Source organism: Primulina tabacum, chromosome 4 (assembly GCF_025594145.1).
Source record: "Primulina tabacum isolate GXHZ01 chromosome 4, ASM2559414v2, whole genome shotgun sequence".
NCBI lineage: Eukaryota > Viridiplantae > Streptophyta > Magnoliopsida > Lamiales > Gesneriaceae > Primulina > Primulina tabacum.
Genome location: NC_134553.1, coordinates 35,119,167 through 35,180,114, shown reverse-complemented (window position 1 = coordinate 35,180,114; position 60,948 = coordinate 35,119,167). Strand labels below are relative to the sequence as shown.

At 36.3% G+C, this 60,948-nt stretch overlaps 1 protein-coding gene across 2 annotated transcripts; it reads right to left on the bottom strand.

Moving 5' to 3' along the window:
* Positions 1-22,094: 22,094 nt before the first annotated feature.
* Positions 22,095-32,404, bottom strand: LOC142543216 (C2 domain-containing protein At1g53590-like). 2 transcript variants are annotated; one of them, XM_075650327.1, is made up of 12 exons: positions 32,069-32,404; positions 31,886-31,960; positions 31,448-31,591; positions 31,178-31,273; positions 30,945-31,076; positions 30,372-30,524; positions 30,170-30,211; positions 30,012-30,060; positions 28,822-28,914; positions 28,570-28,753; positions 23,787-23,910; positions 22,095-23,356 (listed from the first exon to the last, which is right to left on the bottom strand). In XM_075650327.1, the coding sequence occupies exons 1-12, from the start codon at positions 32,195-32,197 to the stop codon at positions 22,412-22,414; spliced, it is 2,166 nt and encodes a 721-aa protein (XP_075506442.1). In that variant the 5' UTR covers positions 32,198-32,404; the 3' UTR covers positions 22,095-22,411. The 2 variants fall into 2 exon arrangements, with proteins under 2 accessions (XP_075506442.1, XP_075506443.1); XM_075650328.1 differs by having other exon boundaries at positions 31,879-31,960; positions 32,069-32,214.
* Between the last annotated feature and the right edge of the window lie 28,544 nt (positions 32,405-60,948).

Here is a 60,948-nt window from a genome sequence, read left to right as displayed (position 1 = left end):
CAAGACCTCCATTATCATATTCATAATCAATATCACCTGCATCAATCACACCTAGTGAGTCTAAAGACTCAACACGTCATATTCTTGATAACGAGTAATACGTAATACAGTCAACATATAACAGTGAAAAATACTTGTATTTAAAATAGCGTTTTCATGAAGATGCATAAACATCAAACATGAACATTTTCGTAAATCTTTTATGATGCATGAATTTTAAATAGAAACATTTTCATAATGATGCATAAACTTTAAACTTAAACATTTTCAAAAACATAAACATATCACATAAACTTATTCATATTCATATCCATATTCGTGTCCATATTCATATTCATATTCATGTTCATGTTCGTGTTTGTTGAATTCAGATCGTGATTGTGACTCGTATTCTTGATCGTATTGGACGATGGATCCATCTAAAGAAAACCACAGTACTGGGCGGCGGAGACACCAGTGACACTCTCACCCGTCAACTGGGCCTTGGCCAACGTATTAACATATTCGTATTCGTATCACGTATTCGTATCCGTATCCAAGGAAACACGATCGTCGGGCTCTCACTGGGACCATAACCCTCACGATATTTCCAACATATTTAGTCACAATCCCTTCACGTCCTTCAACATGTTATCACCACTTAATAAAAATCATGTATATACGTATCGTTTTTATTTTTGAAACCAAGCATGCAACATATCTTTTAAATGTCCAATAATTAAACCATGAAAATCCATGAACATTTAAAAAATCATAATTTAACGTATTAAAATCATAAACATTTTAAAATAAACATTTTTAACATATTAGAAATCTGTAAACATTTAAAATAAACGTTTTAACGTATAAAAAATCATAAAATGCAATAAATGTTTTGAAATAAACATTTTAACATCATAAACGTTTAAAATAAATATTTAAATCATAAACGTTTAAAATAAACGTTTTAACATATTACATCATAAAACATTTAAACATATTAACATCTTAAAAATCCATAAACATTTAAAATTGACATATTAACATATAAAAATTTCATAAACATCCATAACAATTGAAAATAATCATATTATCACATAAAACAGCATTCAGGAAACTGCCATGACGTTTACTAATTTTTAGGTGTAAAAAGACCGTTTTATCCCTGGACGTGACATTTTGCGTTTTTGACTTTTTCTTAATTCCATTGACTCTAACATGTTTCAAATAATTATTTAAGCCTACATGAATTTTTTCGTATTTTTATTTAGCATAAATCGAGAACTTTTAATTTAATCTTTAAATGTGACGTATTAATGCGTTTTAATCCCGAATTAAACCAAACCTTAATATAAAATTCCCAAATGCAAAAGTTAGACTGTTAAAAATTATTTAAGATTAAATATAATTTTTAATAATTTTATTAAGCATAAAACTAAGCGTTTCAATTAACTCGTTAATTAGCGTTTCATGTGGCGATTAAATCCCGGATAAATCCCAAAACTCGTTATTTTGATCCCAAATTTTAAACATAGCATTTTTAAGATTTATTCTACCCTTTCCAAGTCATGAGCCACAGCCGTGGACCCATGGATTCAATTTTAGCTTTATTATTTTCGTTTTTGACACCTTATCGAACACACCGAGCCATCTCCCAATTTACCCGAGCCACGCCCGAGCCACCTTGAGCCATAACCTAGCCAACCCATCTAGGGACCCTACTGTGCAAGCCCAGCCCGAAAAACCAGCCTTGGCCCGCTCAAAAACCTCCTAGAAACCGACCCAAGTTCTGCCCCTGTGTGTGCGTGAGTCTCCTAGCCTAAGTAGGACTCCTAACCCAACTAGGACACTTCCAGCCCTTAACCACTTGACCACTCGTGACCCTAACCTTCCCTGGACCATGACCAGACCCTGCCCAGACCAGACCAATCCCTAGAACCCAGCAGCGAACCACCTGAATTCAGAAACTCAACCTGCGCACATGCTGCCTCCATAGTGCCTCCCTCACGTTTTCTGTTTTCTCTCCAGCCAGCAGCCACCCAAGCCGCACCAGCCCCTGACCAGCCCTTCTAGGAACCCTCCTGGACCCTTAGAACCTAAGGACTCGACCCCAAAGCTCCAAAACCGAAGCTCCACTAGCTGTAACATATAATGGCCGAGAAACCCACCTACCATGGACTCCACGTTTCTGTTGCTAGGACCTAGCCAACCACACCAGACCCTGAACCAGCCCCCTTTGCACCTTCCTAGGACCCTAAAGACCTAGCCTAGCCCAGACCAAAGCCCCTGGCCGAGCCCTCTCTTCTCCCTGCATGAGCTGATCACTTGCGCTCCATCTTGCTGTAACTCTCGGGTGGAGTCCTAGCTTGTTAGGACTCCTCCCAAGCCTCTTGCCTCGAGTCCAAAGCGTGGCTAGGACTCTTCCCTTGACTCAACCACGTCCCTAGCCAAGCCCTGGTCCCATCCAAAGCCAAGCCAAGCCACCAAACCTTTTCAACCGAGGCCCTACACTCAACATGACACCCGATGGTTTTCAGCTCATGTTATTCAGTTTGTGCAACGTTTTAGTTGTGTTATTAGGACCCTAACTCGTGTAAAAACATGATTAATCCATACCCTAACCATGGCAGCCCCTTGAACAACATAAAACACGATTTTTGAACCAAAACAACACAAGTTTAGAACATGCATATTCATGGTTACGAAAATAAAAGATTGCGTGACTTGTTTTCATGCAAATTCATAAACAATTTCATAATATGGTGTGATGATGAGTAAAAAGAGAATATGCCGTGCCTTTGCGTATTTTACGCACGGAAAACCGTTGACGATTGCGAAGAACGGCGACGACAACCTTGGCTTGAATTCCTCTTTGAAACTAACGAAATTTTCTACCAAATTGTGAAGTGTGTGCGCCGTGTTTTAGGAGAGATTTTGGAGTGCAAAATTCTGAAAAGTGGCGTGTCAAAAGTGTGGGGTTTTGGGGAGGGTTTCATATAATATATACTAATTAAACCCTTAATTAAACTTAAGCCCATTAAGCCCCCAAATTAGGCCCATTATTCTTAATTAGGATTTAATTAAAATATTAAAATAGTTTTAGTAAAAATAAGTTTGTGAATATAATAGTCGGGTTGCCAAAAAGTTCGTATTTCTGTTAAAAATCCAACACCGATAAAAATTACGTCCTGACGTATAAAATCACCTCAAAACCCTTTATTTTAAAAAATATGAAAAATCATCAACAATATTTTAAACAATTAAAAATAATTATTTAACAAAAACATTTTACGTTTTTCAGCCATCGGTCTCCGTTCCTCGATCGCAACTTGAATAACCTTTAAAAATAAATTTTAATGCAACCATGTAGAAAAATATATTTTAAACATGTAAATATGCATAACATAATTAATTTATGCAATTAAAACAATTTAATTAAAATACAAAGAATTTAATAACTCAAATGCATGTGGTTCGCGTGGACCTTTAAATTTTCGGGGCGTTACAAATAGTAGCTGAACTTATGACACACATAAACTTGAAAGAGAAAATATTACAAATTATTTTGAAAAAAATGAAGAAATATTTTGAAGAAAAATGAAGAGGTTGAGTGATGCCTACATCTTCCTTCTGTCTGATTATTTATAGAAGTCCCTGACGGATTTGTTTTGCGGACTTCAAACTCTTGCCATAACTTTTAATGTCTTCCGGCTATTGTTTGGCATTATCTCTTGAGTGGGTTGAGTGGGTAGCTGATTGGTCCCTCCACTTGAGTCGTCTTCTTCCTAGATTATTAATCTAGAAACAACTTGTTCTTCTGATCTTATCTCCTGGAATAACCAGTCGATATGTGTCTGTATTATATCAGCTGATATCTCATTTCCTACTTCTTTTAGCCTGTTGTGGTAGGCTTTGAAATTCATCAGCCGTTTTCTTATTCTCTTGATGCGTCTTTTAGAAACCTTCAAATATGTATAATACATTTTCTTCAGGTTTCGACTTTGTTCTTGTGTATTTTATTAGTTCTCATTTACTCTTTATTTATAGGTGTAATTGGGTCCAAGTTCTCTTGTTCATTTAGTGGGTTAGTAACATGCCCACTATATTTTGTCGTGGAATCTTTTGCTTTTATTATCCCCAAGGGAAAGTGATTAGGTTCACATGTCCACTTATTTTTGTCGAGGAATCTTAAACTTTTGATGTCTCTGAGGAAAACGTGATTGTGGTCCTTCACCACTTGGTCATGTTTCTACAAGATGCTTCCTATCTGACCGAGGTCTGAAACCCTTGCCAAATTCTGGCTCCTTTTTGTTTGGGCATTCTGGGCAGATCTGTTCTGACCATCTTTCCACATGAGCCATATTGCAGAATTTTCAACGAGTTTCTTTACTCCCCGACAAATTGCTATTCCACAGAAGATTTCTTTTTTTTTCGAATAGATCTTCTGCAAAACTTGTGGTTTTTCCTGTCATAGTATTTAACAGGAATGATCCGTTTATCGAATTATGATAAATTTAAATGAAAACTTGACTTTGTCCATCTCAGTAAGACAGACCCATATACCACATGCTCTTCTCGTGGAAATGTCATCTTCAGTTATTGAAGTAACAAGGGGTGTTTCTTCTGACGGAGGATCTTTGATAAATTTCTGAACATTTGTATCTGGCCTCCTTAATTTGATGAAATGAAAGGCTTCGTGTGAGCCTTTTCCTGCTGCTTCTGGGGCTGTACTGAAGAAGTATAACTCCAGAATATCTCCACTGGACAAATAATCGTTATTTGCCCAAGTTTCAAGCACCGCTTCCTGGATCTATTTTGGTAACCCTGAAATTTCTGGGATGCTTGGCGATGTGGTATAAACTGAGTCAAGAGCCCCGAATTCATACCAAGCTTTGACCTCTTTTGGATATGAATTTGGTTTCATCCATACTCTAGGATATTTTCTTGAAACATCAACCCTGATAGTAGCTGGGTTAATGCATACTTTTTTTTTTAATTTCTCCCAGTTTTGTTAGTAAACCTGAAATGGAGAAATTGCAGTTTCCTTAGTATCAACCTTATATTTACTATTTTCAGTATTAGGTCTAAGGTTGATCTTTCCCTCTACAATCCCCGAAGTGAAGGGTTGACTTGAGAACTCGAGATAAGGATTTGGAGTTTCAATTTTTGTTTCAGCCGACTCATCTGGAGATGATCCCGACTTAACACTTGTGCTAGGGGTATTTGAATATACTTGAAAACTCTCCATTTAGGAAACCAGTGGCTTCTCAATGCCTTGGAGGATAGGCCTTTGCATTACAGACCATAACTGAGTATAAGCCTGTAAATATCATGTGATTCGATCAGAGACAATTCTCTTTTCGGCTTTTTGTAGTCTTCCCGCAACTTCTGCGTTTAAGACCAGCTTGTTAAACTCGTTTTGAAGCATTTCAAGGTGTTCCCTCACTGCATCTTGATGATGGCATCGATATCACCGCTGTCCATCTCTTGTTAAAAAATCTGCAAGAATATTTTCATGAGATTTAATTATCATAATATCAAAAATATAATTCTGACATAATGCTTGCCATCTTAATAATCTAGCCTTCTCAGGTTTAGACTCAATTCTATTCCTTAAGAAAGCTTTTACCTGTGTATTATCAACTTTTAAAGTGAATTTCTTTGCGAGTAAGAATAATTGTCATTTTTCAAAAGCCCTCTTTACATGCATAGAATTCCTTTTCGTTGATATGTCATCTTATGACTTCTGCATCTGAGAATAGTCCACTGCAATATCTGCATGGCTATTTTCCATCTGGAGTGAGCTTTGTTAAGACTGCCGCCTACTAATGATCAGTGGCATCCGTATATAATACCAGATCATCTTCATCTTGAGGACTAGCCATTTTTGGAAAATATTTACAAATCTCCTTTAGTTGACTAAGTCTCTGTGTGTATTCTTTTGTCCATATAAATTTCGCATCTTTTTTCAGTAATGGACTGAACACTTTCCTGTGTTTTGCTAGGTTATTAATAAACATCCCAGCAAAATTAACAACTCCTAGAAAACTTTGAAGTTGTTTTTTTCTTTTAGTTCGTTTGGAAAAATTTGCACATTTTCTACTATATGATCCTGCAAAATTATTCCAGACTCATCGATTTTTATTCCTAGAAATTCGATCTTTCTTGTGGCAATGACTGCTTTCATTTCTGATAGAACCATTCCTTTTTTAAAAACATGCTTTCTTTTCTGATAGAATCAGTCCTTCTTTTTTACAAACAGCAGAGAAAATCTCTAAATGCTTAATATGTTCTTCCATATTTTTAGATGTGATAAACACATAGTCAATTAGGGGTGTCAAAATGCGACTCGACTCATCAACCCGACACGACCCAACACGAAAAAAATCAGGTTCGGGTTGGGGTTTTTCGGGTTCGGGTTGGGTTCGGGTTAGTGCCATGTTAGACGGGTTTCGGGTTGGGTCGGGTTGGGTCGCAGGTTGACCCGCGAACTTTTTTTTTTTTGAAAATATTACCTATATTTTTATATATTGTATGCTTGAACAAAATTTATTGTATATTTATATGATAAATTTTCATCATCTAATATTTATTTTGCATATTTTTATTTTTTTTACAATTTTTTATTTGATTTAGTAAATATACTTTTAATTTTCTACGATTAAACTTTCAAATTTAAATCGGAAATTTTGTTATTATGTGTTTAAATTAAAATAATATTTTTTTTATTTTTCTGAATTTTTTTAAAAAATTTTTTAAAAAAATAAATAAAATTCGGGTTAGACGGGTTGAGTCGGGTTATACGGGTTCGTGTTCGTGTTCGGGTTGGGGGTTTTCGGGTTGCTTCGGGTTCGGGTTGAAAAAAAATAAAAAAAATTTCGCGGGTTGACCCGAAACCCGACCCAACCCACCCGATTGACATCCCTATCGTCAATATAGACGAACATAAATTTGAAATAATATTTAAATAGATGATCCATTTTTCTTCGAAATATCTGTGGTTAATTAGTCAATCTCATTAGTAATACTTCCCAGATATAATGTCCTTGTAGTGTGGAGAAATCTGTGAATTTATTGCTTTCTTCCTGCATTCAAATCTGATAAAATCCGGACTTACAATCAAATTTAGAGAATATCTTTGCATTGCATATGCAACTGATTACATGATCTCTACTAGGTATGAAGTATCCATCAAACTCCAGAATCTTATTAATTTCTTGGTAATTAATAATTAATCTGAGTTTGTTTCTTTTTATTTCACCATGATTTCTTACAAGAAATCATGGGCTACTGTATGGTGAAATTCTTGCTTTAAACCAAGGTCCAGATGTTCATTGATTATAATCTGCATATCCCTTTGATCAATTATATTCATTGGGATAGGTTTGAATCGGACAAATTCATACTCTTTCCTTAATTTTAACTGCAGGCTTTGAGTTGGATTTTTCTCCCACCATGCCAATGAATCTTCATTGTAATTTTATTTGATCCTTCTCTTGACATCTTCAAATCATACATTCGATTCAAACTCTACCTCATTCTTATGTAGAGCTATCTTAAGGCATTCTATTTCTTCTGGTTGGAGCTCTTTATCTGCTCTTAATTGGAGCATTGTTTGTCCAAACCGTCTAGAATCTTTCATTTTTGAGTTCAGAAGTTTTCCTTCATCACCACACTTGCTGCGAAACTGGATTGGTAATTTTCTGTAAAATGTCTCTCTTAGTCTCTGGACGATGATTTTGTGATCACAAGGTGTTGTGAACACTAATCTTCTAGTCTCATTTTCTTGCATATATGACTTAAACATTTGTAGGAAATTGTTTCCTAGCAGAATGTCAGCTCCTGTATCATGAAAATAAATCGGTGATGTTTTTACCTTATACCAAGGTGTTTTGTAACGTCCTTGACTGATTTTATAAAATAACAGCGGAATTTTAAAAATTTACTTAGAGGAAAGAATGATTTAACATTTTCTTGACATGAATATATTTTCAATATATACATTCAAAAGTATATACGGAATCAATAAAGTGTTGCATCAAAATACAAAATATCATTTTTGATCATGTCAAAATGCTAACAAAATATCTTTCTTCCTTCCATCTTCTTGTACATATGACCTCGGCTCCAATCAACGTCCCGGCTCGTCACTCTTATCTGCATCACATGAAATAACTGGAATGAGTATAAAACTCAGCAAGTGAAACTCTTACACAACAATCTATACATATCATACTCTGTAAAACATGACTTTGAAATCATTAAATACCATTTAACTCTTAAAACATGAATAACATAGTATAACATGACATAACGATGTTATTTCTCTTTTCTCTGGTGGATTGATATCTAAATAGTATCTCTGTCTCTGTACCTATATCTCATCGATGTAAATCGATTACTCTGTTGGGATATAAGCCTATTGTCGTTGATCAACTAATTGCATGCAATCTATGACTATCTATTTATCAATCCAATAAATCATTTGAACTCTCTCTTGGACATTAAAACAAACACCTTGAATACTCTTTTCATTTGCATTCCCTTTTATATAATTGAGACATACAAAGTCTCTAATATACAACAAAGTGTATCCATACATAACATGAATCAAGTGGAAGGGAATAGCATGTTAAAACCATTGAAATACCATACATATACTTCATGTGAGCACAAGAAATGAATTCCACTTAACACCAATGAAAAGCTTGATTCTAATCTCTTGGTACAAATCCTACAACAATAAACCATGTATTGAACCATTAACAACTTAATAATCAAATAATCATACCATAAAACCCAAAAAACCAACACAATCATAAACCCCATAATTTTTTCCCCAATACCATAATCCAAGAATATCTAAAACCATAAGATTACCTTAGCTCCATAAACCCAAAATGATCTTGCTCTCACTTCAATAATCCAACTAGGAGCTGGAATTAAAGGAACAAAAGAAAAAATTAAGAACCCTAGCTCTCCCTTGAGCTGAAGAACCGAGAAGAGTGAGGCAAGAATGAGAGAAAATGAGAAAACTCTTGTATTTAATCACTTAAAACTCCAAAACACGACTTCACTGTTCACGCACCGCAGGTGCGCTAACTCTTCCACCGCGGGTGCGCTAGGTAGATTGAACCACTTCCGAAAATCCGAAGAAAACGACCGCGGGTGCGCTGCATATCTACTGCGGGTGCGATGGCCATTCTGCCCACTCACCGCGGGTGCGGTAACTTTCCTGGCGCGGGTGCAGCGTCTCCTGAAGCCAACAATATCCTTTGCAACTAAAATCGAATCGCAACGTCGTTTCTCCTCATATTTTGGCAACACTCTCAACATGAAAGTTGCACCTATATGTCTTATCTAACCACACTCCGATTGGCCTCATACCAATTGGCTCAACATACAAATTATCATGAATTTAATTGTAACGACGCTACCATATAACTACACATCATCTAAAATCAACAATACTATAAATCATAAATCGAAATTCTTAACATCTAAACTATACTTAGACTTGACCAAATAGTCCATCAACATAAGAAATCTTAAACTGTACCGTTCACCAAGTTTGGATATTACATGTTTGTCCAGCACCTCCGATCACAATTTCTGTCATCTTAATCCCCTTACATAAGATTAAGATTTTTCTGGAAAAATCTTTTCCAGTAATCTTTGGTAATTCTTCTTCCAAATTATTTGGAAAAACTTCTCTTTTTGATGTACAGATTCCAGCACCTGAATCAATATAAGCAGCAAAATATTCTGCCTTATATTGTTTGTACAACATTCCTATTGGGATGTATATCGAGAATGGGCTTGTGGTCATTGGATTTTCCACATCCTATCGTCCGTCATAAACTTCATTCCATACTCTAGACGTTTCCAAAGTTTGTGTTCCTCGAAAAACTCTAGTCCAAGAACCAATGAATCTGGTTCTTTCCCTGGAATTCCTTTGATATGAACTTCCAATTCTCCGATCTTAATCATTTCTTGGTAAGTTCCTATCATGAGTTGTTCTAAATAGTATATGGTATTACAAGGAAATTGATTCCTTTGTTTTGTACTATTTCTACTTCCTTCCACCCTTCGGGGCATCTAAGCTTTCCTATTGTAGAAAAGCTTTTTGGCTCCTGTTGGGTTTCTTGGACATGTGCTTTTCCACACCTGTAACTTTTAATTCTATCTCCTTGAAAACATAGTCTTCTTGATTCCAATTTAAGACTTTGATTCCTTTGTAGAATCGGCTTGTCTTGTATTTGGATATCTGTTTCCTGAATTAATGGAAACTCAACTCTTTCTGGATAATTTCCTGATCAACTTTTCCGAATATCTTAGGTATTTCAATGAACTCATTTCTAATAAACAATTCTGAATGATGTGTATTAGATAGAGCATATGAAATTTGATAGGTAATAGAATATGACCTATTACCCTCTTTCATCAGTCTTTTCTCCTTGAAATTCTGATGTAAAGTCAAGGCTCGACTGAAATCTCAATCTGCCAGGTTCTAGGCAATTCTCGAATAGATTAATCCTACAATCTTTCATGCGCAGAGTTTACCTGGGATAGTTCCCAGTACTGAATCTTGAAGGTTCCCCATTCGTTTATCTCATATAGCAATATCAATAGGTGAATCTATTCCTTCTTTGAAAGTAACTTTTATCATAATCTGGATTCCTCCGATATGAATCCAGGACATAGTCCTTGCTACTTCTATCTTGAGTTTTTATAACTCCTCCTTAATTCTTCATAAGGAACTAATTGCAACTCCATTCTATTTCCTGTAAGTTCCATTGAGATTGTCATTTCATTTCTATAAACTTTATAGATTAGATTATGCTTTCTGTTTCTTAGGCCAAGACTTCCTAAGAACTTTTCTACATGTCCTGCAGAGAATCCTTGATATCTCTGTAGATTATGATTTTCTCTCATAATTCTTTGGACCATATTATGAGATATTGTTGTCTGGCTAAAGAATCCAGACAAATCTTCATGTATTTCGTGTCGAAACACCTCGTCTTCAGTCAGATTTCGATTCAGTTCCATCAGACTCTCCCTGACTCAAGACTTCTTCTTCTTCATATATACTTTCATATGAGGCAATATCCTCAAATTGGTATACCAGAATAAGATCTTGGTAATAAAATGCTTCTTCAATTTCCGGGGTTGGATCGAAGAGTTTAATTCTTCTTTTTTCATTTTCTGGACAGTTGGTTGAGATATGACCTCTTGCTCCACATGTCCAGCAGTTACAATCATTGAAACTTCCATTAGCTCGAGTATGAGCTCTTCTGAAAGTTTTCTTCGTAGGTGTTCTTCCTATGCTTCGAGATGTATTCTATGCTTGAGATGATATCATACTTCTTGATGGTCCCACTTCTTTTCCTAGATTTATAAGATCCGGCCTTTTGTCTAGACCAAACTCTTATTGGTTTCCAAGAACTTCTTCCACTTCTAGCATAAGGATGAGTCCTAAAACTTTTCCTCTCATTTTCCTTACAACACAAAGGAGTACGTTTGTTAATACCCCTTAATCGTTTGTAATTCTTTTGCAATGCTGCCAAATGACACCATTATGCCAATTATTCTTTTAGAAAATAAAAACTTCGTGCCAATGTGTCTGGATTGCCACAGACATATTCTCTTATTAGCATTGCTCTCCAGGGACTTGGCATCTTGGCGAAGAAGAGCTGCATTGCTATATCCTCTTCGACCCCTGAATTCCATCTATATTTAGTGAATAACATAATGTATTCATCCACCAAATATATGTCATGTAATTCAATACTATACAGAGCTTGAGTATATTTCTTTTTCTTCTCTGTATCTTGACTGTTAAAATAGTCTACTCCTATGAATTGTGCTTTAAACAGGGTAGCCATTCTTCCGGCTATCTCGCTAAGAGATTCTTCGGCTAGGGCTGACTCTTTGGTTTCAACCGAAGTCATGTCCCAAGCAATTTTAACTGATATCATCAGACTCATTTCCAGAAGTTTAATGATTCATTCTCTATTGAGATCAAGCGTTCCTGCTGCGATTCTCATAGCAGATGTCCAATCATCTATGAGATTTTCTCTGTTTTTGAAATCTAATACATCTAGGTTAAGCATAACCCCATAAGGATGTATAGGTTCCAGAATAGATTTCCCATAAGGTGTTTGGTGCAAAGGAATTTGACTCTTCCTTGACCTTGTTCTCGATGGGTGCGATTCTCCACCAGTGTAAAAGTCTGGTTGGGATTCTCTCATATTTATATTATGAGATCGCCAACTTTCTCTTGGTGGTTCCTGTGAAGATGACCAGATTATGGTAGGTTGTTCGCCCCCAGTTGTGTTCATCTTCAGATCTACAACCTTGAGATTTACAAAAGATTCTGCAAGTTTTTGTAGATCCTCTAGACCAATCATTTCTAAAGTTGTCATCAAATTAATTTCTTTTCTGAGACTGTCTTGTTTAGATTGATCATTTTTTCTTCTTCGATTAAAGGTTTGGCATCACTTTGGCCTTCCCTCTTTGATGTAATAGGGGTTCAGTACCAAAGGATGGTGATAACCTTCCTTCTGAAGTTCTCTTACTAGAACTTGGTTGTTGTTCTAGGATTTGAATTATTGTTCGAATATTCTTTAATATTCCAAGAATTTCTCCCTGGTTTTCAAGGGTTTTCTATACATTTTGTGGTAAATAATACAACATATTGCCATAATTTTGTACCGTCTTTTGAATTTCTCTAAGATCTCCAAAGAGTTTAGAGGAATCAAGTACTATTTCTAAGAACATGTTATTTTGAATCGTAAGTTTACCTTATGACTCTGATAAGTTCCTTCTTGATATTTAACATTGGTTAGATCTTCCTGTTTCATATATTCCAGAGTTCTAGAATAAATCATGTAAATACTTAATCTCGAACCTGGGTTCGGATTCATGTTAATTGAGAAAATTCTCCTCCTCAAACATTTAATTACTTGATAATAATAAATTTGTATGTTTGAAATAATTTTACCTAGGCTCTGATACCATTTTCCTCAGGAAAAAAAAACCATTTGATTTATCAATTATAAGGGCAAATAAGGGTATTTTTGTCTTTTTAAGTGCTTTTTAGGTAGTGGAACCAAAGTTTTTTTTAGTGTAGGTAGTAAATTTAAAGTTTAGTTTGGTTTGAGTATTTTTTTCACAATTTACCCTATTTTTAACATAAAAAATAATATTCTTATGAAAGAAATCGGATCGAATCTCATAAAATTCATAAACCTAAATAAAAAGAAAACAAGATATTAGATAATAGACTATGTATATAAGAATTTCAAATATTGTATTCATTGGTCAAATGTTCTTATTTTTTAATATACAATCTTGCAAATATTCTTCTTCTTTTTTTTAACAATCACCCTTTTTGGTGTTTCAATAGAGACCAACTATATAATTCAAAAAAAAAAACTATATATTTCAATTTCATGAATGGAAAAATCAATAATACATATCTTTATGTTTTTGTACAATATTTAAATATGATAATTTTGTTATTTTCATATTGTTTCTCACGAAAATTTCGGGGCGTGCCAGGCACATGTTCGTGCCAAATATGGAGAGATATGGCTTCTTTGTCAAGCGTTGCGAGTCTCGATTCGATCGTTAGTTATAATTCATTCGAAATGGCTTCAAAGCTTAACGTGTAAACTGAGGAAAGTAAAGAAATTATAGAGAGAATCCATGGACAACATCAAACTTAAATATGATGTTATGAATTTTGATCAACATTCTACAATAAAGTTGAAGAAATGAGAAAATAGACTGCTTGGAAAATGGAAAATGAGCGAACAATTAATGACAGAATTCTGCAGAGCTTTGTTGTAGATTTGTTGGATGTGTGTGTTGTGTCATTCTGATGTTTCCGTCTTCTTTTTGTTTAATTATCCAGAGCAGTTTTGCCATCTTTCATGATCACTGGACATGGGTCGTGGCTCATCTTCCCCAACTTCCTCGATCATTCGTGGACCAAGCCCTCAACCGCTCAATTATTTTGACTTGATGGACTTTAATCTCATGGACCTTCAAATTATTTGGAATGGCACAATCTGGGCATAACAAATGCCCCCCGCCCCCCCCCCCCCCCCCCCCCCCCCGTAGCCAATTTGGCCAATGTGCCAATTTGGCTAATTATATGTTTAGCCCACTTTGGCCCATATTCAAAACATAGCATGGAGGCCACATTCTAGATTATAATATCCTTAAGAGTTTCTCCAGTAACAACCTTAAGGTGAAATTCTTATTTTCTACTTCTTTCATTCCTCCTTCAAATAGACAAGCCCAAACCCACATCAATCCTCAAAATTTCGCCTTCACATAAACAAACTTTGATTCCCTCGTCGTGTTCTCACTTACCAGTTATCGATTATTCGCTGTTTGCCACCGGATCGTGGAGTGACCTAGACACCATTCAATTTTCAATTAAATTGCCACCCTCAAGCTCATTTGCATTCAGCCATATCATCTCAAAAGAACAGGTAGATTTCTACATTTCTTCTACTTCTTCATGACAAAAACATTGTAGAATATGTTACATTTCATGTTGCACTGAAGGTGTTTGTGCATATGTCTGAATGAGATTTTGATGACTAATACCTTGCAACACCCACTGCTTGTACCTCAACAGAGCGGCTCCCTTGGTGTGTATATTCAGAGCTTGGTCTATAGCTTGTGCAACTTATGTAATCTTCCATGTGCTTACAAGAAATGCATCAACACGAGGAATTGTGATGCTCCACCAACTTCACTAAGGATGAGATCCCATTTTTTGGAATTTTGGCAAGCCATAAACTCAAAAATGGAAAGATTCATTCCATCTCACAAAGAAGTGACAAGTGCCACATCAATGACAACATATAGCACACACAAAGCATAGTTTTGTTGATCAAAACTCCATTATTTCTCATGTAGTTCCCATTTATTTTTCAGGAAACATGGTTGGAGAAATCAATTATTTGAGAATCTCAAAGCCCAATGCAAGAAAGTACCTTAAAGATCAATGAAGATGAACAATCGTCATGGTAGTGCCGCTGGCCAATCCGAAAGAATATTACCAAGCTTTGATGAATATATCTGCAAGCGGATGTGCATAAACATATGGAGTGTCATGCACATTGAGATGAAATAAAATACGTAGGCTAGGGACAGTAGGTGTACTTTTGTATTTGTTTGCCATGATTTGGCTTACCTTGTTTTGTTTCGTGAATGTTGGAAAGTGGCTAAAAAGCCCAACTTTACTGTTAAAATACATTGTTGTCTTTGTATATGTTATTTTGGATTTGTTTGCAGGAATTTATATTTTTGGCATATTACATTTACAAAAGAAACTTTGCCAAAATTTTCTAAAAAATTGAGCACCCTAAATATTGACGCAAATACTGCGAGTCAACATTTGTCACCAACAAACGGCTAAACAACATTTTTCGAATAATGCTCACCGAAGTTTCAAGACATGCACTAAACGACCTTCACTTTGTCATCGATTTGGCCAACTAACATAATAAACATTCTACCCAAAATTTATTAAATACAGCGAACTCCATGAGCAAGTATTTTTATTTATTTACAAATGCTCCATCATTATTTACAAACAACTTCAGCAAGGAATGACTTAAAAGCCTATTCCTCACATATTTACAGAATATTCTTATGAGTCAATATGACAAAACAAACCAAAGTGGCCATCCAGCCTACTTTGTACAATACTTCTCATCTATTCCATCTTTATGAACCATTTGTCTCCGGCTGTCGATCTTTCATCTGAACCAGAGCTAAGATTAAATCCTCCATTTGTAACTCTTCTTCCTCGCTACCTCTACATTCCTCCTCAAATATTACTTCAGCTCCATCGATATCCCACAATTCTTGAGACTGCACATCGTTCACTAGCTGCTGCATTTTGGCTTTCTTCTCGGAAGTTGCAGCGACTTCCATCTCTTCTTTAGTGAACTCAGTCATCGACCTCTTCGATAATAGGCCAGACAAATGGGTCTAAGAGAGACCATGGCGGTGGGTTTGAGAATTTTTTCAACTGCTTCTCTCACTTTTTGAGTATCCATATAGACTGCTCCTTGTTGTCCATTCACCTTGTAGTCACGAATTTTAATAGGACCGAAAGTTCCTTCATAATATTTAGCTTCTATGGCATTGGAATTAGATTGATACGACTGCCAATCAGCCTGTACCATTTCTACCTCATCCCCTTTCCACATCAACAATAATTGGTGCATGGAGGATGGTGACCAACGATTTCGGTTGGGAATAAATTTAGCAAGCGGACTAGGTCAAGTTATAGTAAATGGATGATAAGTCCAAGTATCGATCCCACAGAAACTAATATTTAATTACTAGAATTTATATCACTCAACTTAAGCTAGACGAATTAAATAAAAAGATGATATGTGGATTATTAATCTAAACTTTAAATAAAATAATTGCAATTAAAAACGAGGGATTCAAATATCGAGGAGGGATTCAAATTCAAATAAATAACTAAGACACACAACGGTACCAAACTCTACTATATTGACACGTGTTAAAATTCAAGTAATTATTTAATTCATGTCAATCACGGTGAAATCTCCAAATTTATTTATTAAACGATTTCTCGAGTTAATAAACATATTTAAATCTAACAGTCCAATTATTTCTAATTGAATTTATTTAGATCTAAATGTATTAAATCTTCGTGGAATTTCAGTTTTCACCTAAAACCGCATACTGAAACCGAATACTATTTCTAGTAAGTTTAACCATGTGTTGATGACGTCTTTATTGCTATATTTAATCAATCATCTTCCGATTCGTGATTAATCAACATACATGTAAATAGTTGATCGGGCTATTAACAAGAAATATTAAATTAACATCAATCAATAATTAAAATCTAGAAAAATAATATAATGAAAATAAAACAAATATCAAATAAAGTATTGTTGGGCCCTATTGTGATCTTAGCCTAAAGAAAATTATTCCATGCATTCAAAATAGAAGTGAAAAGTCATATTTAAGTTCATAGAAGAAAACAAAAGAAAGAAGGAATTAAGAGGAATTCTCTGTGATTTAGGCGTGTGTGAGGAATTCCTTCAGCTTCTGTCCTCCAATCTTCCTCCACTTATGTTCTTCTTCCGCGTTGTCGCTACTTCACTGTAGCTTTTTTTCTTTCGTGCTTCCTTCCTCTTCTCTCCTGTTACGGCCCTCCTCATCTGTTCTTCTCTCTTCCTTCCCTCTCCTTCTGCGATGCCTTCTTCTGTCTCTTCCCTCTGTACGCTTCTCTCTTCTCTCCTCTCTTCTCTGTTCTGTCCCTTCCGCGCTGGTTTTTTCTTTTGTTTTGCGCCTCCCTCTTCTTTTCTCTTACTGTTCACGTCTCTGTACGCTTCTGCCTCTCTCTTCCTCCTTGCTTTTCTGCCTCTCTCTTCCGCGCTGATTTTTTCTCTTTAGTGCGCCTCCCTCCTGTTACGGATCTCCTCCTTTTTATTCTTCTCAGTGGACCTCCTCTTTCAAATATTTTAAGCCCATGTCAAGTATAAAAAATGTAGATAAGATATTTATCAAGATTTACATAGATTTTTCCAAAATTACAATATCATCAAGGAATAAAATATAAAAATATTTTATTTCCTTTCTTTTGATATTTTGTTTTCCTTTGAAATTTTGTAAAATTATCTTATCTCTCAATTTAGGCATTTTTTTCCTCTTCTATTCAAATCTACAATCATTATAAAATTAATTAAGATAAGCACAAAATTAGGGATAATAATTCTAGATAAGCATAAATATTATAAAATAAAATCCCTAAAATCTCTATAAGATTTGGATTTATTAGATGTCACACAATGATTGGAATGAATCCAATCCTTCCCTAACAAAGCATGGAAGCTAGCATTGGAATTGACTACGAAAAGGGCTGACATAGAGGATCGAGACCTTGCAGTAACATTTGCTGGTAAAACTCCTAAGGTTTTGGTGGATTCTCCAGTAAAAGCTGCCACAGAGACTTCTGTCGGAATCAAGTCTTCCATATCTTTCCCCAACTTCTGCAGAATTCTGTGAGGTAGAATATTGACAGCAATCCATAATCTATCAATACTCTAGACACATGTTTTCCATTAACATGCGTCGTGATATAAAGTGGTTTGATATGTTTAGTCATTTCATTGGTAGGTTTCTTCATAACCACTCTTTTCTCTTAATCAACAAGAACTCCAGTACAATCTTTTGAAACATTATTCTGGACGGAATTTGTAGCAATTTCATTTCCCATAAATCCACCAGACCCAAACGTTCGTTTGCATTTGAACTCATCTGCTAACATTAATGAGCCTGTGACACACTCAAATGAGACAAGAATCTGCCCTACCTTGAAGGTAGCTTTCTTGACCACGTTACTGTCTTCTTCTGATAGCAAGTCATCGCCTTCCTCTTCTTTATCCTCAGTAGCCTTCCTGCTGAACTTCCTTTTCTTTTTAAATGATTCTTCCACTTTCAACCTTCGCTCCGTAGCTTTTTCATTCAACAAACGTCTTTTTTGGGTTCGAAAAAGCGGCGTCGGAAACTTTGGATGTTCCACACGTCTCCATTGTCCGTTGGGAGTTACCATCGGAGGAACAAAAAACGGGATTTCATTTCATATTTTTGCTGACCATTCAGGAATGGGGATCCCTGAAGTATCTTTTGGGATGACTGCTGGTCATATTTTCTTTGACCATTCTTGACTTTAGTAGAAGAGATTTCCTCAAGGTAAGGGCTCACCGGCCTCTTAGCCATGGATTCCCTATCACACCTTCCATTCCCCCTTCTGTAAGACATACTCCCCATGTTGTAATGATGATCTCTTTTATGAAAAGTTTCTGTTCTTCTGTCTTTGACATCACATATCATCTTACTGGGTACCCAACACTTCTTTATAATAGCTCTTGGCAGGAAGGATCTGTTTCCACCTACATCCTTTTTCTCATTGATTAGAAATCGCAAGTCGGTATTATTCACATTCACGTCGGCTACAGGTGGAAAATGGTCTTCATCCACAATCATTGTCTCTTTTTTCTCAGGGAAACTCAGGATTCCCTTGTTATTCTCTCTTGCAGAACATTTTTAAAATCCCAACAATCATTAGTATTATGGTTGAAGGAATTATGATACTTACAGTACTTTTTCCCTTGATATCTCTCTGGTTGGTACTTTATGATCTGGGGGAAGGTTACAAATTTTTCCTTCACCAAATGATCAAAAATTTCTTCTATCTTTGATGCATCAAAGGTATAAGGCGTTTGAACTGGAGAAACATTTTTTCTGGGAAATCCTTCATTCTTGTGCTTTAACAACGGGACTGTACGTGATCCAGAATTCACCACTTCTGTCAAGGCGATTTCTTCAACTTCCTGGAAGTAAGAGCCTACAGTAGACTTCCTTTTATGACTTTCCTCACGCAATGATTCCTCATACTCTGATACCTTGGCAGCAAGTTCATAAAAATCGGGGAATTCCATCCCTTGGAATTTCTTTCTCAACTCAAAGCCAAGTCCTCGCTGCGCCATTTTTACATATTCTGATTCTGGAATGAAAACGCACTTACTCCTCACTCTTTTGAATTCGCAAATGAAATCATTAGCAGATTCTCTCGGATTCTGGACCACTCTCGACAATTCCGCTATACTGATCTCAGGTACTGTTCTGAAAAACTGTGTATGGAACTGGCGTTCCATGTCATGCCAAGTTATAATAGAATTTCGAGGTAGTGTGACATACCAAGTAAACACAGTACTAGTCAATGAATTGGGAAACAAACGTAGCTTGTAGTTGGAAAAGTTATCCAAATTTGCTACTTCTCCACATTGTATTGTAAACCGGCCCATATGTTCCACGCTAGATTGACCATCTTCCCCAGAGTATAAATTGAAGTCTGGAATGCGATATCCTCGTGGATAAGGGTTGTCACGATCAACAATGTCAGGATATGGTTTGTGAAACTCCAGTCGGTTGATTGGCCTCACTCCTGGGCCATACAACTCTTGAATAACATCCTGCACCGTGTCAAAATCCAACACTGGAGTTTGTCGTAACTGGTGTGGAGGATAAATTGCCGCCCCCCCCCCCCCCCCCCCCCCCGGGTGTTATTCCCCGAATTTGGTATTGCATACTTGCGCATTCCCCCCTCACCATACATCCCTGGATGCAAGTTAGGAGACGTCACAGAGAATATATTACCGGTCATTTGTTTACTGTTACTGCAATGTTGGTATTTCAACCCCAATTCCTCGTCCCTTTTGTGCGGAGGAGTTTACCTTCCTTCCCTGGCAGATTCAGGAATCGGTACTTCTCCCAAGCGGCGATTTTCACCTACTTGAGAAATCCCCGATCCTTGGCCTTGATCTTTAAATAATTTAGTGTCAGCTTCTTGAAGTTTATCATTTTCTGGTGTAATAATCTCGTCTTTTGCAGACTTCCTCAATTCCTTTACTTCCGCTACAAATTCCATCATGACAGTAGTGAAAACTTTGGCCATTTCTTTGAGGTCACTGCATCTATTTCTCTCTATGGTCAACATGAAGTTTGTTGAAGCCTCATCGCCACCAGAAACTGCAACTCCTTCATTCACAGCTTCTTCTTCGAACTGGTGTACGAGTCTTTCAACCGTTCTTCCATCTGCACCAGTTTCTTCTTCCTGTGAGCGATGACTTTTTCCCTGTGATGGAGGAATTCCTTCATTCTTCTCCGTACGCTTTGGGGGCATTGGGTCCCACCGGACGTGTCAATTTGTTTCTCACGAAAATTTCGGGGCATGCCAGGCACGTGTTCGTGCCAAATATGGAGAGATCTGACTTCTTTGTCAAGCGTTGCGAGTCTCGATTCGATCGTTAGTTATAATTCCTTCGAAATGGCTTCAAAGCTAAACTTGTAAACTGAAGAAAATAAAGAAATATTAGATAGAATCCATGGACAACATCAAACTTAAATATGCTGTTATGAATTTTGATCAACATTCTACGATAAAGTTGAAGAAATGAGAAAATAGACTGCTTGGAAAATGAAAAATGAGCGAATAATTAATGACAAAATTCTGCAGAACTTTGTTGTAGATTTGTTGGATGTGAGTGTTGTCTCATTCTGATGTTTCCGTCTTCTTTTTGTTTAATTATCCAGAGCAGTTTTGCCATCTTCCATGATCACTGGACATGGGTCGTGGCTCATCTTCCTCAACTTCCTCGATCATTCGTGGACCAAGCCCTCAACCACTCAATTATTTTGACTTGATGGACTTTAATCTCATGGGCCTTCAAATTATTTGGATTGGCACAATCTGGGCCTAACACATATTAATGCATTTTTTCCTATTTTTTTCTATTTGATAAGGTATAGTCATGTGAAAATTTAAAAGTATCAATAAATATTTTTAACAATTCGAAAATTTTGATAAGTCATGTTAATTACAAATAAATTAAAATTTTGCTAAAATATGTTTATTAATATTGTTATTAAAAAAAATGGAGCATTTTTAATAAATCAACATGGGAATTTTTTGATATATTTTAAAAATTATCACGATATCAATTAGTTATTTTAGCCTCTTCAACCTTAATAAGATAATAATATAGATCTATCATGACATTATAATTACGTAATCTAAGTCTATCGAAGGAGTAAAAACGTAAACGAATCGAACTGTTTTACGAATTTTTCGAGTTGACTCGAAAATATTTGATTTGCATTCAAGTTGAACTCGAACATGGTCAACCTTTTTTTTTAGCCAAACTCAAACTCAAATTATTTTATCCAATATTTCCCCAGTCGCTTGTGATTTTAATATTTTATAATAAACAAATAAATTTCGAACTTTTCAAGTACTTATTTTAGAACAATAGTTCGAATATTTTACGAACATGTTCAAACAGAACTCAAGAATTAATTCGAACCAAATTCGAGCAAAACATTTTAAAATTTTTAAGCTTCGAATTTGGTTCGCTTATACACTTAACGTCAACCTTAATAATATACAGATTGCAGAGATGAGAAGAAGACTAATACACAAAGCCGAGCTATCTTAATAAGGATACTCATCTGCAATTAAGAATCAAAGATAACCAACCATCTATAAAATTAACTTGTTGAAAGGAATCTTCTGTATACGTAAAGAAAATCTGAAATATAACAAGATTGTTTGGTAAAATTTTTAAGATGTACTAATATATTGGTCCCTAAATGTACATGGACACCCCAAATCTTTTATATATTCACGAACCTCTACATGAGCAAGATTATTATTGAAAGAAAACCATCAGAAGAAAAAAGGTATAAAAAACTCACACATATGACAAATTTGGATCATCTTCTATGAGAAAATAAAACAAGAAATTCAGACTGGCAATCTGACAGATTCTGTATGAACTTCGGCAGCCCGTCCTATCGATCAAAATTCTGTTTTCGGGGGATTTGCCTTCTCAACTACTGGGTCATTTAACTTGAAAGAATTATTGCCGGTAGTTGATGCTGGACTAGAAACAGCTGAACCTGGAACCACAAAAACAGATTCTGGAAGTGGAACATCAGCTGACAATGTACGAGACTCGTCATCAGATGACGACTGATCCAAACTCTCGTTTTTTCCAGCGGGCGACAATCCCGACTCAGCTTTGTACTTTCTCGATGCTTTCCTCGAAAAGCCATGCTTTAATCCACGACCAGCATGTTTCAGAATACTCTTGGCCCTATCCTTGATATGCCCTTGATTTGGACTTTCGATCTCACTGTGTTCTTGTGAATCCTCACCTTTTGGAGTCTTTGCAGATGAAGCAACAATGGCGTCATCTACAACAAGCCTGACCCCAACTTTCTTGTCATGTGATTCCGTAATGTTATAGCGTGGAGATGGGTCAAGCACCTCGAGAGAGACTGGTTTGTCCTCAGCTCTTGGACTCCTACGAAATACCGAACCAATCCTCCTAAGGCCCTTTCGAACTGGATTGGTTGAATGGGACTTGTTAGTATCGACACTTTCATCTGTGCTAGTGCCATCATTCTGGCTACCATTCGACCCCATTGATTTCAAGCTTTGATAAGCATCACCACCATCAACTCGAGCTTGCCCTTCAATACGTTGACTGTCAAGGTGTCGAAGCTTCCCCTTTCTTGGTTCCCAAACCTGTAAAACCTCACTACCAGGGTGATGGATCCATATCCCAGTTTCTGGATAGCCTTCAATATTAATTGGCTCAAACTCATCAGCGACTACTTTTGGGGATTTTTCTGATGGCAATGATGAAAAAGAGCCTTTTTTAATAGAATCCGCTGCAAAGGAGATTCTCTTATCAACAACACCATCAGGACCTTCTGTATCGCATGCAAGTCCTACAACCTGGTTTAATTATGAACAGTTTCAGCATTTCAGAATTCATACCAAGTGTGTTTTTAAGAATATATATAACTGAATTAAGTACTCTTCTAAGGCCTTAAAACGAGCAATCATATCAATTTAATTCAAATCGAGCTTTATGTTAATGTAATATTTATCATGAAAATAAACAAATATACAATTACTACATCAAAAATAACACATGTTGGCTCACCATCATTGGGAATTCAAGAATATTTATACAAGTTTAGAAACTAAAACGATTTTACATTTACATTTACTATCCCACAAACTCATGCTATGTATGAACTTCCATTTTAAAGATATAGAACCCAAGAGAAAATCAAAAGAAAACAAACTGGATTTTAAAAGAGTAACCAGTGAATCTTAAAATTTCCAATTATAATACGAGTGCAGAACCAATGAAAGATACCTTTTCACAGATTTCAGACACAGTTATTGCGAGATGCAATCTTCCCATTTTAATGTTCTTCAAAGGCAACCACATGTCATGCCTCTGGCCATCCCTAAGTTCATTGATATTTACTTCACAATCTCTACGTAGTCAAGAAAAATTAGAAAGATAAGATCGATGAGAAAAGCAGCAATACATTTGTCGTACTCATTATCAAAACAATTGAGGATGCACACAATGACCAATAAGATGTGAAAAAGAGTGAGGTATAGCTATCACAGTTAGCAGGTAAACCTAACATGGAAATGTTTTGAGAAATGAGGAGGTGAGGGAGATAAAAATTTAAAAGTGTTGAAGACTAGATCAGCACTTACCTATAATGTAGATACTTGATTTGAATTTAAAGTTAGCATAGATAAGATTGTTTCCAGATTGGGCTGAGAAGGTAGGATTTCTATATATTCTGATTGTATTTTCCTTATCATTATCATTTTTTCATTGAAATAAAAAGGATTTCTCCTCCAATGTCTATCTCGACCAATAACAATATGGTATCAGCTCTCTCGCACACGGATACTCCTAATTTTTTCTTCCCTGAAGTATCGGACACGGATATGGATAAAACACTAATAGGCGTGTTAGATACGTTAAAATCCGTGTCGTTGACTTTTCACCGGATCCACAATCCTCTGACCCAGTCCTCAGGCTGTATTTTCTGAAGTACGCCAGGAAGATAGCCAGCGTAAAGTCATGCTTGGAACTCCAAACAGCATGCGCGATTCACAATATGCCTCCCAAACAATGGCAAGCTGCGTCAGGGACGATTGTGGTGTGAAAAATGCGAAAAACCTAATCATTCCTTGGAGACGTGTTGGAAAATACACGGGAAAACTGCCGACTGGAAGCCTGCTCGAGAAAGGCGTTCAAATTCCGTTGCTACAGAAACTACCCTGTGAGAACCAGCTCCGTTTAGTGCAACTCAGTTGGAGATTATTAAAAAATTGTTTAGTCCGGCAAATTCACCATCAAACCTGTCAATTATTGGCACAAGTAGTGCTGCACATAGAGGTGATTTTTCATTCGCATACTTCTGCCGTCACAACTTTTCAATCTCATGGATTATTGAATCCAGCACATCAGATCATATGACCGGAAATTTTTCGTTGTTCAAATCTTATGTGCCTGTCATGGTTTTAACACGGTTCGTATTGCCAATAGATGTATTAGGTTCCAGATTAGTCCAGTATCTCCTGATATTTCTTTACGCTCAGATGTACCTGGTTTGACTTGCAATTTACTTTCGGTGAGTAAATTGAATGTGATATGATATGCACTACTAATTTTTGCCAATACATGTGTATTTCAAGTACTGGCATCGGGAAGGACTATTGACAATGCTGCGGTTTGTACCTTTTCAAGATGAGATCTTTCGAGAAGTATGACACTAAACACAACTCTTTCGTCGTATTCTAATTTATTTATCGTTAATAAAATGAATGACATCTTGTTATACCATTATCATTTGGGTCATCCCAATTTCGTGTATTTGGAAAAGTTGTTTCTTTTTTATTTAATAATAAATATTCCAAAAATCTTCATTATGAAATTTGTCAAATCTCCAAACATAAATGAAGTACAATTAGATCTCAAACTTACGCGCCATCACATTCTTTTTCCCTCGTTCACAATGATATCTGGGGTCTATCGAATGTTAAAAATATCACATGGATGCACTGGTTTTTATTGTTTGTGGACGATCATGCACGTCTCTCGTGGGTATTTTTGATGAAAGACAACTGAAATAACTAACATTTTTAAACAACTCAATACAATGATTGAAACCCAATTCTCCACCAAAATTAAGGTCCTACGTACCGATCGAGCCAGAGATTGCTTCAACTCAATCTTGCGTGATTACCTAGTCGCCCAAGGAGTTGTTCACCATAGTTTATGTGTTGATACTTATTGTTTACTAAAAATGTCCCACACCATTTCTGGGGTGATGCGGTTCTTATTGTAACATCTCATTAACAGAATGTTGTTACGTGTCCTCAACTACAAAACCCCAATCCAAGCCCTCTTGGAATTCTACCCACATTCTCACCTTCTACACGACATCTCCCTCAAAACTTTTGGTTGTTTAGCATTCGTCCATATTCATTACCAAAATAGAGGTAAGATTGAACCTTGGGCCATAAAATGTATCTTTCTTGGTCGAACCAAAAGGTTTACAAATACTATTCTCCCGTCACACGAAAATTCTACACCTCCATGGATGTGACATTCCTAGAATATGAACCATTTTTTTCCCAATTCCTCGATTCAGGTGGAGAATCTAGAAGAATCTCCGAATTGGGATCCATCTTTAATTCCGCCAACTACGTCTCACACCGTTCCACCAAATGTTTCTAAGCCTCCTCCTATTCCATCACCAGTAATGAACCTGAACCAGTTCTCCCTGATGTGATGCCCCCGTGTCTACTCTTGGAGAACTCACCCTCAACTTGAGAGCCAACAGGCCACGGTACAGGATCAGCCAACCAAGAGCACTTATCCGCAGACAGCTACTTTCGAAAATCATCAAGATATTATTTCTTCTACTCTCCCATAGTTGAACATATCGATCAATTTGACAGACCTAGTGCATTGAGAAAAGGCGTTAGAACCTGTTGTTGCCAAAATCAACATTGTTCATGTACTTTTATTCGCAGCTACAAATCTATTTGGCCATCGTACCAACTCAACGTCAAAAATGCCTTTCTGAGTGGCGACCTAGAGGAAGAAGTCTACATGAATATTCCTCCAAGATTTGAATCAGAAACAATAGTCAACAAGGTATGCACATTAAGATAGCCGCCTTATGTGGGTTAAAGCAATCACCTTGAGCCGGGTTTTTCAGATTCACAATGTGCTGAAGAAAGATGGATACAAACAATGTCGAGTTGATCACACGCTGTTTGTCAAGCATGCAAAAGATGGGAAGATCATAGCTATGATAGAAACTGGATTGTTGGGATGTAAACCAGTTGATACACCTATGGATCCTAACATCCATATAGGAATCAGAAAAAAACAGCCCACTGATTGATAAAAGAAGATATCAAAGGCTAGTTAGCAAGCTGATATACATGTCTCATACTCGACTACATATTTGATTCGTAGTAAGTGTCGTCAGTCAGTTTATGAATAATCCAATTGACGAGCACGTGGAAGTTGTGTATAGAGTATTGAGATATCTTAAAAGGTCCCCTGGAAAGGGGCTAACATCCAGATAGGAATCAGAAAAGACAGCCCATTGATTGATAAAAGAAGCTATTAAAGGCTAGTCAGCAAGCTGATATACATGTCTCATATTCGACTTGAATTTGATTCGTGGTAAGTGTCGTCAGTCAGTTTATGAATAATCCAACTGACGAGCACATAGAAGTTGAGCATAGAGTATTGAGATATCTAAAAAGGTCCCCTGGAAAGGGACTACCGTTCAAGAAAACCTCCATCACAGATATCAAAGTGTACAGTGATGCAGATTGGGCTGGCTCACCAATTGATAAACGTTCTACATCTGGTTATTGTACTTTAGTGTGGGGAAATCTAGTAACCTGGCGAACCAAGAAACAACCTGTGGCGGCTCGCAGTAGTGCAGAAGCTGAATACCAGTCTTTATCTAATGGAATTTGTGAAGGAATATGGCTGCAAAGATTACTCATTGAATTACAACTAGAAGACCATTAGTCAATGGAACTAATGTGCTACAATCATGCAGCAGTAAGCATTGCCAAAAATCCAGTGCATGATGACCAAACCAAGCACATTGCGGTGGATCGTCTTTTCATTAGTGAAAAGACTTACAAGAAAATCGTGAATCTCATTTATGTCCCCACTAGGTTGCAAATTGCAGACATTCTGACAAAGGCCCTTTATAGACCATTTTTTAAGACATGGTTTCCAAGCTAGGAATGATAAACATCTATAACCCAACTTGAGGAGTGTCAAAGACTAGATAAGCACTTATCTATAATGTAGATAATTGATTTGAATTTAAGTTATAGCATAGATAAGATTGTTTCTAGATTGGATTGATAAGGTAGGATTTCTATATATTCAGATTGTATTTTTCATTTTCGCTATCATTTTTTCATTGAAATAAAAAGGATTTCTCCTCCAATTTCTATTTCGACCAGTAACAATAAAAAATAATATGGCAAAGAAAGCACCTCCATTGTTCTAAAGAACTTCCATAAATCTAATGACTAATACAACTGACTTCCCCGTACGACTCAGTATTGTAGCGCTTTATCCTTCTATTACTAAATAAGAAGAAACCACACTAGAGGAATCAAGTTTAAGGGGTATGATTACTTCTTTCTTCGACTTAAATAAAAGCTAAAGCTTACGCATCGTTATCAGTACCTGTTTTACTTGATTTAAAATATCAAAATTCTTTTTTGGGTTGAACAATTACACAGCTGAAACAAGTATTTATCATTCTGTTAAAATATCCCGAGTTTTCATAAAGAATGCCTCAACACCTCAGTAACAAGCATGAGCCCAGAAATATTATATCTGCTGCACATGTACAACCAACTGGCTAAACAGGAAAACAATTCCAAATTCTCACAAAAAAAAATAAGAAAGAAAGAAAGAAAAAAAACACATGATTTAAACAATAGATCAACAGGGAAGGCAAGTATGATTATATATATTTTTTGAAATATTAAAATTATGCCGTAAAAAATAAAGCATCTAAGATAATGGCCACCACAGTTCAGTAGAATAAATACAGAAAGAGGGAAGAACGCACCCCATCATGTCATCAAATATATGATCCTTGTCACGAACTTCAAGAGAGAGCATATTTTGTGATTCCCATGTAACAATAGGAATCTTGAACTCTTCCTGCCATTTTGGAGCCAAAGTTTTCTTCTTTGTCTTAGAAAGAAATCTATAAGGTCCTAAACGACCTTTCACATATGGATCAGCCAAACCTGAGAATCAGTACTAGTTATAATCCAGTGAATCAAGTGCATTATGTTAAAAGTATATTCAAACTAACCATTCAAGTCCGATGGATTCATATCAGCCCCTTCGAGTAATTCAACTTTAACATGGCCAACAGGATCCTTGACGTCCATGGAAAACCAATTATCTGATGTGCGGGCATTACAGTGGTGAGAATAAATGTAACTCAAACAGGAAAAACAGGAAATCCTTTTATATTTGATTCCACGTTGTTGCTCCATTTAACCAATCCCCCCCTAATTGGTACATAATTACTCCACTTAATAAAGTGGAGGATCTATATGTCCATAAATCACCAATTACGTATTTAGACATCAATTAGCTTCCTGTCCAAAAGTATATACATGCTCTCACTAAAATTACAGTAAAAACATCTGATATACAAAAAAAACTTCCCAATGCTTCAAAATACCTCATGAGTGGAGCAAATAGGAAGTGATTCACATGTCATCAATATGGAAAAAATATTATTGCACATCTGGTTAGGTTTGTTTTTCAGTTCAACGTCATGTGATAGAACTCTTTCTGAGGCACACAGTTCCCGTATACATAGCTCTTGCAAAAAATTAAAGAATTTTTTCTTCGTTGCCCAATATCTAGGTTCAAACTTCAAAAAACTTCTGGTTTCCTTACTGAGAAATGCACCACAGTGGATAGATTAGTTAGTTCATAGAAATAAGGCACAATCCAAAAGTTCATCAGAAAGTAACAACTACTTAATTAGAGCTAGGAATTTTTTATAATTTTAATATAGTAAATTACCATTCAACAGGCGTCAGTAGAAGAGTTTTAACAACAGATTAGTTCTTCATAACATGTAATGTGGGAGCTTCCTTCATCCTATCCATTATAGATTTAGCCTAGTAATGACTAATGACAAATATATCTTTCAAGGACTAAGTCCTGATTTCCCAATCTTCTTCAAATTAAACAATTCTGTCCTAATTCTTTCTATTTAATCAGGTCTTTCTAGTTTCAAGTAACACCACACAGTAAAAAATGGATGCTAAGGTTCTATCAAGAGGACCTCTTCTCTTCTTGATTTGCTGTATAAAGACATACTTCGACTCTAGAGGATAAATATCCCACCAATAGAACTTGATGACAGAATGATAACTAGTTATTAGGCTTAAAAATTGTAGCTAACCAGACCCAAAAAAATACAAACACCAACTTCAGCAACAAAACAGCAAAACTTCATCACAAAGTTTCAATAAGCAATACCTGGTTCTGGTGAAACAAATTTTTCAACATCAACTACCAACATGTTGGGCTGCGGAATCATAATAATTGTTTAGTATAACAATTTATGGAACATTATGCCAACTGGAATGCATATGGATGGATATAATGTATAAAAGCATCAAAGATAATTATCTCACCTCCACCAGTGTTTGCTCAAACACAAGGGCCAGAAGATTATCCTAGAGAATAAAGAATATCCGTATATAGTTAGAAAGACGTTTAGAAAAGTGAAGAGTTGTTCTCTGCCTTTCTTCTTTTTAAGTTCCATTTATTCTTGTAAGCAGGAATTTCATATGTGCTGGGAGAAACAGAGAAAGAACAACAAGTGACTGCGCTTACTATCCACCCAGCAATGCCTGGCAGTTCTGTTACATCTAGGCCATGAGTGAATATAGGCTTCACTGTCATCTGAAAATATGGTGGACCAGTAAAACATACACGCAAACGGCTAATAAATGGCCACTTCCGAATGAACTTTACACCAACCAACACCTGAAAGAAAGTAAGAGTTTAGCTCTTATATTGACAGGCATTCAATTGGTAATGAAACCAAGTATTGGTTCACATTTGCTAGATAAAAGAAGATAATATGTGTGTTTGATATCTCATTATAGCTAATCAGATAGTGAGGAAAAAATTTCAAAAATAGCCAGGCTAGAGTGCAGAAAATGATGTATTTTTTTATTTTTTTGGCAGTGTAAAATGAAATCAGCCTTCAGCAACATTATTAGCCTAAATTTGAGTAAAGCTAAAAAAGTAAGGATGATACATCAAACTAAAAAAAATTCAACCAGCCTCATAAGCAACACTTTAACAAAACTTTATGATAAGCGACCACCTATAAACACTTCAAATGAGAAACTAAAAACTGACGATCTGCTTAGAGATCAGCATCACATAACTATCACTTACCTTCCCTTCAACATGCATGCCCAATAAATGCAATTTAATCGGCATTCCAAAACCTAATCTTTTCCTCAATTTGACACCAAGTATTGCACTCATATCATCAGCTGTGCGGAAATTCATTCCCAGTTCCATAACCTGATGAGGATTCGTGATGAAGATCAACTCAATATTTTATTTGCACAGTAACAATGCCGATTAATATGCACAGAGTACCATTTCAAGACAGTCTCACTAACCAAGTGATCATCATCGTTGGTTTGTCGAAGAACCCGAATTTCAGTGAACATGGGCGGGGATCTCCCCAAGTAGAGATGCTGAACCTCCACATCTTTCTGCATACGAACCAAGGCTGGGAATTAGAGATAAGCAACGGTGCAAACTCTGGTGCAACCGCAAACCAAGTCCCCCACTTTCAACCAATTAATAAATCCATTTATAGATATGAAGACAAATGCATTTCGAAATCATACAATCAGCAAAGAAAGGTGGATTCAACTAAGCCATACCACCGTCCAAGGTTTATATTTTTGCAAGAACCATGGAACCATTGGGAGAAGAATTTTCTGAGAAACTATCTGCTCCATGCAGAGAGACCACATCTTTTCGATAGCATGGTTCAACCATCTTACAGTTTCAGATTCCACGAGCACCTATAGAACAAAATAAAGTTAAACAGATTTAGAACATTGCATCATTTAAATAGATGAAAGAAATTTTAATTCAACTCCAGCAACAAATAACTAAAAAAAAAATGCCCACAAAGAGGAATTAAAGTCTTCCATCACACGAAGGGTGTAAAAAAGGTTGGAAATTTTTTTCGGTCCACGAAAACACTCTTCAATTAGTTTTCCATTACCAGTGCTCAACTAAAGTCGGACACGAATTATCTAAAACGAAAAAGGTATATCAAGGAAAAAAAAACCAAAATAAAACTCACGTCTCACCCGTCTTTGATTAGACTCTCTCTTCTCCTCAAACTGCAACTTCTTCCTCAACTTGGTCACATATACTTCATGAGCCTTCACGAATACAACAACCCATCACTCAGAAGTCAGAATCATCGCGGTTACAGTTTTTAAACCATCAACAAAACTAAAAGATTAATCAATCGATCAAATCAAACTTACCAAATACAAATAAATCAAGGAGAAAAAGTAAGCAACGGGGTGGCAACAGTTGAAGGAATTAAGCAACCAAAGCAGAACCAAAACAATGCACACATGATGCAATATCGCAGCCTCCAGAATACTACCCATCTCTCTACAGAAATCAATGCCCTTCAATCATATCAATCGTGGGTGCATATCCAGATATCCCGTCGATGCGTTGAATACAAGTTGGAAAAGTCTTCCAAAAAATCGTTGACCCCACAACCGACGCGACTCATCTCAATTACTTCATTTTGACGAGATGGGACTTTCAAAACGATGACGTATCGAAAGAAACTTACACAAGTTGGAAGTTTTGCAGAATATTTATTTATTCCTTCCTGCCCGAAAAGAGACTTTCTTGCTTTTCGTATGTATCTTTCTTTTTTTTTTTTTTTAGGAAAACTTATAAATTTATTAAGAGACGACAGAGTTTGGATTTACAAGTTTTATTAATCAATAAGGAAAACTCCTATTCTTCCAAACAAAAGGATCGGGAGAAAAAATAGCAAAAGAAGCTAGAGCATGTGCAATCGTATTGACAGATCGCCTAATATGAAAGAGATGTGGAATGCCATTTTGCTCAAGAAGTCGTCTAATATCCTCCGCACAAGATCCAACATAACTCAGATCTTCCTCTGGACACATGACTGCTTGCACCGCCAAAAGAGAATCTGAGTTAATGTGATTAATGAGAATATTATGCTCCTTCACCACCCTTATCCCAGCAGCAATCGCTTCAAGTTCAGCGAGGGCCACCGACTGAGGCTTAAAAATCGTCATACCAAACGCTAGTACCATCCTGTCTTCGTGATCTCTTACCACCCCGCCAATCGCAAATTGATTAGAGGTTTCTTTATACGCTGCGTCCACATCAAGACAAAACTGATTGAAAGGAGGTGCTATCCACGAGCAAGGTGAAGGGGGTGCTGTAGGCGGACATGTTATTTTCAAATGTGAGCTTTGAGCAGACTGGAATTCATGCAGTAAAGCCTCACTCCAATCAACATTAAGAACTTTCATAGTGCTTTTCTGCTTGTGTACAATCTTAAGTCTCTCGCTCCACACAGCATAAGTACGCATAACTAAGAATTCAAATTCCAGTTTACCCAGTTTCTCCTTCATCTCAATGAAAATATCAAACACATCCAAAAATCGAACTCCTTTCAAAAATAGCCAATACCCAGAATATTTCCAGCATGGTTTAATAATAGGGCATGCAAACAAAGCATGGCTTGTTGTATCAAGGCCATAATTACAAAGAGGACAAACTCCAGAGGTCGGCACATGATGAGCACTCAGGTTGACAGATGTTGGGATTATATCATTCAACGCACGCCACAAGAAAATACGAACCTTTGGAGGGAGGGAAAGAGCTCATAGGAATTTCCACCAATCCTTTAGAGGCAGAGTCGAGCTATGTGAAGGAGAATCATAGAGATCGATTTCCGCTTTGTATCCCTCTTTTACCGAATATCTTCCTTTAGAGTCAAAAAACCAATAACGAAAATCTACTCGTCTTGAAGCCGATAAAGGGATAGATAAAATATTAGACGCAATGTGGGGCTGAAAAATTGTGTTCACTATCTGATCATTTCATCTACCATTGGTGATAAGAGTGTTCACTGTTCCATACTCAGCCCGGTCAGATAGAGTGGGCGCGAGACATCCTCCACCAGGTATCCAACGATTATCAAAAGTAGAGATGTGTTCTCCATTTCCCACATGCCAAAGCAACCTTTTATAGACCGGCTTTACATAATAGATCTCCAGATATAGGATTACTTCTTGTATTTAATGTATTAATAAAACCATCTTGTTCAAAATAAAAGATAATTAAATGTTATTTTTAATACTGATTTTAAAATTTAAAACTAGTTAATCAGATTAAAAATATTCTTACTCAAAACCTCTCTTGCTATTAATTAATACAACTATACAAGTTTTTTTTTTCAAAAATCTAAATCAATTAGAATTTAATTTATTCAAACATATATTTTTTTTAAAAAAAAATGTGCCATGTTTGCGAAATATTGGAGATATGGAAGCGGCAGTGGCCACGTTTCGGGAGAGGACAGTTTGTTTTGCGTGGTACAATATTCTTGATACAGTATTGTACATTTGGGACAGGTTTGTCCTCGGATGTTCCGTGATACAAGTGGATGTCGACGAGTTCCCACACGGGTTCGGGCAGGTGGATAATTGGATAGATAAACTTTTTTACTAAATATAGAATATGAGATTTTGAAGGGACAAAGTCGTAGGAAAGTGGAGGTGTCATGGGATGATGGGGGAGGTATTTTTACCAGGCAATTTATTTTAGTATTTTTTATATCTTAACTATTAAAGATTCTCTCTAAAGAATAATAAAGATAGGGATATCAATTGGGATTGGTGGGTGGGCAGGTTGGTGCATAGTATTATTTAAAAATTGCTCAATCTGAACTCGATCTAACCTAGAAACTTCCAACCCAAACACGAACCCGACTAATCCGACTAACATAGGGGTGTCAATTCGGGTGGGTTAGGTGAGTCGGTTGAGCAATAGTACTATTCAAAAATTATTCAACCCAAACTCGAACCAACCTGAAAACTCTCACCCCGAACCGAACCCAAACCAATCCGATCAACCCGATTTTGAATTTTTTAACTTTTTTAAAAGAAAATTAAATAAAATTCAATAATAATAAATATTTTAATTTAAACACATAATAAACAAAATCTCTCATATATATGATTTAAATTTGAAAGTCTACTTGTAGAAAAATAAAGTATATTTACTAAATCAAATAAAAAATTGTTTAAAAAATAAAAAATATTCAAAATAAAGGAGGATGACATCTCCAATTGAGAATTAAGGAGGATGACATCTCCAAAACTGCTTTTAATACCCGTTATGGACACTATGAGTTTGTGGTAATGCCATTCGGATTAACCAACGTTCCTGCAGCTTTCATGGATATGATGCATTGAATATTTCAATCATTCTTGGACAAATTCGTTGTCATATTCATAGATGACCTTTTGATATTTTCAAAAAGTCACGAGGGACATGCTCAACATCTACGATTGATTCTCAAAACTTTGAAAGAACATCAATTGTATGCCAAATTCAGTAAATGTGAAATTTGGCTAGAAAAAGTGTCATTTCTTGGCCACTTTATCTCTAAGAAAGGACTGGAAGTAGATCCTACAAAAATAGAAGTCATATCTCGCTGGAAACAACCAATCAACATCACATAAATTAGAAGTTTTCTCGGCCTAGTAGGATACTACCGAAGATTCATTAAAGATTTTGCAAAAATTGCTATTCCCTTGACACAACTAACTCGCAAAGACCACCCTTTCTTGTGGAATGATGAGTGTGAGAAAAGTTTTTGCAAATTAAAAGAAATGCTTACAAGTGCACCTATATTAACTTTATCAAAAGGGACAGAAGGATTTGTGGTTTACACAGATGCCTCAAAAAGAAGGCTTTGGATTGTATTAATGCAAAACGATAAAGTTATTGCATATGCATCTAGAAAATTAAAGAATCACGAGTTATATTATCCCACTCATGATCTGGAATTAGGAGCAATAGTGTTTGCATTAGCAAAATGGAGACACTACTTGTATGGTTCCACTTTTGATATTTATACAGACCACAAAAGCTTGAAGTATTTATTTACTCAAAAAGAGCTGAACATGAGGCAAAGAAAATGGATTGAATTTTTGGAAGATTACGATTGTTCCATTCTTTATCAATCAGGTAAAGCTAATATAGTGGCTGATGCTTTAAGTAGAAAGATTAGCATGGCTTGTTTGGAAATGAAAGAAGTAAGAGCATGGGTGTACATCCATTCTCGTGGGCACTTGGCCGGATTGAGAATTGAACCTGAATTTCATACCAGAATTAAGCAAAAAATCAAGAATTGGACCAAGAAGTTTCAAAACTCCGTACTGATACCAATTTCGTCACTAATGCACAAGGAATACTATTCTATCATGATCGTATTTGTGTGCCTAGCTCAATGAAAAAGGAAATAATGGAAAAATCACATCAGTCTCGGATCAGCATTCATCCAGGAGGATCTAAAATGTACCAAGAGATTAAAAAACACTTCTGGTGGAATGGAACGAGATATTGCAGATTTCATTTCACAATGCCTATCTTACCAAATGATAAAGGCTGAACATCAAAGACCAGCAGGTCTTTTGCAACCACTTCCTATACCAGAATGGAAATGGGATCAAATAACTATGGACTTTGTGACTGGATTACCCCAGCTCCCAGGAGGTTTTAATAGCATATGGGTTATCGTTGATCGTTTAACCAAGTCAGCACATTTCATACCCATAAGTCACAAATATGGGGTAGAAAAACTGGCTGAACTCTATCAGAAGGAAATTATATGGTTACATGGTATCCCCAATACCATAGTATCTGATAGAGATCCGAAGTTTACATCAAGATTATGGAGAAAACTTCAGGAATGCCTTGGTACCAAATTAAATTTTAGCACAGAAGCACATCCGCAAACTGATGGTCAGTCTGAACGAACCATTCAAATATTGAAAGACATGCTTCACGCATGTGTGCTGGATTTTGGGGCAAACTGGAGAAAACATTTGCCTCTAGTTGGATTTTCATACAATAATAGTTATCAATACTCAATAAAAATGGCACCATATGAAGCATTATATGGAAGAAAATGTCGCTCTCCTCTTAACTGGGATATGGAATGGAGAGGCACAAAAAATGGACAAGAACGAGCAATCAGGCCTGATATTATACAAGAAGCTATCGACAAAATACAACTTATCAGGCAACGGATACAAACAGCTCAAAGTCGACAGAAGAGTTATGCAGATAAGAGGCGGAAAGATTTGAAATTTGAAGTCGAAGATTACGTATTACTAAAAGTATCACCAATAAAAAGAATCAAGCGTACTGGAAAGAAGGGAAAATTGCATCCTCGATTTGTTGGACCCTTTGAAGTGATAGAACGAATAGACACTGTGGCTTATCGTCTATCTCTACCCGAAAATATCTTTGGTATACATAACGTAGTATTCCACGTATCACAATTAAGGAAATGCAAAGTAGACTCATCCTAAATTGATTGACCACCAACAGATAGATCTGGAAGAAAATCTAACATATGAAGAACAATCTATGAAAATTTTGGACCGAAGAATAAAGGAACTTCGTGGTCGACCAATTCAGTTGATAAAAGTCTTATGGAAAAACCACAACATTGAATAAGCAACGTGGGAAACAGAGAAAGATATGAGATGTCAATATCCGCATTTATTCCAATAAACTCTTAAATCTGGGGACCAGATGTAGAGGCCTGAAATTCGTGTTTGAAAATTTGCGGAATAATTTAAAATTTTCTCTTTAAATACATAAAATGCCTCATTCATAAAATATACTGATAAAAGTTTCAATGTTTAAAGTAGCAGCGGAATAAAAGTTTTAAATGTTGAGATAGCAGCGGAAATAAATATTTGTTTCAAAGCAACAACTTAAAATAATTCATCGCGATAAAAATGAGTTTGCATAAAGTAATAAATAAACTGGTAAATGAGGTCCTCGGGTTCCTACTACTGCCGACTCAAGATGGCTCACTGGTCCCCGCCCTCAGTCCCGACCTCATCAGTACCTACAACAATCAAGTCTAGTGAGTCTAAAGACTCAGCATGCATATATCGTAGATAACAAGTAAATATATCATAAAAATTTCATGCCGTGTAAATATATCATGTCGTAAAGCATAACGTGAAAATATCTTGTCATAAGTAATTATAAATACGTGCATAACTGAACTGAAAATCGTAAGTGAAATGTTTGCTCGATAGAGCCCTGTCATGAAATATCATATAATAATTTTCTGTTGAGAATATGTTATACGCAAGTGGCCCATAACGTGAAATGAATCTCTGATCAGACTAAACCACAGTATACTGGGCGGTAGAGATCATCACAGCCGTTGGACTGGATATCTGTACCCATACATGAACGTAAACTGAACCGGTCAGTGACACCGGATGAAGTAATAATCCCATGATAAGCTGCAATCCCATGAACGTGAGGTGGCCACAAGCAATATCGCATATATCTCAAAAATGAACATTTTATATTTTTATGCACGTAATAAAATTAAATGTCCTGTATTATTTTACCGAATGGGTTGGATCTTTTCCAGGCTCGCTGCGACTTAATTCTAACATGAGAAAAATGCAAATAATCTTAACTTGAGAATGACTTCGTAATTGAACCCAAAAACGGGGCCAACTAGACCAACAACTTAAATTCTAACCATGACTCCGTACCAACCCGAACCAACATCGAACCATCATTTAGTCATGATTAAAATACACCTAAAATGATGAAATAATGCTCCTAAAATTGTACAAGTCAAAATTTGGTGAATGGAGGCCAAAAACAAGAAACGCTCTTTCGAGAGTCATTTTGGCACGTTGCACCGTAAATTCTCGTACGACCTCTAAATTTAACCGAATCACAAACGGCCAAAAACATGATGAGGTACTGTTCAGTCCAAGGCCATGGGCTAAAATCCAACCAAGAACTCAAACGAGCCTCTGAACCGAAGCACCAAGTTGCTGTAAAAAATTACAGCCGCAGCTGTTGCGTTTCCTTGCTTCGTTTGCAGGGCTATTGGCCATTGGGGCTTAAACCACCGACCAGAGCCTCTTACCAACATCCTAAGGTGTGGCTTGAACCATGGCTAAGGGCCCTAGGCCAGCCACAATCCAAGCAAGACCAAGAACGACTCGAAACTCCCACCCGAGAAGTCACGCTGCGCGTGTGGGAAGGATTACTTCGCTTGCTGTCATGGACCATTTCAGTGGCCATTTGATTGACCATGGCATGATCTAGACATCATGAGGTATTGTGTGAACCATGGCTAAGGGCTAGAAGCCAACCAAGATCCACACAACACTCTAGAATTCGAAACCCAACTCACACACAAACCAGAAACTTGAAAACCGAAGGGACACTTGTATTGTTTTATTTTGAAAACCGAGGAAGCCATGTACCAAACCTTGAAAGGCCAACTTGGTCACGTCTTAGACATAACAAGGAGATGTTCTAACCATGGCTATAGCCCCTAGGGCAGCCAAGATCAGAATCATCCCTCTTGACAGCAAAACAGAAAATTTCGAGGTTCAAAATGGTATTATGGAAGGTTGCTGTCATTTCCCTTTCTTGCGTGCATGGGGCTTGAACTAATGGACCAACATGATCCTAACACACCCTAGTACGTGTCTAGGTGCAGCCCTGGGAGCCTAGGGTCGAGCCAACCATCTGTACTCACAAAAACAAGCAAACCGTGAAGGCACAAAGAAGTGTCAAAAAAATTCTGTACAAGTTTCGAACACATGCTGTCAAATATTTCGGTCCTTGATAATTAAAATCATGAGTATGATGTTTTAAAATACTTATATGGATTGATTGAAGAGAAAGGGGACGTATATACATGCCTGGACTTGTTTTGAAAGAAAAACAAATGAAACGACGACGCGGCGCGGAGGAGACGGAGTGCTTCACTTTCTTGTTTCTACTTTTTCTCTCTTATTTTCCTCTAGCTAAATCTCGATTTCTCTACTGAATGGCTACTGAATTTCGGTAAGGGAGGGGAGTCTAGGAAAATAAATGGGAGGTTGCAAGATCAAAGGAAGAGAATAATCTTGCTATCCTATTTATTAGTTAGATAGAAAATGATATGTGATATCAAAAGATTTGAGGGATAATTAGGAGTGCACATGGTCGATTTTTAGTCTAGGAACAAGGAAGAAAATTGCTTAATTATTTAATTGTTGGTGATTTAAAAGGTGGGGGAATTATCTCCCAAGAAAAGAATAAGGAATGATATCAAAGGTGAGTTGTTAAACAATCATCAAATCTTTTACCATGGGAGCCGAAATTTATTAGATAATTGGGGTGAGGATATTGCTTAATTGATAATTATTGATGATTAAAAAGGTTAGGGATTATCTATCAAAAATGGTTAAGGAAAGAATCAAGGGAAATGAGTTGCCAAATATTTTTATCAAATCTTCCAAGGAGGTGGCCGATTTTTACTAGATAAATGGAGATGAAATATTGCTAAATTATTAATTATTGGGGAATTAAAATTGTGGGAATTATTCTACCATGAAGGGATTAGGAAAGATATCAAAGATGGAGTTGCTAAAATTAAATCACATTCTCAATAAGGTGGCCGAAAATTGCATGGTAACTGGAGGAAAAATATTTCTTAATTATTGAATTTTAAATCTTTAGTGTTTTATCTACCCATTAAATATTTTAGTGAATTAATAAATTAATTATTGAACCTAAATGAACTTATTTATTACTTACCTCAAATTACTTAAATAATTCCTTAAATATTCTTTTACAATGAATTAACTTATTATTTATCTTAAATAAATTCTAGGAATGTTTTCTTAATATTAGATTTTATCTCAATACTCCAACTCCAGTCCGGCCTCACTTATTTAACTGAAAAGATAAAACTAAACTTATGCGATTTAAAATAATCATGACTAACAACTTTAAAATTGCTTTAAATAATAAAGAAATCATTTTTAATTTAAATACTAGAAATTATGCATGGCTTATACGTAGTCTGATTTACGGGTTCTACACCAGATTTTTAAAAGGAGGGGATATTGTGACACCCTAAACACAAAGATTCATAAATGCATTAGTATAACTAAATTTTATTATTTTTACCACATTATTTTTTCGGTACAAATTTTATTTGTCCAAAGTATCTAGAAATACATTAAAATACATCACAATACACTTAAAAATTTATCAAGTACTATGAGGTTCTCATTCCAAGACCAAATACCCAAAATATAATAAAAAATTATAATTAAGCTCAACATATATGTTAAGTAATTAAATACAATAATCATTAGGTTCAATGTACGATAATTTTTAATTAGGTTCAATACATAGGTTCAATGTAATATAATAATTAGATTTAAAGAATATAATAATATTAAGTTTGGATAAATATTAACCTTTTCATTTAAAAAAATAACAAAATTAATATAGATAAGTATGAATTCTAGGCTATATATATAGCTGGGCACTTTCTCATTTTCAAACAACCGAGAAGAAAGAAACGAAAGAGAGAAGAGGAAAGGAAAAGGAAAAGCGCAAGAAGAAAATATAAGAAAAATCCCTAAACTTTTCCGAAAAATTCCAATAAATCACCAACTATTCACTTCATATCTTAAAGCAATATGGCACTGGAGGTGATGTAAAAAGATCGATCAAGAACAAGAAAATCAAACCGAGATATATTGAAAAACGGCAACGGAATCCCGTTTCAAGTAAGGTAATCTACGCTCATCTTTCTTATAGCTACACACCAAACTAGAGGTTGACTTGAACACAAAAGTTGTACCTCTTGTTGCATAGATAAGGTACATACCGTCCGTCGTCCCAAAATATTGCCGGAAATAACATTTTCGGAATGTCGGAGTACCTTAGTTCTCCATAAGATGATATTTAAATCTGGTATTGATTGGATAGGAATTTGAAAATACTTTCACGCGCCATCGTATCGACGTTTTTCCGGTGGCTGAACTTCCTGGTGATGTTTCCGACTTTTTGGCCAACTTTCGTAATGTTTAGAGATATTTTCTAATTAATATGAATTTTGCAAACTTAAGTAAAATCAACTGGGTTAAATTCTGAACAAAAATAATCTAGAAATGATCAACTATTTACTTAAAACTCTAACATATAAATATCATTCATAATATGTTTTTAGGACTTGTTCCAGCAATTCGGATTACTAATCAAGCCTAAACTGTAAGTTATCAGGTGAGGAAATTACTATTCATTCTTCTATTAAAGCCCTTAGCATTTGGCTTGAAAATTTCAATAGCATTTATTTAATGTTCAAGTATCATCCACAGTTCATTTCGATTACTGATATATTTTCTTACATATTTATGAATTGATTGATATACCATTAAAGAATGGAGTCATGGACAACGGATTTCGGTCCGGAATATTTATTTGAACATGTTTTGTATGAAAAACAACTTACACTTTGTATTATTTTCGTTTTTATGCATCTTCTTGCCTAAACTCATGAATTAATGCATCAAAACATGATTTATATGTTCATGAAGGGGCTGCCATGATTAGGGGATGTCTAAGGGTTGTTTTTTCACGCCTAAGAGGTCTTAGAACAGACGAAACATGCTCCAAACGAAATTGAACAAAGCTGGAACCGTAGGAAAATTCAGAAAGATGAAGCCGTGAGTTTGAGTTTGTGTGCATGTATGATTCAAGGGTACGGTGCTTTTGCATGGGGTCATGGGGCTGGCCAGGGCTGGTTGGGGGCTTGGCTAGGGTAAGGTTCGAAGGCTAGGTAAGGTCCTAAAACATCCCAAAACGTTGCACGAATCAGAAACACAAAAGCTGGTAGCACTTTCCTTTCATGGGGTTGAGGGGCTCGGTTTTATGAGTTGCAGGACTTGTCTTGGCTCGGTTGGGACCAGGGCATGGCTAGGGTCTGTTATGGGTCAGGGGTAGAGTCCTAGCAACGCTAGGACTCGAAAATCAGGGGCTGGGAGGAGTCCTTGCCAACAAGGACTCCACCCGAGAGCTTCAATAGGGCAGCGCTGGTGTATGCTGTGCGCAGATGGTTAAGGAGCTCGGCCAGAGGGCTTGGGCTGGGCTAGGTTAGGTACTTAGGGTCGTAGGAGGGTGTTTGAGGGGATGGTTCAAGGGTTGGCTCGGTGGTTGGGGCCCTATCAGCAAAAACGTGGGAAACGTGAGTTATGGCAGCACAGGAGCGTGATGGTTGCTGCCACTGGTTCAGGAGCTTCGCTGTTGGATTTTTGGGGCTGGCTTGGTCAGGGATTGGTCTAGGCATGGTCCAGGGAGGGTTAGTGTCATGAGGGGTCAAGTGGTTAAGAGTTGGAGGTGTCCTAGTTGACAAGGAAACCTAATGCACCTAGGACACTAACGTACACATACATGCATGCAATTGGGTTGAGGGGCAGAAGTGTTTTGGTCGGGCCAGGGCTTGTTTTACGGGATGGGCCTGGTCATTAGGGTCCCTAGATGGGTTGGCTAGGTTTTGGCTCTAGGTGGCTCGGGCGTGGTTCGAGTAAATTGGAAGATGGCTTGGTGTGTTCGACATAGGGTCAAAAAAAAAAATTTAAGGGGAAAAAAATGAATATATGGGTCCACGGGGATGGCTCATGACTTGGAAGAGTAGAATAAATACTAAAAGTGTTATGTTAAAAGTTTGGGATCAAAATAACGAGTTTTGGATTTATTCAGAATTTAATCGCCGCACGAAACGTTAATTAACGAATTTAGTGAAACGTCTAGTTTTAAGCTTTATAAAATTATGAAAAATTATAATTAAGCTCAAATAATTATTAAAAGTCTAAGTTTTTAATTTGGAAATTTTATATTAAGGTTTGATTTAATTCGGGATTAAAACGCATTAATATGTCAAATTTAAAGATTAATTTAAAAGTCCTCGATTTATGCTAAATAAAAATATGAGAAAATTCATATACGCTTAAATAATTATTTGGGACATGTTAGAGTCAATGGAATTAAGAAAAAGTCAAAAACATGAAATTTTAACGTCTAGGGGTAAAACGATCTTTTTACACCTACAAATTTGTAAACGTCATGGCAGTATCCTGAATGCTATTTTATGTGCTAATATGATTATTTCCAATGGTTATAGATGTTTATTGAATTTTTATATGTTAATATGTCAATTTTAAATGTTTATGGATTTTTAAGATGTTAATATGTTTAAATGTTTTATGATTTAATATGTTAAAACGTTTATTTTAAATGTTTATGATTTAAATATTTATTTTAAACGTTTATGATGTTAAAATGTTTATGTTGAAACGTTTATGGCTTTTATGATTTTTATACGTTAAAATGTTTATTTTAAATGTTTACGGATTTTTAATCTGTTAAAAATGTTTATTTTAAAATGTTTATGGATATTTATGATTTTAATATGTTAAATTATGATTTTTAAATGGTTATAAATTTTATGATTTAATTTGGACATTTAAAAGATATGATGCATGCTTGGTTTAAAAGAAAAATGATATTATATGCATGTTTTTATTGAGTGATGGAAATACGAAATGTTGAAGGACGTGAAGGGATTGTGACTAAATATGTTGAAAATATCGTGAGGGTTATGGTCCCAGTGGGAGCCCGACGATCGTGTTTCCTTGGATACGGATACGAATACGAATACGAATATGTTAATACGTTGGTCAGGGCCCAGTTGACCGGTGAGAGTGTCGCTGGTGTCCCCTGCCGCCCAGTACTGTGGTTTTCTCTAGATGGATCCATCGTCCAATACGATTAAGAATACGAGTAACAATCACGATCTGAATCAACAAAACACGAACATGAATATGGATATGTTAATATGAATATGAATATGAGGACATGGATATGTTGATACGAATATGGATACGAATATGAATATATTTAAGTTTATACGAAAATGTGTATGAAAATGTTTATGCATAAGATTATGAAAACGTTTTTATTTAAAGTTTTATGCATCATGAAAATGTTTACGAAAATGTTATGTTTTAAGTTTGTGCATCTTCAGGAAAACGATATTTTAAAGTACAAGTATTTTTCACTGTCGTATGTGATCTGTATATGTAGTACTTGTTATCAAAAATATGATGTGTTGAGTCTTTAGACTCACTAGGTGTGATTGATGCAGGTGATTATGATAATAATGTTAATGGAGGTCTTGATGGTTGACTTTGCTGGACTGAAGGTGCACATAACCCGAGGGCCGACGCTAGTTTTCCGCACTAGTTATGATTCATGATTTTAAGTTATGTTAAAGATATTTTTACGACTTTTATTTATGTTATGAGAGATTTTTGAGAAGTTATAGTATGGGCTATATTTTTCAAATAATGTTTTTAGGTTGGTAAAATATTTGACGATTTTATGCTTTAAAATATTTTTCTTTAGATTTTTAAATGTTAGTTGGATGTTTATTTTAAAATGATGTCAAAAATATTTTATGGTTCGGTCGAATGCTATGTGAGGTTTGAAAAAAAAAATTAGTACATTTTAAGAAAACGATTAAGCAGACGTTTCAGCTATCTTCTCTACTTCACTATATCTGAGCTCGGCTCCTCTGAGAGCGTGGCTGACATAATATGCATGCTTCTGAACAGAACCTTCTTCCCATATAAGCACTGAGCTGACAGCATATTCTGTTGTAGACAAGTAAATAAACAATTTTTCCCCAGGCTCGGGCTTTACCAAGACAGGAAGCTCGGCCAAATGGCTCTTAATATCTCTGAATGCGTGTTCACATTTATCATCCCAACCAAACTTTTGCGCCTTCTTGAGGACCTGAAATAAAGGATAGCTTCTATGTGCAGACCAGGAGATGAATCGAGATAGAGCAGCAATTCTCTCGGTTAGCTTTTGTACCTCTCGGATGGATCGAGGGGATGACACGTTTAAGACGGCCTTGACTGTAAGTGTAACGACCCGAAAATCAGACTATGTATAAGCCATGCATAATTATTACTATTTAAATTTAAAAATGATTTCTATGTATATATATATATATATATATATATATATGAAGGGTCTAATTCATTTTGATATTTGACAAGTCATAACTATTTATTTTAAAAGCAAAAGTTTAGTTTTATTTTTTTAGTTAAATACGCGAAGACGGACCGGAATTTGAAAATTAGAAATAAGATTAATAATAAGAAAAATATCCCTAAATTTAATCTAAGTCAAGGAATAATTTAATTTAAAGAAAAAGAATGTCCTTGGGATTTAATAAATTAATTAGAGTTAAGTTGGTAAATAAGTTCTTTAGGTTAATATTTAATTAAAGCTTAAATTAAAATATGTAAACAAATGGGGATAAATTAATCTAAGTATAATACATTCAAGAAATTAATCATAGCATTTGAATATTTAAATTTGAGGTCATGAATGCCATGCAATATTCTAACTTAAATTTAATGTGTAAATTCACTAAAATATATAATGAGGGTGCTAAACTTTAACCAATTAAAATACAAGATTTAAACAATAAAATACCATACAAATTAGTAATAATAATTTTGAGTCCAACATTTAAAATAATTCAAAGGTTAGTAATACCCCATTTAAAACCACTCCTAATTGCACTTCATGGAGGATTCATGTCCCAACTTTAATTCACTAAGTAGTAGTAAATTCAAATACTATAATCCACATTATTTTCCTCAAACCAATATCTAAGTAAATTAACGTGCATGCAGTAGGAAATAAGAAACAATTCCAAACCCATTCAAATTCTTGACTTGTAACCCCCACCTTAATGCATTTTATGGCATCTTTAACAACTCTTGTAACCCTCATCTCCCTTACATAACACCCCTACATCCTATATACTCAAAAATATCAGCAACAATAAAATAAATTAGCAGCAAGAATAAGGGAAAGGGATCGGCAGAAAATTGGAATGAAAGTGTATTTCAAATTCCATCCAACTTCATCACTTGTAACTCTCCCCTAAATGCACTTCAAGACACCTTTAACCCCACCATTAACATTCCTCTTCCTTACCTACATACCCTACACACATATGCACGAAATATCAGAAGAAAACATCTGCTGAAAAATCGTGAAAGCAACAGCAAAAACAGTAGCAAAAACAAGAGGAAAGAATTCGACTCCGTTCCGTCGCGTCGTATTGATTTGTTTTCTCCAAAACAAATTCTAGGCATGTATATATTACTTCTTTGCTCTTCAATCAAGTTATACTAGCTATTTTAAAACAATATATGATCAAGAATCATGAGACATCACGAAATTGCAGCAAGGTTTACCAAGCAAAATGTGCACAGATTTTTCCTAAACTCTTTTGTTTCCAACTTCATGGGTTTGCTAAGTTTTGTTGATTTCAGGATGTTTCTCGGTTCCAGGCTCACATGGCTGATACTAGGCATGAATTAGAATGTGTTAGGGTGTTTTTGAGGCAATGGTTCAAGTCCATACACGCACAACAAAGAATTGACAACAACATTTCAAGGAGTTACAGCTTTGTGTCAAACATTTTTGTCATTGATTGTCTAAGGGATGTGTTCGAATCCTGGCGATCCTAGGGGCTGTAGCCATGGTTAGAACCCTCCCTTAGCATGTCTAGGATGTGGCTAAGGAGTCCTTTCCAAGTTTGGTTCAAGGATCCATCATAATTTCATCAAAACAATACAGCTGCATTATGTTTCTTCAAAATTCTGCATGAGCACACTTTCGATTTTGGGTGTTTTGTTTGGATTATGGTTGGCTTATAGCCCATAGCCATGGTTTATACAACACTCCATCATGTCTAGGTCGAGCCATGGTTGATCAAATTGCCATTGGAACGACCCAAGACAGTAAAACAAGTTAATACATCTCAAGACACAACATGCTGTATTTCTCGGCTAGTATGATGCATTGTCCTAGGTGTTGGCTCGGTTTATGATTGGCATTTAGCCCTTAACCATGGTCCAAGCCATGCCTTAGGATGTTGGTAAGAGTCCTTGGGCGGTGGTTCAAGCCCATAGTCATAAAATTCAGGATTTTCACTACAAAAGACACAAGCTGATATTGCTGCCTTTTTACAGCAACTTTGCGTCGCGGTTTAGGAGGTGGTTTGAGTTATTGGTTGGCTTTTAGCCCATGGCATTGGACTGGACAGTACCTCAATGAGTTAGAAAGGTCATGTTTTTGGCCGTTCGTGATTTGGTCAAGTTTAGAGGTCGTACGGGAATTTACGGTGAAAGGTGCCAAAATGACTCTCGAAAGAGTGGTTTGAGTTATTGGTTGGCTTTTAGCCCATGGCCTTGGACTGGACAGTACCTCAATGAGTTAGAAGGTCATGTTTTTGGCCGTTCGTGATTTGGTCAAGTTTAGAGGTCGTACGGGAATTTACGGTGAAAGGTGCCAAAATGACTCTCGAAAGAGTGTTTTATGTTTTTGGATTTCTTTCACCTATTTTCGTGGTTTGCAATTCTTATGCATTTTTTCAGTATGTTTGGGGTGTTTTTAATCATGGTTAAACGTCGGTTTAATGTTGGTTCGGGTTGGTACGAAGCCATGATTAAAAATAAAGTTGTTGGTCCTAATCGTCTCGTTTTTGGTTTAGTGGTTAAGTTTTTGTCAAGTTAAAATTATTTGCATGTGTCACATATTAGAATTATGTCGCAGCGAGCCTGGGAGCGATCCAACTCATCCGGTAAAAATAAGGTTATAATTATATTACGTGCATAAAAATATAAAATGTTTATTTTTGAGATACATGCTATATGTCTTGTGGCCACCTTATGCTTATGGGTTTGGAAGTCGGTAGGAAAAACCGAGGACCTCTCCGCCCGGTGACTTACGACCGGTTTATGATTATGTATGGGTACGGACATCCAGTCCAAGGGCTGTGATTGATCTCTACCGCCCAGTATACTGTGGTTTAGTCTGATCAGGCGCTTACGCTATGTTATGGGCCACTTGCTTAGAAACATTATCTCTACCAGAAAATTATGATATGTTATGACAGAGCTCCATTGAGCAAAGCTTTTACGTATGATTTTCAGATATGCACGTAGGTATAATTATTCATGATATGATTTTCATCGTACGCTTTACGAGACTTTAATTTTACGTTGCATGCGATTTTATGATATATATATTACTTGTTATTCACGATATATACATGTTGAGTCTTTAGACTCACTAGACTTGATTGTTGTAGGTATTGATGAGGTCGGGACCGCGGACGGAGACCAGTGAGCGATCTTGGGACAGCAGTAGTAATCCCAAGGACCTCATGATTTAATTTTTTGCACCTTTTATTATTCAAACTCAGTTTTAATACGTTGGATTATTTTTAAGTTGATGTTTACGTTTAATTATTTTTAAATTGTTGGTTGAAAACAATATTTGCTTCCGCTGTTATTTTAAAGTTAAAACTATTTACATGTTTACTTTAATTAAATGGGACAAGATAATTATTTATTTAGAAAATTTTTAATAATTCCGCAAAATTACGAATACGAAATACGGGCCTTGACAGTAAGGCCCGAGATTTTATTACTGTAATCTGAGATTAATCTGAAATGATTTATTTATTAATCGAGATGACTATAAACGGAACGGATCAGACCGGGAGAACCGAAAGAAGATTTGACATGAAGTACAAGAAGAGTCCCCGCGCACATGCGCGACAGGTATCGGCGCACCTGCGCGAAGATTACAGAAGCATCGGCGCACATGCGCGAGATAAGGCGTTCATATGCGCGACCCGTCCAGAAACTTTGGCGCATATGCGCGAGATGAAGCGCGCATATGCGCGAGTGGTTAAAAGCCGAGACCCGTAGGTCTCGCGCATATGCGCGGATTGTGTCGCGCATATGCGCGAGACGTGTTATGTGAAGGAGTGAGCCACTTGCCTTGCATGCACGAGATATGTATGTATATATAAATACAATAACCGTCTTCTTCATTAAAAAGGAAAAAGAAAGAAAGGCTCCGAGGAATGCTTCACGTGAGATTTTAGAATTCGATTTACGAGAAATCCGCCAGTCTGATTTTGAATCCGACTTCAGTACTGAGTTCCTATCGACGCAGGCTACAACTGGACGTAAGTTTTGTTACGTTTAGACATGATTTGAAATTATGATATTGTCAGAATTGAATACGAATCAGATATGATGTTTCTGCTACAGTAGACATTGTATAATTGAAGTCAGATTAAAGAATAGACTGGTTATACAATTATTATGAATTTCAGAGTTGATTTAGTTGAGATTCTATATCAGAGTTGTGTTATTATTCAGATTATGAATTGTACTGATACTGATTATGAATTGTACTGATACTGATTATGAATTCTGATATTATATCTGTGATGTTGAGATTGACGGGGTTATCAAGACTGTATTATTATGCCGTCGAAACATCAGTTGATTGATATTGATCAGATTCAGTATTGATTGAGATTGTATTGTTATGTCATTGACATTAATCAGATTGTGTTTGATTTGAGTATTGATCAGAACAGGTTTTGAACTGAGTTATATACTGATATTGTATTTATGCGATTGTCATTGCCAGACTAGGTATGGACAGATTGGAATACGAGACTTCGTCTTCATTAGACCGAGAAGAGAAAGGTATAAATTGATGTTAATTGGGAGATCGACTTGAGTTAGATTTAACTCGAGTTTCCCTAAACCACATACTTGTATGGTATTGTTTTTATACCTTTGTATTTTAATGATTATGTTTATTCTATTGAATTAGAAGTAGAAAGCAGAGAGCTATTGAGTGAGAGTCACTGACAGAGGGGTTAGATTTTGACAGTATAGTCACTGACCCATTGCACATTGTCAGACTTGGCTTAGTCTTGGTAGATACGCCAAGGCACTGGACGTTTGGTGTATCGATATGCTTAAGATACAGACATTGTTCTTATTGTAGATTATTCGATACAGCTAGACCAAAGTCCAGAAATAAGAACGTACCGCCACCGCGACTGGTAGTAGTAGGTGGGAGACTTGTTACGTTCTTATTCACCGGGATCCCTAGATTAGAATGAGAGATGAGTCGAGTCTTAGATATTGAGACTAGAATTTGATTTACAGATCCGTATTGATTTATGTTTCGTAGATTACGATTCATGTTTTATTTACAGACTGGTATTGATACATGTTGTTTGATTATGCTACATGTGATAAGATATAATTCATGCTTTTATGTTAATTCAGTTAACTGCATGTATACATTATTTATGCTGGGATTTATTCTCACCGGAGTATCCGGCTGTTGTCTTGTTTGTATGTGTGCATGACAACAGGTGGGGCAGGATCAGGGTCAAGAGGATGATGAGAGACCGAGATTAGAGTGGTGATTCCGGACTTGGATGTAGACTTGGTTTAATACTGGAAATTAGTAGTTGAACTTTAGACTAGTTTGAATAATTGTTGTACATTATTGTACTTTTATACTGAGATGTATACTAGTTAAATTCCATTACGTTCCGCACTTACATTTTAAAAAAAGAAAAATTTTTAGACCCTGTTTATCTTAATTGATAATTAAATCCCAAAGATGATTAAGAAGATGATTAGCGTCCGGGTCCCCACATTGACTTTCTCGGAGTTAACCTCCATTCCTCGATCAGTAACTACAAAGCCAAAAAATTTACCACTCTTTACCCCAAAGATGCATTTGGCAGGGCTGAGCTTAATCTCATAACGTCTGAGAGTGGCAAATGTTTCTTCCATATCAACAATAAAACAAGAAACCTCCCGAGACTTACCAAGTATATCACCCACGTTAACTTCAATGTTTCTACCCAGCTGTTCTGCAAATACTCGGTTTATTAATCGTTGATATGTGGCTCCAGCATTGTTCAGTCCAAAGGGCATAACCACATAACAAAGCATGCCCCACTGGCTTTGTCCTGATCAGCCTTGGCCAGGAGAATTTGATGGTACCCCTGGTAAGCATCCATGAAGCTAAGCAATTCATATCCAGAAGTAGAATCCACCAATTGATCAATCCGGGGAAGAGGATAATTGAAACGTCTGCTTAATTGTTTTCTTAAAAAGTACTAGAATTTTTTTTAAACCTCACTTAGCATTCGGTCGAATCATAAAATATTTTGGAACCATTTTAAAAGAAAAGAACCAACTATATTTTGAAAACAAAGGAAATACATTAAATCGTAAAATCGTTAAACATTTTACCAAATCTAAAATCATCATTTGAAAGGTATAGCCCATACTAAAACCTTTCAAAACAACTCATAAATAAATCGTCGTAAAAATATCTTTAACATCACTTAAAATAATAAATCATAACTAGTGCGGAAAACTAGCGTCGGTCATCGGGTTATGTGCACCTTCAGTCCAGTCAAGTCAACCATCAAGACCTCCATTAACATTAATATCATAATCACCTGCATCAATCACACCTAGTGAGTCTAAAGACTCAACACATCATAACCTTGATAACAAGCAATATATATACAGATCACATGCGACAGTGAAAAATACTTGTACTTAAAATATCATTTTCATGAAGATGCATAAACTTTAAACATAACCATTTTCATAAACATTTTCATGATGCATAAACTTAAATAAAAACATTTTCATAATGATGCATCAACTTTAAACATAAACCTTTTCCTAAACTTTTCATAAACATTTTCGTAAACCTTTTCATATTATCCTCAACATAATCATATGAACATGCATAACATAAATCTCAACATTTTTCCTTTTCCTCATTTTATAACATGTATCCTTTTATCATGATCGTATGCATATTTTCTTTTTATTGAATTCAGATCGTTAATTGTGACTTTTCTCAAACTTCAAAAAGTCGATGGATCCATCTATATGAAACCGCAGTACTGGGCGGTGGGGGACACCAGCAACACTCTCACCAGTCAACTGGGCCCTGGCCTATCCTCATCGAATAGAAATACGATCGTCGGGGCTCCCTCTGGGGCCTTTTACCATAAATGGGCTCCTTCTAGGGCCTTCTTTTCTCACGATATTCCCATTCTTACCTCAAACCTCATAACCTCAATAGTCACAATTACTTCACTTCCTTCAACGTTTTCCATTCTCATTACTTTATAAAACCACTAATTTAATATTTTTTTCCTTTTAAAACAAGCATGCAACATTTCTTTTAACATTATCATTTCCTCATAAAAATCCATAAACATTTTAAAAGAAACACTTTAACATATAAAATCCATAAATCTTTTAAATAAACATTTCAACATCATAAACATGTGAAATCTGCATTTAAATCATAAACATTTAAAATAAACATTTTAACATATTAAATCATAACCTTTTAAAATAACATTTTGACATAATAAATCGTAAACATTTAAAATGTCAATTTGGCATAATAAATCATAAACATTTAAAATCAATGTCATAAAAATTCATAAACATGTGAAATAATCATATTAGCATATAAACAGCATTCAGGACACTGCCATGACGTTTACTAATTTCTAGGTGTAAAATGACCGTTTTGCCCCTAGACGTAAAATTTCATGTATTTGACTTTTTTCTTAATTCCATTGACTCTAACGTGTCCCAAATAATTATTTAATCCTACATGAATTTTCCCATAATTTTATTTATCTTAAATCGAGGACTTTTAATTAATTCTCTAATTAAAACATATTACTGGTTTTTAATCCCGAATTAAATCAAACATTAATATAAAATTCCCAAATTAAAAACCTAGACTTATAATAATCATTTAAGCTTAAATATAATTTTTTCATAATTTTATAAAGCTTAAACTAGACGTTTCAAATAATTCATTAACTAACGTTCAGTGAGGCGATTAAATCCCGAATAAATCCAAAACGTAATATTTTGATCCCAAATTTTAAACATAGCATTTTTAGTATGTATTATACCTTTTCAAGTCATGAGCCACACCCGTGGACCCATGGATTCAATTTTAGCCTTTTAATTTTCGAAATAGACACCTTATCGAACACACCGAGCCATCTCCTAACTTACTCGAGCCACGCCCGAGCCACCTCGAGCCAAAACCTAGCCAACCCATCTAGGGACCCTACTGACCAAGCCCAGCCCAAAAAACCAGCCCTGGCCCGCTCAAAAACTTCCTGGAAGTCGACCTAAAATTCTGCACGTGTGTGTGTTTGTAGTGTCCTTGTTGCATTGGGACTCCTAGCTGCCTAGGAATCTACCAGCCCTTAACCACCGACCACCCATGACCCTAACCTTCCCTGGACCACGCCTAGATCATACCCAGACCAACCCAAGCCCCTGGACGTGAGCAGCAAACCACTGAACCAGTGGCAGCATCCTCGCGCGTACATGCTTATCCATGCTTCATCATGTTCTTACTCGACCAGCAACCAACCAGGCCACACCAGCCCCTGCTCAGACCCTTTTGCACTCACCTAGGACCATAAGGATGCACCCTAGCCCAGCCCTTGACCCCCAGGCCGAGCCCCCAACTCCTGCACCAGTGCTGAAGCTGCGCCCTTCCTTAACAGCTCTCGGGTAGGAGTCCCTGTTGGCAAGGACTCCTCCCAAGCCCCTTAGCTCGAGTCCTATCATGGCTAGGACTCTTCCCTTGACTCCCCATGACCTTGGCTAGCCCCTGGAACCAGCCAACGCCCAGCCGAGCCATCATGGACCAAGACCGAATCCTTTTTTCCATGACAGAAACATGCTTCTCCAGATTTTTGTTTCATGATTTCTAGCGTGAGTAGTGTTTTTGGTTGAGTTTTATGACCCTAAAACTTGAGTAAATTTATGCTTGATCAAGTCCTAATCATGGCACCCCTTTTTCAACACATAAAACATGATTTTTTGGAATAAAAAACACAAGTTTAGAATACATAGCATGTAGTTACGAAAATTTCAACTTGTGTGCTATGTTTTTCCTTAAAAATTATGCATAAAAATTACTATAGTGTGATGATGAGTAAAAGGAGAATATGAAGTGTCTTTGCGTTTTAAACGCACGATTATTCGTTGACGATTGGCGAAGAATGGAGCAAGACCTTGGCTTTGAAATTTCCTTTGAGCTTCGAAATTTCTTCTACCGAATTGTGATGAGTGTGTGCCGTGAATAAGGTGGAGAGAATTGTGAAAGTGGCGTGGGAAATTTTGTGTAGGGTTTGGGTGATTTAACATATATTATATACTAATTAAACCACTAAATAAGGCTTAGGCCTAGAAAGCTAACAATTTAGGCCCATTAGTCTCAAGTAGGATTTAATTAAAATATTAAAATGGTTTTGGTAAAAATAAGTTTGTGAATTTAGTAGCCGGATTGTCAAAAAGTTCGTATTTTTGTTGAAAAACCAACACCGATAAAATTTACGTCCCGGCGTATAAAATCACCTCAAAAACTTCTTTTTTTCAAAAATAAGAAAAAGTATCACCCCTACTTTAAATAATTAAAAACAATTATTTAATAAAAACATTTTACGTTTTTCCGCCCTCGGTCTCCGTTCTTCTTTCGTAACTCGAATAACCTTTTAAAAATACATTTTAATGCAACCATGTAGAAAAATGAATTTAAACATGTCAAAATGCACAACATAATTAATTGATGTAATTAAAACAATTATTTAAAATACAAGAGAATTTAATAATTGCATGCATGTGGTTTACGTTGACTTTTAAATTTTCGGGGCGTTACAATAATGATCTTTGGAGCAGGCTTTATTAAAATCTATGAAGTCCACGCACATCCTCTATTTTCCAGCAGAAAATTTTACCTCTCGAATGTGGCCAACCTTCAATAGTTCCCGAACTTGCATATCAATTACTTTATCCTTTTCTGGACCGAAATGTCATTTCTTTTACTTTACTGGCTGAGATCCCGACATGATATTTAAGCTGTGCTCAACCACCTGGGGTGAGACACCAGTTAATTCCTGTTGAGACCAAGCAAAAACATCGATATTAGTTTTCAAACAATTCAATAGATTGACCCGAGTGGACGAGTCAAGATCTCGGGCCACCTGGATCTCCTTCCCTGGCTCAATCTCCACTATCTCCCGCTCTTCTTCTCCTACAAAATGTACTTCCCCTTTCTCGATTACTCTCTCCACATCACTATGAGCCTTTCCCTTCTCTTCCCTCCTTACTCTGTTTGATCTACCCTGACAGTTTCCACATAACATTTCCTGGAAGAAGGTTGATCTCCCCGGACCTCTCCACTTGATTTCCGACTGGAAATTTTATCTTCTAGTGGTATGTGAATGCGACAGCCTTTAATACATTCATGGCCGGTCGGCCCAGAATAATGTTGTACGATGAGGGGGCATCCACGACTATGAAAGTAGTCATAACTGTTTTCCTTAACTCCCGAGTACCAAGGGTTAAAGGATAAGTAATTTTTAGGATTAGTTGGGAGTGAAAAAGTGTTTAGAAGAGGGAAGGGGATTAAATAAACACTTGAAAATTTTCACAACTTTTTCGAATAATGAATCAGTTTAATGATAAACTGAATTCAAGAATCTTTTTGTCAATGTCAATCAGTTAACTTAATAAAAGTACGGAAATAACTGATAAGGAAAAACACAAGATTTGTGGATGTTCGGAGATTTCAAACACTTCTATGTCACCCCTTCTATCTCGGAGATAGGATATTCGCTAAAAGACTTTGATCTATACAAAGATTTGTACAAACCTACTTCAGTTTGGACTTAACACTGCCAAGACTGAAACTCTTAGTATCAATACAATTTAACAGTACTCAACTGATGTGTAACTTCTTAGCACAACTGATCTCTACAAGATCGAATAATACAACAATGAGTGTTTGTGCTTTAAGCTCAAAGTATAGCCCGAAAGCTATGAATGTGTATAATAAACGTGAGCTTTTGAGAGCTTTTAAACAAGAAAGAATATGCGCAGAGTTCTTGACTGCATTGCTTGATAACTTGGGCAACTTCGTAACTTGATTACCTACTTCAGCTGATCTTCTCAGCTATTTATAGGCTTTGCTTCCAACGGTAACAATGAACGCATTTTGAATCTTTATATCCATTGTATAGCCTTGTCAACATTCTTCTGACAATCGTACATTGTAGCTTTTATGAAACACGGAGTTTCCACTATACTTTGCAGTCTGCTCTTGTACAATTGTCGGTTGATAGCTATGTTCCTTAACAGATGACGTGTCAAACTGATTTATCAGTTGACATAGCCGATAGGATTAACTGATTGATGTGTAACTGATCAGTCTCAACTGATCATCCAGTTGACTACACAATTCAGTTAGCTTAGTTTAGTTGCCTTTGATTATACACACATTAATCTTCAGTTCGGGCAACTATCGGTTTACGAATTTTTAGTTCAGTTACTTTCAGTCTTCTTGATCAGTTGTTCAATCTTTTCACGCTCAATTTGTCAAACTTCGAAATTAAGTTTCCAACAATTTCTCCCTTTTAGGTGTTTGACAAAACTTAGAATTTACGAACTGATCAAACTGAACTCTTCGTAAATAAAATAATATTTTATTGATAACTCTTTCAATGTACAGATTCGTACAAAGAATGAAAGAATAAAAGAATTTCTGAATAAAATAATCTTCTACTGACTGGCTGAAAATCTGCCAAATTTCTCAACTGAATATAAAGAGTGTCTTTTAACTAATCTCGACCTTTTCATTTCTTTTCTCTTTTATCAACTGGTCCTTGATCAGTCGGTTGACTAGGTCTCTTCTTAGATAGCTTCTGTTGTTCTTCTTACTCTTCCCCCTTTTTGTCAAACTCATCAACCTTGTTGGATAACGCACGGACTTCCGAGGTGACATTAGATATTGCATTCATTATTTGTTCTTGCATCAGATCCATTCTCTTTGTCACTACTGTTTCCAAAAATTCAATGAGATTTTTGAATATGTCTTGAGTCTGAAAATGTGCTTGAACTGTCACTCGATCTTTCTTTAATTGATCTAGTTGGAGAAATAAGGAAGTGATATCATTTGTAACCTAGTATAGGTTCTTCATTGTATTCTCGTTCATAGAATCAATCTTCAATGTGTGCAGCAATTGGGTTGACTTGATATCAGAAATAGATGAAATCAAATGGAGACGGTTGGACTGAATGTGTTCTATCATGGAATCAGTAGACATTGGCATCTGAGGAGACAGAGCTTCAGATGATTCTGGTGCTTGCTCCTTGTCTTCTTCATTAAAGATTACCAATGCCCTATTTGTTGATTCAGTCAAAACTGTAACAATTTCTGGAACAATTTCTTCAACTACTTCATGTGAAGTTCTTGAGGAACAGTTGAAATATGAACGTCAGTTGAGATGGTAGGCTCTTCAGTTGATTTATCAGCTGATACTTTAGACGGCTCTTCAGTTGGCACTTCTTCAGTTGGTTCTAAGTACAACTGAGCCAATTCAGTTTCAGCTTGAACTACTTGTTCAGTCGTGGTAGGCGACTGAACTGGTTTTTCAATTTCTTGTAAAATAGCCTCTGAGGTTGGTTGTACAGTTTTACTCGGGTCTTCAACTAATTCTTCAGTTAAAACATTTAGCTGGATATCAGCGGCAACTGATTGTATTACTTCATCGCCATTTGCCAGTGACAACTCAGCATCGGTATATAGTTGAAGACCTGTGGGAGGAGATTGAAGAGCAGAAGATGAAGGTTGAGCATCCTTTGAAGAAGGATCAGTTACTTGCTCAGTTAGTTCAGCAACTGCTTCCTTGGATGGCTCTGGCTGTTGAGTTGATGGTTCAGCCTGATCTTTTGAGGATGAACTTTGGGAATTGTTGAAATAGTTAACTGTTGACTCATTTCCCAATCTTTGATCATCATCTGCAATGATATTAGATCTATGTCCAACTGGTCATAAACTGCTTCGTCATTAAAGGCAGTTGGACTGGCAGGATCATAGTTCTTGCGTAGTTGAGCGATGACTTGCACTAACTTTTTGGCACGTATCAGATCAAAGAAGTAGGTCCTCCTCTCCAGTGCTTGAGCAATCGTAGCAGCTTTGACTACCTTTAGGACTATAGTTTCCAATGCGATGATTTTATTCAAAATTGATGTCTTTTGTAATCGCTTGGTAAACACTTCGGTCCTAAATCTGACCCATTCATTGTATGTTTTCAACTTCGATTCAAATAACTCATTTACATCTTCCCATATTAAGTCGATGTGAGTCTGAATCGGGTTGGTCGGTCTGGGCTCTTCAATCATCTTGCCCTTATCTTTTGGGTCAGTGAGGACATGAGAAATACTCAGTCCTGACATTGTTGAATCCACCTTTTCACGTATCACCACTTCCTTGGGTCTGGAAAAAAGTAGTGTAGTTGGGCCGGTGATAGTGATCAGTGGTGCTTTCACTCCAACTTGTTTTTCTTTATCACCAGATTCAGCGATAATCTTCTTTGATGGAGCAGTTGGAGGCGGTAACTGACTTTCAGTTGATGATGCAATTGGGACTGCCCTGACTGGTATGGCACTGGTAGGCTGTTCAACTCCAGTTTGCCTCAATCTTTCAGCTGGGATGGTTTCCAAAGCAGCTGCTAGTTTGGTTTTCTGAGTTCTTGGCTTTTTCAAAATTTTCAGAGAAGGGGTTTTCTCCAATTCAGTTTTAATTTCACCTACAATCAATTTCCTTTTGATTTTTTTCGTTGACTTAGCCAAGTCTTTTGTCTTTTTTAAAGTTTTGGGAGCTGCCTGCGTCCCAATCTCTTTTTTTTAATTTTCAAAAACTGCTCAGGGGAGATGTCTAGTTTTGTCTTTGGTGGCTGAAAATTCTTGGCAGTGAAGACTTTGTATTTGGATGACTTCTCAGAAGAGTCATCCACCAAACCTTTGTTCTTCAGAAGGTAGCTGAGTGGCACAGCAAAAACTTTGGACTGTTTGGAGGACTGAAGCATGTTCTTGAGGATATTGAAAATGATAGCTGAACACTTCAGTCTCCATCCAGCCATGATAGTAGTCATTACGTGAAACTTTTCAAGGGTCAAGGCAGCAAACGAGAGTATACCCTTGGCCAGAATATCGGCCAGTAACTGAATCTCTGGCTTCAGTTCTTTCGTTGGATCAGAAACTTTGATTTTCCGTCCATCAACAGATAGAAGCGTTTGAATTTCCTCAACATCAGAAGTCTTCACTTCAGAAAAATGAGCCAAGCCATCAGAAGGCAGTTAGAAGAGATTGCTGAAGGAGTCTTCTTCAATGATCAGCAACTGACTGTTGATGGTTGTTGTGATTTTACCATCAGCAGAGATGAAGCTATTGGCATAAAGATCCTGAATCTCCTTGGGATAAATTTCTTGACTTGATAACCCCAGAAATTTCTTCAGTCCAGCTGCTTCCAGCTTGAGAAAGACATTCTTGACAGCTTCGTTCTTGACGGATAGGACTGAGCCGAAGTCAATAGCCATTGCATTAAGAATGTATGCGGGAACTTGACTTGCCATTTCTGAGTTGTTTTGAGAATCTGCGTAAGCGAGAAAGCTCTATGTATGATGTGCTCTTGAGAATAGAAATTCTCGTAACGAACTGAAATGTAGCGGGTTCATTTCTTATGTTGGTGACTGTTCGAATTTTTTGACACGTGTCAGTCCAAGATTAATTGAGTTAAAACGTGTGAACGTGGTGTGTAAATGTGAGTAAAAAGTGGTTTGGACCTCATGGGGCCATGTTATCAATCACTATATAATGAGTGATAAATACATAATTTTGACAGTCCCATCATTTAATATGGAATACTTATCGAATAATCGGTTAACTTATTGGATAAGATCAGTTGGGTCAATAACTGACTGATTAGTTCGGAACTGAATCAGTTCAGTTGAAGACGAACTGATGATTTTCTTATCAGTTAACTAATTTAAAAATGATATTTCTCCTAAATAAATGCATATAAGTAAAAGAGAGTAAGAGAATCTCATCCTAGATAAATTAATTGCATTCTGTTGACTGATGTCTCTTCGTCTTCTTTAGTTTCTTCAGTTAGAGTCTGTGTATAATTAAGATCAACTTCATCAGATACAAAATATTTACGCAAATAATAACAATTAAGCACATATGGATAGACCAAGCAGTTCCAACAATCCTAATCCTGCGGCAAGACTTCAACGCGTGGAGAGTTGGAAGAAAGACATCGAAGATTTTGTTTTTGAAAAAGTCATGTCAACCTGGACGAAGTTACATGACTTGCAGACCATCCAGCAAGATAGATCAGTTGCTACTGATGAACAAAAGGCAATTGAAATCAAATATTAGAGGCATCTCGACGT

What these genes read in the sequence shown, in the direction of transcription:
- LOC142543216 (XM_075650327.1), bottom strand. Translation starts at nt 32,197, where the DNA reads ATGGGTAGTATTCTGGAGGCTGCGATATTGCATCATGTGTGCATTGTT. An exon ending in TTGAGCAAACACTGGTGGAG is followed by an intron (nt 30,061 to 30,169) that starts GTGAGATAATTA and finishes ATGATTCCGCAG; the next exon opens with CCCAACATGTTGGTAGTTGA. An exon ending in GAATCCATCGGACTTGAATG is followed by an intron (nt 28,754 to 28,821) that starts GTTAGTTTGAAT and finishes ACTGATTCTCAG; the next exon opens with GTTTGGCTGATCCATATGTG.